This window comes from Malania oleifera, chromosome 5 (genome assembly GCF_029873635.1).
Source record: "Malania oleifera isolate guangnan ecotype guangnan chromosome 5, ASM2987363v1, whole genome shotgun sequence".
In the NCBI taxonomy this organism is placed as follows: Eukaryota; Viridiplantae; Streptophyta; class Magnoliopsida; order Santalales; family Ximeniaceae; genus Malania; species Malania oleifera.
Genome location: NC_080421.1, coordinates 14,141,373 through 14,213,461, shown reverse-complemented (window position 1 = coordinate 14,213,461; position 72,089 = coordinate 14,141,373). Strand labels below are relative to the sequence as shown.

The 72,089-nt window shown below is 36.7% G+C and overlaps 3 protein-coding genes across 4 annotated transcripts; 1 reads left to right on the top strand and 2 right to left on the bottom strand.

The window, feature by feature from the left end:
* Window positions 1–29,721: 29,721 nt before the first annotated feature.
* On the top strand, window positions 29,722–34,025 carry LOC131156693 (serine/threonine-protein kinase SRK2E). The gene is made up of 10 exons (XM_058110561.1): window positions 29,722–30,195; window positions 30,342–30,551; window positions 31,348–31,422; window positions 31,546–31,647; window positions 31,730–31,783; window positions 31,879–31,971; window positions 32,187–32,279; window positions 32,866–32,970; window positions 33,060–33,158; window positions 33,384–34,025. The coding sequence occupies exons 2-10, from the start codon at window positions 30,375–30,377 to the stop codon at window positions 33,678–33,680; spliced, it is 1,095 nt and encodes a 364-aa protein (XP_057966544.1). The 5' UTR covers window positions 29,722–30,195; window positions 30,342–30,374; the 3' UTR covers window positions 33,681–34,025.
* Window positions 34,026–40,862: 6,837 nt separating this feature from the next.
* Window positions 40,863–47,216, bottom strand: LOC131156692 (uncharacterized). Its single transcript, XM_058110560.1, has 4 exons — window positions 46,910–47,216; window positions 42,508–42,942; window positions 41,940–42,221; window positions 40,863–41,342 (listed from the first exon to the last, which is right to left on the bottom strand). The coding sequence occupies exons 1-3, from the start codon at window positions 47,006–47,008 to the stop codon at window positions 41,976–41,978; spliced, it is 780 nt and encodes a 259-aa protein (XP_057966543.1). The 5' UTR covers window positions 47,009–47,216; the 3' UTR covers window positions 40,863–41,342; window positions 41,940–41,975.
* Window positions 47,217–48,833: 1,617 nt separating this feature from the next.
* LOC131156691 (probable N-acetyl-gamma-glutamyl-phosphate reductase, chloroplastic) lies at window positions 48,834–65,447 on the bottom strand. 2 transcript variants are annotated; one of them, XR_009137055.1, is made up of 14 exons: window positions 65,005–65,447; window positions 64,473–64,643; window positions 63,278–63,385; window positions 62,275–62,361; window positions 61,914–61,964; window positions 61,722–61,793; window positions 58,618–58,737; window positions 58,191–58,251; window positions 57,998–58,078; window positions 51,051–51,130; window positions 50,862–50,951; window positions 49,866–49,994; window positions 49,591–49,760; window positions 48,834–49,104 (listed from the first exon to the last, which is right to left on the bottom strand). XR_009137055.1 is itself a non-coding variant. In XM_058110559.1 (13 exons), the coding sequence occupies exons 1-13, from the start codon at window positions 65,056–65,058 to the stop codon at window positions 49,653–49,655; spliced, it is 1,212 nt and encodes a 403-aa protein (XP_057966542.1). In that variant the 5' UTR covers window positions 65,059–65,438; the 3' UTR covers window positions 48,834–49,652. The 2 variants fall into 2 exon arrangements, 1 of the variants encoding a protein (XP_057966542.1); XM_058110559.1 differs by having other exon boundaries at window positions 48,834–49,760; window positions 65,005–65,438.
* Window positions 65,448–72,089: the final 6,642 nt, after the last annotated feature.

Here is a 72,089-nt window from a genome sequence, read left to right as displayed (position 1 = left end):
ATGAGACCTAATTCACGTCTAATTGTATGAACCTATTTTCTAGAAGTGGTTTAGTGAAAATGTCAGCCCACTGCTCATTAGTGCATACAAACTCAAGAGTCACATCCTCTTTCTGCACATGATCACGAAGGAAGTGATGTATAATTTCAATGTATTTTGTTCGTGAATATGAGATAGGATTTTTAGAGATGTTGATTGCACTAGTATTATCACATTTAATCGGGACTGTATCATAGTGCAATCCAAAATCCTTAAGTTGTTGTTTCATATAAAGAGTTTGAACACAACAACTTCCAGCCGCAATATATTCTGTTTCGGCTGTGGATAAGGCAACTGAGTTTTGTTTCTTGGAAAACCAAGAAACGAGAGATTGTCCTAAATAGTGACAAGTGCCGCTAGTACTCTTCCTATCAACCTTACTACTGGTAAAGTCAGCACCAGTATAACTCACAATCTCAAAGGTAGTATGTTTAGGGTGCCATAAGCCTAACTGTCTAGTGATATTTCACATCCTTCAACAAAATCCGACAATCTGGTGATATTTCACACCCTTTGGCAAAAGCCGACGATCTGGTGATATTTCACACCCTTCGACAAAAGTTGGTGCCCCTAGTGACCTGGCATAGCATTAGCCTATAATGTTGAACTGGTGCAGATCTGGTGCTTTCACGCCCTTCAGTAAAAACCAACCGATCTAGCGGTATTGCGCACTTTTCGGCAAAAGCCAGATATCAAACCTGGAACAATTCGGAACCTTGTTCCTATTTTATTTCAGCAAAACACAACTCATGCATGTTCATATAACAAATCAATCCACACTCATGTTTTACAAATACAGTTTAAAACAAGCCAAGGCATGACCATTTCCATAACACAATATATATCACAATATATTCACGATTTTCCAACAAAACCAGAGATGCAACCCATTGCACCCTTTTTTCCAAAACTGTAATATGCAAAACCCATAATTTTATTTGTTAAATCCCCCCAAATGAGTAGTCAAAACACACACAGGACCATGAACCACAGTTCTACCGAGTCTGATTTCGAAAATAACCGACATAAATAGAATCCCCTTACCTTTCCCCAAATAGCCAAACCCAAACTCTACGGCTCCTAAACAGCGAATCGAGTTCCCAAAACCTACAAATCACAGTACCAAACATACTCACAATTTCATTTCCTACAAAACTACCATAACAGAATTAAAAACCAAGCATTACCTCGATTTTAAACCAAAACCCGAAAATGCTCAAAATGAAGATCCGTTCCACAAATCTTGAAGAGAATCCTTCCCTGATCCTCGTGGTAACATCGGATCGACGATTCAGGCAACAATAGGCGAAGAAATCTAGCGAGAGAGAGAGAGAGAGAGAGAGAGAGAGAGAGAGAGAGAGAGAGAGAGAAATTAGCTAACTTAGTTAAGAAACAACTCAAATGGATATTTATAGCACCTTTGACTCGGCCAACCTCGTCGACAAGGCGGCGTCTTTGTCAACGAGTCAATGAAGGGCATTCGTCAACGAAGCGGTGGCCTCGTTGACGAGCCTGAGATTCCCGATTTCCCGAAACCTCTCGACTTCTCCTCGTCGACGAGCCTCTACAATTCGTCGCCAAACAAAAGAGGGCCTTCGTCGACAAATTCTGGCTTCGTCGACGAAGCCTGCTCATTTACGATTTTACCCTTCTCTTATTTATTTATTCCAAATATCACTGTTCGGGTTCTTACACAACAGACCCGCAGAGGAGCCATCATTCTCTTCTCACTTTCACATTCCCATGCATTCTCATTGACCCCCACCCGCGGCTTATAGCCACGAGCCACCATCTCCAGTTCTCCTGTCAACATAACTTCTTCTTCTCAACTTGCCACCAAGTTCAATCTCACCGTTAACTCAAGCACTCCAGCCACTCTCGCATTCACCAACTCTGGCTGCTCGCTTGAACCTCCGACAATCTCTCATGGTCAAAACACACACCCCCACCACTCTTCCCTCACAGCTATCACGCCAGTCAAGCCCAGCTCTTCTCAACTCAGTTGACACAGCATCCAGCAATGGCTACTCTCTCGGTCTCTCATTCTCCTCGCATGGTTTTGCATCACCGGCAGCCATAGACCCACAGCCGTGAGCATCCTTCACGACAAAACTGACGCACCTAGCAAGCTCGCTGGCCTTGTCCAATTTTCCAGCCACACAATAGCCTCCCACGGTCAGCTGCCCGAGGCCCCTTGCGCAACCACAGCCTCTTGGCCCCTTGAACACGCCCCCCGCCACCTACACACACTACTAACACACACCGCCACCTACACACACTACTAACACACACCTGCACACACACTAATTTAAAATCACCCACACACACTAAAGCATATTCATGCACACACTCACATACTCATGCACGTACATGCATGCAATACACACACTTATATACTCATACACGCACATGCATGCAATGCACACACTCACATACTCATGCACATACATGCATGCAACCCACTTCATACACAGGCACACACATCCATGCCTTCGACATCCGTGCTCAGGTTCATGGACCTACTCTAAGCCCATTGGTCTCGACCAAGACCTTAAACCGATTTTCCCCAGAACCAGTCAACCTTTGACCGATTCATCATTCCCCGAACCAATTCGCACCGGTTTTCTTCACTTCACTTGTTTATTATTTAAACATCTAGAAAATCCATAAAAATTCAGAACAACTTGGAAAATTTTTTAAAAAATGTTTTTTGACTTACTTTTATGGTTTGTGTCTTAATTTTGTTTATGTTATTTCTTATTTCGGGAATAATATGGAAAAATCATAAAAATATTTTTAGGCCCAGAAAATCATTTCCATCCCAAACAAATTCTATAAACCTCCCAAAATAGTATTTTCTCACTTAGAAAATTCTATAAAGATTTCAAAACCCCGAGAGTGTATTTTTGTAAACTATTTTTTCAATTTTCCATCCCTATGATTTAAAAGGGAGGCATGAGCTCTTCAGAGTATGATATGCCCCAATTATGAGGAAATACATATGTTATGTACATTTTCGTGTGCTTTATTTTTTTTATTTTTTATTTTTGCATGTGCATTTCACAAATTTTTTATAGGGAGTAGTTTTTAAAGGCTTATTAAATTTATTTTGGGATAATTTTTTATTAATTAGGTATCGTTCGTAAGAACGGGCGTGTAGGGGGTGCTAATACCTTCCCCTCGCGTAACCATACTCTCAAGCCCGACTCTGGTGACGCAGACCGATTCTACCCTTAATTGGGTAGTAATCAAGTGTTATAACCACACTTCAAAAGGTTAGTGACTACTCCATTACACCATGTTTTTGAAGAAAATATTTTTTTTTAAAAAAATTCACACCATTTTTCCCAGTTCGCACCGGCGCCATGGTGGTTTTGGCGGGTCCAGGATGTCGCGACAGCTTGGCGACTCCGCTGGGGATGCCGAGACCATTACCTTTTAAAATAACACATTTTTCCCTGGTTTTTACACGACCATTCCAAAATGTATGAACTTGAAAAATGTTTAAATTTAAAAAATATTTTCAACCAATACTCACTATCAATGGCAACTCTTCCATTATTTCTCATCCACTATGTTAAGAACAATAATCTCAGTCCATGGCTAAACATATAGATCTTTCCCTTATTCAGATTTGAAAAAGGTTGCTTCTATTAAGAAAAGTGAGAAAAAATCTTCAGGAGCTGATTCATTCAAGAAGCAAAAAATGAGTAATACTTACGTGAAGCCTTTACACAATACTACAAAGTCTGTCTCAAAGAAGTTGGAAAAATCTTCCGCAGATGATGAAAGTGGAACTTCTTAGGGAGAAAAGCTATATAATATGATGTGTAACGGCTCTGGTCCCATTAAACCTATGACATCCTCTTCTCGTTGTATTTTATCTTCAACTCATCTAGATTCTCATTTATGGTATTAAGTTGCTTACTGGACAATATCAACAATCGTTCTTAATTTCGTGCATCCCATCTCTCAAACTCGATCTATTCCATTTCAAAAACCAGTCTAATCTTTGCAGAACTTCACCCCACATCGATCTTTCTTGGTCTATACACGGTCATTCCAAAAGGTATATATATGATAACTTTAATTTAAAAGGTTTAAATTTGGAGAATCTTTTCAACCAATATTCACTATTATATAAATGACAACTCTTCCATCTTTTTCATCCACTACGTTAAGAACAATCCTAGTTCCAAATTAATTGGCCAAATATAGATCATTCCGCTTTTGAGTTTGAGAGGTTTGACTCATCAGTTAGGTCAATTTCGAAGTTTTTAATAATTAAACATATTGAAGTTGATACTGACCTTTGGAATGATCGTGTACAGACCAAGGATGTTGTGGTCAAGTTATGCAATTATGAACTAATTTTTTAAATGCCATGGAGATTCAACGATCTTTTGAAGATGTTCATTGTCACAGTACTAAAAAGGTTGCACACGAATTAAAGAAACAGTTTGGTTGAATATAATATCTATACATGGGTGGGTTACTTGTGACGATGATATTTGTAATTTAGATGGGCCAGTAGGAAACTATTTTCATAGTGATAGGAACAATTGTTGATTTTGGCGAGGAAGCAAATCAGGGTAGACTATTAATAACGGTTTAAAAAATTCATCGCTAATAATAGATTATTAGTGATAGTTTTTATAAATCATCACTAAAATGATTAATAGTGACGGTTAAATAATTGTCACTAATAAGTGGCTTTTAGTGATGCTTTAATATCGTCACTAATACTTCAAAAAACATCGCTAATATTTTCTCGGGTTAGTTTCCACGCAAAAAGTGGTTTCCCGCGATAGTTTGACAGGAAAATTTTGGTTTTAGTGACGGTTGTTATTTCGTCACTAATACTCTTTTACTAGTGACGGTTCTGCAAACCGTCACCAATACTTACATTAGTAGTGGTGATTTCCAAAGACCGTCACTATAAAACCACTTTTAGTGACGAAATTAAGACCGTTATTAAAAACTAATTTTTTTGTAGTGTTTGGATTCAACATCAAGTATAAAATAAATATTTTTTTGTGATAGTTTTAAAATTGGTGATTGCTTGTGGAAAACAATTAGAGTTTGAGTTAAATCTTGTCTAGTCTTCTCACCTGAATCTTATATGAGAATATGAACATGAAAAATTTAAATTTCTTCTTGATTTGCTTACAAGTATGAAATGTATAATTTGTCTTCAAACACAGTATTAGAACTTTATATTTTTAAAATCAATATTGAAATTCTTAAAAAGATAAGAAGAAAGAAACGATAATCTTTTTTGTAATACTAGTATTCTAACAAAGACGTCATTGTCTAGTGAATGTGTTTGTGAATTTTATTGGCCACACAATGTTCATTTTCGAATTTTCAACTTTAAATTGCTATGAATCCCATACATTTCATTATGAAAAAAGTAGGTTTGATTTATTTATTTATTAATTTGTTTTGAAAAGTAGATATGGTTTGCAGATCACAAGGAAAAGAAGATAGAAGGGATAAAACAATGTTCGGTGGGCGTGCCAAAACAATCTGACAATATTAATTGTAAGTAGTTGTACATGTTATGTTATTTTTAAAATGATGTATCTCTTAAAAGCAAACACTAAGTTTTCTTTGACCTCAAAAGGTAATGATAAACAAATAATAAAATTTAACATATATAAGAGGAAATTTATTTATCAAACATTCTAATTTGATTTTAAATTATTTTAATGTGAATTTTATAGTATAAAAATTTCTAATATTTTTTTCGAATATAGTATTTTTAGTTTGAATTCAAATACTAAAGATGTACTTGATTACTTGTTTTTCTTTTAAAATAATAATAATAATAATAATAATAATAATAATAATAATTTTTATGAAAATAATTCAAAGTAAAGTTTAAAAAATATGTATAGGGTCTCAACTAGTTAATGTTTATATCATCTCCAAGATATAATGTTCGACTAAGTAGTCAATTTTTTTAGACTGTGCAAAATTTTATAATAAAAGTTTGAAACTAATTATGTTGTAGGAGTGAAAATAAATACAATAATTTTTAATAATGCATGAATAAGTATTGCAAAAGTGTAATTAAATATAAATAAAAATATATATAAATCAATCTTGAAATGTTATTGCTTCTTTTTCACGACCTACTAGGGACTCTAACCCTCAATTAATCTTCATATTTCATGAAATTATAAGCGTTTCCCATACAATTAAGCTAAAATATTACTCACTTTTTTCGTTCTTTTAACGCCTTTAGGTATGCATGGGGTTGGATACTCTTCAAATGGAACTTAAAAAATAAAAATCAAAACTAATTATACATGTCACAAAATCACATCTATTTCTAAAAACAAAAAAAATAAACTGTTTTATAACATTAATTTTGTATATATAGTTAATTAAATTAAGATTTTACTTGATTCAGCATTCCTATCATTTCAAGTAGAACCCCTAAAAAACTAGTATTCTTAAATTCTTAATATCCTATTCTTGCATGCAAACAAATGTGTCTTTTTAAAAAAATTAATGTTTCATTAATTCAAATATTCTAACAAAATTAAAGAATGATTCATGTTGGTAATCATGTGATGTGACATTTAAAAGTAATTAATTAATAATTAATTCAAAGCTAAGAAAGAATAGATTGATAACAAACAATAATAATAAGGTTGATTTCAAGATAGTCGGTGGGGAGCCTCCACTTGAACCAACATCCCACCACAATTAGGTTAGACTTGGTTTAATTTGCACTCATAGGATTCATAAATGCTCACCCTAAACTATTTGATTTCAAGTTTGGATAAGAAGCTATGAGGTGCCACGTGCATGGCATGCCACTTTACAATTAAAATTAACTTAAAAATTTTAAATGCATGCTATATATTGTTGCTGCTTGAAAATCGTACAATCTTCGTGAATCGTTCACCACGATCACCTACAAAGAATTAAGTAAGAATGATTTTGAAGACTCAAGGTATACTCCAGGAGATCACTCCGATGCCTAGGTAAGGGACTAATGAGTAATAAGAAACTAATAGAAAGAAATGAATGAGTGAGATGCTTCCCCAAGTCTCTTTTTATAGTGGTGGAGGTTGGTCCTCCATTAATCCGACATTGATGGACATTATTGTGCTTGCGGGGGGTTATAGAGATTTTATGGGCATTTTATGTGAAAGTTGTAAATATAGTTTTGTAATCATCCCTCTCATCAATGTGTGTGTAAGGAAGTTTAATGGTGGTTTGGTAATCATTCTTTCTTTTGAGTAAGGATATTTTTGGTATATCATATCTATATATATGTGTGTGTGTGTGTATATTTTATTTTTCATATAATTATAAATATGCCACATTCTTAGTTTTCCAAATTTATATAAGAAAGTTAAAAAATAATTTCTAATTCTTTTTTATAGATTTTTTGCATAAATATTAAAAATTTTAAAATAAGGTAAGATTTTTATAGTTAGTAAGAACTCTAAAATTATAAAATAAAAATTGTTTTCCGTAATTAAACAACCTATAAACTTTTTGGAAATTTAACTAGTATTCAATATCGAAAGCTTGAAGCATTCATATTCATGGCTAATGTTTGGAAGAAAATCCAAGTTCCCTTCAATAATAAATCATAAAAGATGAGACGAACAATGAATTTTCTAATGCTAAGTTTAGAGAGATTTTTGGATTTGGATTTATATTAGATTTGAATAAGATATAATATAAAATTGTATTGAAATTTGTTCAAATCAACCCATTTATAGATTGATATTTTTTCTACAATAATAAGAATACAAGTAGTAGCTACGATTAATGTCATTTTGATACGATAATTTATCGATTTCTTTCTCCTATCATTTTTTTAAAAAAAAAATTTTAAAAATTTTAAGTTTGACATATTACATGTTGAAATGAGAGTGATTTATTCATGCAAGTGGTTTAGTGATCATATATCTGTTGGGAGAGATATCAATAAACAACCACAGCGGAATAGTTCTTCTCCCTATTTGCAAGAAAATATAGTGTATCTCTACTTTTATACGTGTTGGAAATAATAAGAAAAATAATCAATCACACCAAACCACAATAACACAATCAATTTTTTATGTGGAAAACTTCCCCAGTGTGAGGAAAAAAAACCACGGGACCTAGTCCAGTTAAAATCTCCACTGTTCGAAGTCCCAACCCAGAGTATATAGTCTAGAGGGGGTGTAAATAGACTCTTTTCGCGGAATACATATTTTTCTACAAAATAAAAACTCTTGGCAAGATACAAGAAATTATATCGCAATATAAATATAAATCATGCACAAGATATAAAATAAAGAGTGTAAGGGAGAGAAAGAACAACACCTGTATTTTTACGTGGTTCGGCACCAAGCCTATGTCCAAGCCTTAGCACCAAGCCAAGGATTCCACAATCCACTAAAGATACTCCTTCACCGGCGGAGAAGCCTTACAACTCGAGAACAAATCCCTAGACTTGGGAACAAACCCCTACCGCGCTCACCAAGAGCCTTCGCTTCGGTTCACAAAGAACCTTACAACAATGGTTCACAAAGAACCTTACAAGAGATTGGAAATACAATTTAATGCTCCTTAAATGAGCCAATATGAAATACAACCAAATCCTCACTCTATTCTCTCAAGGAATGAATCTTACAAGATAAGTGAGCAAGAGAGGATTAAGCACTTGTGAAGAATAACTAAAATGCAAAGTGCAAAGTGCTTAGATTTTGAATAAAATGATATTTTTCACAAATATGATCAATAATGCTCAAAACCATGTTAATACAAGTCTAAAAGCTTGTATTTATAGCCCAAGAACCTTAGGATCCGTTAACTAGCCGTTGGGGGGAAGAAAAAATATTTAATTTGACAAACTAGCCGTTTTCCGCCCGTTGAATTCGTCGACCAAATTCTCTGAATTTCGTCAATGAGGTCCCTGAATCAGAAAAGGTCACCAAAACAAAAGTTGTGACATTTTTTATTAGCTTTCTAGGGACACCAAGATCGTCCCATTTGAACTTTTTTGGAAAAAATTATGCCTAAAATACCATAAGGTGTTCAGGACTCAAGACTGCACTACGGCAGTGACGATTATTTTGTTTTTCCTTATCAAAAAGTATTTTAATGACTCAAAACATTCTTGGACAAAATTATATGAAATATATTAATTCTAATGAAGATTAAAACTTGTCCAAATGAGTTTACTTTTGAATATAAGATATTTTAATTAATAAAATACGTTTGAAAACCCATTTTGATATCTTATATGCTTAGTATGTCCTTTTGTAAATATACTTGACTTTCTTTGAACCTTTAGGACATTAAACTTGTTTTAACACAATCGGGACTAAGTATAAAAATGTTCTTAAAATTAGGATGTTAAAAACTTGTCCCTTTGAAAACATATTTGAGTTTTAGGATTCATTTGACAAACTCTTATTTTAACTTAGAAAGCCATGAAAGGTGAGTTTGTGTTTATGTCTTTAGTGCAATCCTATAAACTCATGTGTCCTAGTATGCTTATGAAATGGCTCAACTCTTACTCCGAAATCATGCAAGATACATATCGCAAGAGTTATAATACGCACTCACTCACACAACCCTTATTACAATTAATTTATACACAATTAAAACTCCAGGATGTGCTTTGGTGCTTCTGAGTCAGTGTCCTTCCGATCTTTTCTATTTGATGTCTACTAGGTCCGATCTTTACTTCTGATTTGGTACCTCTGTGTATCTGGCACTTTGTACCTATACTAGATAAGATCTGCAAGGATGGAAAATACTAGAAACAACAAATAGGTTAATATCATCAAAACATATAAACCAAGATAGTGTAACTAACAGGGCTAACATTCTCCCCCTTTTTGATGATGTCTAACCTATTAAGAATCTACATAATCTTTGCATTTGTGTTTGTTCTTACTAAGGCTTATTGTGCAAAGATAATCCTACTTAGAACCACTAATGGGTTGTTATCATCAAAACAAGACAATTAAGCTTACGTAACCTTTAAGGCTAACATTCTCCCCCTTTTTGATGATGGCAAACCATTGATGTTCTATATAGGGTATGTTTCAAAGCTCCACCTTAATTTATGCGCTCCTCCTTAATTTATGCATATTGTTAAATGATATTTATAATTTGCTCCCCCTTACTATATGCATATGAGGCATAAAAATAGTTCATGTTCATTTGAACTTTTAACGCATTACATATTATTGTTATTATCAAAACAAGACAATTAAGCTTACGTAGCCTCTAAGGCTAACATTCTCACCCTTTTTGATGATGGCAAACCATTGGTGTTCTATATAGGGTATGTTTTAAAGCTCCCTCTTAATTTATGCGCTCCTCCTTAATTTATGCATAAATCCAATCTTGGCAAGATAGTGTAGCTAATAGGGCTAACATCTATCAATCAAATAATGGGTACACAAAGTCTTCTCTAATCGTAATTAGATGATATAAATATCTCTCATCAAGATATCAACAATCTTGGCAAATACAAAGAGAATTGGAGAGAATATACCAAATTTGTGGTTACTGTTTACGGGAAAAAATCCCAACTCCCGAGCTTCAAATCCAATCTCCACCATTCAGATTATAGCTTCTTGAGTCATGAACCTCTCCTTCAAATTTCAGCTCGATTGGACTACAGACGAAGCGAGATCGGAGTCTTGATGAAAACTGGGCAGCATGAGAAAAATCACGTTTTTCTCTCTTTCTTTTGAGAAGTGACCGCTCCTCTCTTCTCCCCTCTCTTTTTATAACTTTCTTTAGGTTTTTCACACTAAAAGGGCTGGGCTTTGGGTTTTTAATAGAGCCCACTTGGGCTTTCCTCCACATGGAAGGAAATAACCCAACAAATCTCCCACTTTCCGACTATATGGAGGGAATCGCCATCCCGGCAATCGAACAACAAACTTCAAGCTTCTCCCTTGGTAGTGTCTTTGTCAACATATTATCATCAGTGTGAACCTTCTCAAGTTCCAATAACTTATCGTTCAACGCATCTCTGATCCAATGGTATCGTACATCAATGTGCTTCAATCTTGCATGGAAACTGGAATTCTTAGTAAGATGAATAACACTCTAACTATCACAAAACAACACATACCTCTACTGCTCGAAACCAAGTTCTCTCAAGAACTTCTTTGTCCATAACAACTCTTTAGTTGCTTCCGTTGCTACAATGAACTCTGCCTCTGTCATAGAAAGAGCAATGCACTTCTGAAGTCTCGATTGCCAAGCTATAGCCCCACTTACAAAAGTTATCAAATAGCCCAAAGTAGACTTATGAGTGTCCACATCCCCAGCCATATCTGCATCTGTGTAGCCAACTAACAATGGTTGTCTGTTTCCCAAACCAAGTCTCAAACTGGAAGTGCCTCGAAGATACCCCATGATCCACTTCACTACATTCCAGTGCTCTCTTCCCGGATTTGACAAGAATCGGCTAACTACACCAATTGCATAGGCTATATCTGGTCTTGTGCAAACCATTGCATACATCAAACTTCCTACTACTGAGTCGTAAGGAATTCTTTCCATGTCTTCCTTTTCCTTATCTGTAGAACGGCATTCCTTTGTACTTAGTCTAAAGTGGGTAGCAAGAGGAGAGCTAACCACTTTAGCTTTGTCCATATTGAACCTCTGAAGCACTTTCTCAATGTACTCCTCCTGTGACAAATATAATTTCTTGGCACTCTTGTCACGACTGATTCTTATGTCAAGAATTTTCTTTGCTGGCCCCAAATCCTTCATAGCAAATGACTTACTCAATTGCTTCTTCAACTGGTCAATCCTTGAAACATTCCTGCCAACAATTAGCATGTCATCCACATAAAGTAGCAAGAAAATAAAATCATCATCAGAGAATTTTTGAACAAATACACAGTGATCTGAAGTTGTCTTCTGGTAGCCTTGCTCCCCCATAACAGACTCGGTGCTTGTTTCAAATTATATAGGCTTTTCTTCAGCTTGCATACATAATCCTCTTTCCCTTTCACTCTGAAACCCTCTGGCTGCTTCATATAAATCTCTTCCTCCAAATCACCATGAAGGAAGGTAGTTTTCACTAGAAGGCAATTTTCACATCCATCTGCTCAACTTCCAAGTCAAGACTAGCTAGGTAACGACCCGAATAAAATGGTAGTTAAAGAGTAAAAGAAAAAGGGATATGGGAACCGGAAACAGAAGGAGGCTGTCGACTTCGTCGAAGAACGCAAAGTGTTCGTTGACGACATTGAATTTTGGAAGGACTAAAGGAAAAGGGGGGGGGGAACAGCAGGACTTCGTCGACGAATACAGGGGATTCGTCGACGAAGGCTTAAGAGAATTCGTTGACGAACACAGGGGCTCATTGACGAGAAAATGCCGAGAGGGGTTCTGAGGCAGCCTGAATTTCGTCGACGAATACAGGGCTTCGTCGACGAAATTTGTGAACGAACTCGTCGACGAAGAACGAACTTGTCGACGAAATCCTTTGTTTTATATATATACAAAAATCCGGATAATTTGGCTTCTTAAAGAAGCCAACACTCCCTCTCTCTCTCCCCTTCGGCTCACTCTTTCTCTCTGTGATGACCCAAAAATATATATATATATATATATATATAATTAAAGTACAATAATAATAAAATAATAAAAATGGTCATTAAGTTAATATCAATACAGAAGTGTTTTTCTGTAGGATCCTTAATTCCATGTTTGATGCCTAAGAAAGATCTTGTCTTAGAGAGTGCTCAGAGACCATTGCGGCTCAGTCGCTCCTTGGAGGTCGGCCTGGTCAAAATGGAATTTCATAGGATAAACAGGATAAACACTGTTTGTACACATAAATAAGTATATATATATAAAATAGTGTTTTGACAGACATAATTTGTAAAAATATATAATAAGATGATAATAATATAGGTATCATATGTGGGGCCCACAAGACTATGTTGGGTCCACATGAGTCCTGGAGCTACAAGACACTATTTATATACGTAAATAAGTACATAAAATAATGTTTTGACTGGTATAATTTATAGAAAATATATGATAAAATAATAATAATATAGGTATCCTATGCGGGGCCCACAAGACTGTGTGGGGCCCACATGAGTCCCGAAACTATATGGAGGTTTACACGAGTCTCAAAGTTATGTAGGATGCATAAGATCGTATAAGAATTATTCGAGTTACGTAGGATCCATTCGGGTCTCGAAGTTGTGTGGGGCCCACAAGACCATGTGGGGCCCATATGAGTTTTCAAAATTTAAATTTAATTCTTGTTCAAAAATAAATAAATACTAAAAATAGTTGAAAAGTAATAACAATGATAATAATAATGATAATAATGATTAAGAAAAATAATAAAATAATAAAATAATTAATTAACTAATTGATTAATTAATTAGGTAAGTAGTTAATTAAAAATTTATTTAATGGGAATGGTGGCAAGCACTCCCACATGGTCTCCATCCTCATCCCATACTCAACTCATACCTTGCCCATCCCTTGTCCATTCTTTAATTTTAAAAAAATTATAATTTCACCAATCTCCCCACACTTTTATAAATTCCATTTCTTCCCCAAAATTTTCGTATAAATAGGGAGCTCTCAACCTTTATTTTTCACAACAATTTTTTCAAGGAAGAGAAGAATTAGTGAGTGAAAGAAATTGTGGTAGAGAGAGAATTTTTTAGTAAGTTCTCAATCACCTACTCTTTCCGATCTCATTTCTTAGAGATAGTTACAGTGTTCGTAAGGAAGAAGGTAAGTAAATTTTGATTATGTTAGTTTTTTTTTATTTAAAATTTATACCCGAATTTATTTTATAAGTAAATTTCAATTATGTTAATTAGTTCCACAAAATTTCCATGAGTTTATTTTTACGCATATTTAATTATACTAGTTCTATCTTTAATATACTTACATCTATTTTTGGATTAAGAAATGTTTTAATCCCCTCGGGTAAATTTTCAGCATTTCTTTCTATTCAAAAATAAAATTATATATATTTTTAACACAAAAATTGTGTGGCATGAGTTTATTTTTACGTTACATTTTTTTTATGAAAATATGAGTAAAGATGAGATTTTTACGATATTATTTTAAATTACATAAATTATAATAAGATGATTTTAAAACCCCTTATGACAATGAAAGTTCAAAGTTACAGATGTTCGGTACCGCAGCTTAAAGTTTATACGGATCAGAGTACACCCACACTGTTTACAGAGTGGTTATTTATGTTAGTGGATTTCTCCTGAGTGCACACCTGGTTCCGAACTAGGACTTAATAAGGAAAATCTCACTTAAAGTTTACGTACGTTGATTTAGTTTGGTCGGCCAGCCAGCTAAGTCCAGTTTTTGGACCGCACAACCCAGTCTTGGGGGTAAACATGACTTACGGCAAACAGGCCTAAGGGTGATTTTTACAATATATGTGTATACATAGTTAATTACGTATACAAAGTCACTGATAATTTGAAGGAAAAGTGTAAGTTTACATGAAAAGGATCATTCTAGTGCTGAAATGACAATTTAAAGAAAACATATAAGGAAAAATATATGTATATTTATCATTAAATATTTATACAGTTTTAAAGTTAAAAGTTTAATTTAACAGTTATAGTATATGATTATAAAATTTTACTGTTATAGTTGATGGTAAAAGTTTTATACAGAAATTTTTAAATTTATATTTATTCTAGAGACAGTTTTGAAGTTATAATATTAAATATTGTTTTACGAAATTTTTAAAAAAACTCATTTTGGCCACACACTAATAATAATCTTATTTACTTACTGAGCGTCGTCTCACTCCAATCATATTTTTATTTCAGATAACTCTGAAGGGCATATCGGAAATCAGGCTTAGCAAGCATGCAGGTGAGGATTAGAAAAATAAAGATTGATTAGAAATATTAGTATGATTTCAGATATTTATGTTTGTGTAATTTTCTTCTTTTGAAATAAATGATTGTAATATGGATAATTAGCGCTCTGGTTTAATAATAATTGAGTTTATTTGCTTCCGCTGTAAATTAGTAGTAAAAAGTTAATATCCCAGGCCCTTCGGGGCTGGGGTGTTACACTCTCTCTCTCTCTCTCTCTCTCTCTCTCTCTCTCTCTCTCTCTCTCTCTCTCTCTCTCTCTCTCTCTCTTTTTGTTTTTAGGCTATTTTTACGCCAGATCAACGATCCGAAGTCACCACGACGCTCCTGGCGGAGTTCTCTCCAAATTTGCTGGAGCTGATCGTGGGAGAAAGCTAGTTGGAAATCATCCCAAAGTTGAGGTAAGGCTTTTTAAGTCATATTTGGTCTTGCTCTAGTTAGAAGAAATGTTGTGTGCATGAAAATACTAAAGTTTAATACTGGGGGATTTCAGTTTCAGAGTATTGGTCGGGAAATCCCTCAGGTGTTAAACTTGAATGCTTTTGGGTGAAAACTTTCTACTCAATATGCGGGTTTTTGATAGTTGAGGAAAATATTGTATGCTTAGAAATATTGAACTTTAATTATGAGATTTTTCATTTTCAGGGTGTTGAGTTAGGAACCCTGTGGGTGCGGGGCAATTTTATTAGGGGCTTTCTAGGAATCAGGTAAGGGGATAAACTAAACTAGTATTGTTTTGGAAAATGTTTATATATATATATAGTTATCATATGATTTATGGAAAATGTGTATGATTATATATATATATATATATATATGTCTTATATTTGCAAAATACTGTGAAAATAATCGTATGTTAAATATGTGGAAAATCTACTGTGTGGCATGAGTAAAAATGTTGTGAAATGTTGTTTTCTGGGAATGTGGATGGGATGGATTTTTATGATGGAAAATCGGCGTACGTGCCGAGATGTTTTCATATATATATATATATATATATATATATATATGTGACTGTGATTGCCGGCGTACGGGTCGTGCTTTGAGATGTGATTTGCCAGCGTATGGGCCGTGTTATGTGATTAATGTTTGCCAGCGTACGGGCTACGCTATGTGTAGCTGGCGTACGGGCCGAGCTATGATAAAATGTATAATACCGGCGTACGGGCCGATAATTTTCATGATACATGTGTATATGTGAAATGATATGATTGATGTGAAAATAAATGATATGAGATACTTATGTATCACGGTTTCAGTATATGTATATGATATTAGAACCTGATTGGCTTGGTTTAGACTAGCACTTGCACGGTACCGTTGCTATGTGTCCATGGTCCTCGTGATCATGATATATGTGTTAACGCCGCTGTACGAAGTGGTGTGAGATTGGATGGTTGATGTGGTTGTTTAAGAAGTGTGCTGTTATCGCCCCTAGTGTATGGACCAGTTTGGGTAGACCCATCGGACCTACAGACTAGACTGTTGACTTGGTAGTGGTCGGCCAACCATTGTCAGGTCCCGCCTTCGGGTCACACAACCTAGTCATATGGGGGTAATACATGATAACAGTCAGCTAACCTACCAGGAATGGTTTTATGTTATTATTATTATGATATGAGATGAGATATGTTATGAAAATGTCGTATGTTCTACCATGTTGATTTATATATATATATATATATATATATGTTTTTCCCAGATTGATGAAACAGTACAAAATGTGTTATATATGATATATGTTGAACACGAATTACTCATCTTGTCACACACTAGTATTAGTTTATTTCCCTTACTGAGAGGTGTCTCACCCCTAAATCTTATACATTTTTCAGGAGCCCCTGATAGGAGAGCAGGAAAAGCCCCGCTAATTTAGAGCAGTGTTTGCCCTCTTTGGAAGGGTAAGTTTTTGGTAGGGACAGTTAAGATTTTTGTGGGAATTGTCCCTAGAGTTATTTTTGGGATGTATATATACTAAGAGATAGTGTTTGTAGTACTCTAGTATGATGTATTGCACCTTATGACGAGATGTATATGATTTTATACTTTCTGCTGCGCAGGCTTCTGCTGTATGTTCTGATGTATCCCTAGTACTCACGGGTCTAGGTGGATTGTGGCCTGCTGAGTTGTGATGTTTGATGTTGATATTATTATATAAAAAAAAAATATATGTGAAAAATGAGCGGGTCGCGACAAGTTGCTAAATTGAGTACTGTACGGATCAATGACATCTTTACAATTGGAGAGAAGATCTCATCAAAATCAATACCTTTTCTCTGATCGGACCCTTTTACAACCAATCTAGCTTTGTACCATGGTCATGAAGAGAACTCATTTGGCTTCTTCTTGTAAATCCACTTATTCTCCAAAGCTCTTTTTCCTTTAGGTAGCTTCACTAACTCAAAGGTGTGGTTATCATACAATGACTGCATCTCATCTCGCATGGCCTCAACCACTCTGTCTTGTGTTCATCTTCCATGGCTTCTGCAAAACACTGGGGCTCTCCCCCATCAGTCAATAACACATATTGTTCTGCTGAATACTGAGTGGAAGGATGTCGGTCTCTAGCTGACCTTCTGGATGGAATCTCTGATGGAATCTCTGGCACTATCAACTGCTCATCAGTCTCAACATCTCCCTGAACCTGTAAGGGAACATCCATATCACCTCTACCCTAGTGGTCATCCTGAACATCATTCTCAACCTAAGATGAAAAATTCTTCAAAGGAACTGTATCCACATCAATCAAACTGTCACCTTTTTGAGACATAGATTTCTCTACCTTCTCAATATCCTGAATCGTATGATCTTCTACAAACATGATATCTCTGTTTCTCACAATTTTCTTCTCAACTGGATCATAAAGCTTGTATCCAAACTCATCTTCACCGTAGTCAAGGAATATACACTGTCGCATTTTCTCATCATGTTTAGACCTTTTATTTTTTGAAATATACACAAATACTTTGTGTAAGAACTCGAACCGTGATAAATGAGTTAAATAAATAAAAGAGGGGAAAAATTGGAAATTTGGCGGATTTCGTCGACGAAGCCTTTGTTCTTCTCGTCAACGAAATTCAGAGACTCATCAACGAGGAGAAGCAGAGGAGTCTCGGAAAAACCAGAGATGCCAGATTCGTCGACGAGGGCACCGATTCGTCGACGAAGTTAGTGAAAGATTCATCGACGAAGGAACCATTTCATCGACGAATTGGGCCGGGTCAAAGGGCTATAAATAGGAAATTTCATTACTTATTCACTAAGAAACTCAAAACATATATCTCTCTCTCTCTCTCTAAACCTCTCCCTACTCTCTCTCTCTCTCTAAATTTATTTGCCGATCGTTGATGGAATCGGAAATATGAAGTTACCATGAGGATCGTGGAAGGATTCTCTACAACTTCTACGGATCGGAATCTCGTTTCAGAGATTTTCGGGTTTCGGCGTAAAATCGAGGTAAGGCTCGATTTTCAATTCTGATCTGATAGTTTTTTAGGTATCAGTATTTTGAGTATATTCTGTTCTGTGATTTGTAGGTTTTAGAACTCAGTTCACTGTTTAGGAGCTTTAGAGTTCGGGATTTGCTTTTTGGGGAAAAGTAAGGGGAACTATGTTTATATTGGTTATTTTTGAAATCGGACTCGGTGGAACTGTGGTCCACGGTCCTGTGTGTGTTTTGACTACTTATTTGGGGGGATCTAATAGGGAAAACTATGGGTTTTTCATTATTACATTTTTGGGAAAAAGAGGGTGACGGGCTGCATCCCTGGTTTTGTTTAAAACCATGGGATGGTCGTGCCTTGACTTGTTTAAACTATATTTGTTTGAAAAACCATGTTTTAGATTACCAAATGGGTGTGGTTTGTTTGGTTATATGAGCATGCATGTGTGTGTGATATGTTAAATGACTAGTAGGAACGGGGTTCCGAATTGTCCAAGTACTGAGAGTGTCCGACTTTATATTCGAGGACATGTTTATTGCCTGCCACGTAGGCAAGAGTGTCCGGCTCTATATCTGAGGGCGTGAGCCTATACCGGCAGATCAGGCCGAAGGGTGTGGATCCACCAGTTAGCATCGATACGATGCCATGGGAGTCGGGGACTAGCCATGTGCCGGTGGCGTCGTGCTTCACGGGTTGGCTGGGCCAACGCTGGATTGTCGCGGACCAGCTTCGGGCCTAAGGGTGTGACGACACCGAGATTGATGATCATGTGTATGTGTATGTGTTCGTGTATGCACTGTGGAAATTAGTACTAGAATGCATTTAACTGCATGTATGTTGTATCATGATAACACTCAAATGCCGCACACCGATATAACTTGTGTTCTTCCTTACTAAGAGGTGTCTCACCCCTGCTATACGTACATTTTTACAGGTCCTTCGAGTAACCAAAACTAGCGTCCTGGTGTAAGGAGCGTAGTGGCCGGTGTACTGCGTTAGCGCTTGGGTAAGTGCTAGGACTGTATATTTTGTTGGGTTGTCATTTTGAGATGTACTTGGGCACCCGTTTGTACGTTTTGATAGAACCCTATTTTGCTCTTGTATAGACTCTAGTATGGTACTGTATATGTTTATAAAATGACCTTTTTTCGCTGCGTATATGTTTGTGATTGGATGTGTTTGGTGTGCCTAGGAACCCCACGGGGTCGGACCCTCATCCTTTGTAATGTATCTTTGGATGTTTGATCGGATATAGGGACGGGTTAGATTACATTTTCACCCTTGGGTCCCATTTAGGGGTTCGGGGCGTGACAGTGTGGTATTAGAGCTAACTAGGTTACTAGATCTTGTAGACTTGGTTAGACTTAGTTGTGAGTACATACCAGAGTATAGGATGTGGATATGGGTAAAGTTGGTTAAGGGTTGTTCGGTTGCTAGACCGAGGTTTTTCGATGGTATTTCGTGTTTTTCCTAGGATGACGATTCCAGTAAAAATAGGGCAGATCATTGATGACTTTCACGTCGGTGTGATAGGACAGACCTAGACCTGGCAAGGAGTAGTTAACATGATTAGATCATGGTGTTAACTGTATGTGTTGTAGGGATACTGATAGATTCCTATTGTACTGCAGCATGGAGCCTATGGATAATAACCTGGGAAGTGGCTCCAAGGAGACTGCGAGTGATGAGTCTCCTTCTGTGCCTCAAGGTTTGACGAGGCAGGTATTACGGGAGATCGGGCGGAGTGTGAGGAGACACGAGCTCTCTCCAACTGCTACGGGGTGCACCATTGAGAAGTTCACACGCATGCATCCTCCGACGTTCTCTAGAGGACCTGACTCGACGATAGCAGAGGATTGGGTGGAGAAGACTAAGAGGATCTTGGAGGTCCTGCACTGCACGGATAGGCAGCAAGTCCTTTATGCCACCTTCCAGCTATCTAGGGAGGCGGGTCGATGGTGGACTGCGGTGAGTCTTCTGGAGAAGCAGAGAGCCGGTTCTGAGGAGATGACATGGAGTTGTTTTAAGGAGGTGTTCTTCGACAGATACTTCCCGGCTTCAGTACGTGATGCGAAGGCAGATGAGTTTTCTGCGCTGACTCAGGGGAGTTTGACGGTGCAGGGGTATGCGGCTCGATACATAGAGTTGTCCCACTTTGCACCATGTATGATCTCGAGCAAGTATGAGAAGACTCGGAGGTTCAAGAAGGGTTTGAGGAAGGATATCAACAGACTGGTAGGTATGCTTCAGATCCGCGAGTTCTCGATGTTGGTGGATAAGGCCACGATGATTGAGATCGGTATCCGAGAGGACAAGGTGGATCAAGAATCGAGGAAGAGGACAATACCTTTTGGTTCTCAGACAGGATCTCGTCAGGGATCGTGGAAGAAGAGGAGCAAAGGCTCAGGTTATCGTCAGAATACTGAGCGCCAGGATTCTCAGGGGAGCCAGACTGGTGGTCGTTGTACTAGGTGCTTCAAATGGCATGAGGGTAAGTGTCGGTCTTTTGATGGTAACTTCTATAACTGTGGTCGACCTAGTCACATGGCTCGTGATCGTCAAGCACCGAGGCGAGATGTGTCTGCATTCAGTGGGGACCGAGGGAGCAATCAGATACCTCGAGGAACCGTTCAGACGAATATAGCTCCAGCGAGAGTATACTTTCCTACTCCAGTGGACGCTGAGCATACAGGTAACGTGGTGACAGGTACCTTATTATTGCTTTCGAATAAAGCTTATATTTTGTTTGATTCGGGTGCAACCCATTCCTTTTGTCTGTGAATTTTGTGGGACGGTGTGGGATTGAGACCCAAGACATGAATGAGGTGTTATCTGTTACTACACCATTTGGGAGTGTATCTTTCTGTAGAAAGATGTTGGTAGACTGCCCAGTGGAAATTCAGGGAAAGCTGCTGCCAACGAATCTTGTGGTATATGACATGTTAGGCTTCGATACCATTCTGGGGATGGATTGGTTGTTCTCCAGTTATGCTGTGATCGACTGTCATAAGAAGGTGGTAGTTTTCAAACCTCCTGGGGAGCATGAATACGAATTCGTGGGATCGTGTGTGCATTCAGCGCCATAGATTCTATCGGCACTACAGGCGAGAAGGTTACTCTTGGACGGATGTCAGGGGTACCTAGCTTGTATGAAGGAACCACTGCGGATGAGTTGAGACTCGAGGACATTCGGGTAGTCAGCGAATTCCCAGATGTGTTTCCAGATGATTTACCCAGTTTACCTCCTGATCGTGAGGTGGAGTTTGAAATAGAGCTACTGTCTAGTAAGGCACCGATCTCTAAAGTTTCGTACCGGATGGCTCCAGCGCAGCTACGAGAGTTGAAGGAGCAGTTGCAGGAATTACTGAACAGGAGATTCATTCGACCTAGTGTTTCGCCCTGAGGAGCTCCAGTGCTGTTTGTGAAGAAGAAGGAAAGGTCGATGCGGATGTGCATTGATTACCGTGAGATTAACAAGGTAACTGTGAAAAATCGCTATCCTTTACCTCGTATAGATGATCTTTTTAACCAGTTGCAGGGGACGCGAGTCTTTTCGAAGATCAACTTGCGATTAGGATATCATCAGGTGAGGGTTAGAGCAAAGGATGTAGCGAAGACTGCTTTCTGAACCAGATATGGCCATTACGAGTTTTTAGTCATGCCTTTCGGGTTGACAAATGCTCCGGCGGTATTCATGGATCTGATGAAGAGGGTTTTCCATGAGTACCTGGATCAATTCGTAGTGGTATTCATTGATGACATTCTGGTATACTCGAGGTGTACGGAAGAGCACGCTGAACATTTGAGGTTGGTATTACAGATTCTACGTGAGAAGAAGTTGTATGCTAAGTTAAAGAAGTGTGAATTATGGTTAAGTCAGATTGCATTCTTAGGCCATGTGGTTACTAGGGATGGTATATCAGTTGATCTTAGTAAGATTGAAGCTGTGGTCGACTGGTACCCCGAAGAATGTGCAGGAGGTTCAGAGTTTTCTGGGACTGGCAGGTTATTATCGTTGGTTCATAAAGGGTTTTTCTAAACTGTCTGGACCTCTGACTTGATTGACCAGGAAGGGAGTCCAGTTCGAGTGGACCAGTGATTGTGAGCAGTGCTTTCAGGAGTTAAAGCACCGGTTGGTCACTACTACAGTGTTGACCATTCCTTCGGGAGATAGTGGATTTGTGATTTATAGCGACGCATCTCTGAAGGGCTTGGGATGTGTGCTTATGTAGCAGGGTAAGGTAGTAGCGTATGCTTCTCGGTAATTGAAAGAATATGAGAAGAATTACCTTACGCATGATCTGGAATTGGTTGTTGTGGTTTATGCACTAAAGATCTGGCGACATTATCTGTACGGGGTGTAGTGTGAGATCTTCACAGACCATAAGAGTCTCAGGTATTTCTTCACGCAGAAGGAGTTGAATATGAGGCAGAGACAGTGGCTAGAGTTGATTAAAGACTACGATTGCACGATCAGTTATCACCCGAGGAAGGCTAATGTGGTGGCTGATGCGTTGAGTCGAAAGTCAGGGCCTACGGTTGTATTTGCGGTTGTAACACAGTGTCACATCAGACGGGAGTTGGAAAGCTCAGGTATAGAGTTGGTGGTTGGTGATCATCAGGCTTATCTTACTAGCTTGGTGATCCAGCCGACTTTGTTTGAGCGTATAAAGGCCGCGCAATCTAGTGATGTAGAGTTGGTAGAGGTTAGGGAAAAGGTACAACGGGGATTGGCTATAGAGTTTAACATCTCTGAGGGAGGTGTGTTGATGTTTGGGACCAGGTTGTGTGTTTCGAACAATGATGAGATCAGAAGGACGATTCTAGAGGAAGCGCATTGTTCTCCGTATACGGTACATCCTGGTAGTACGAAGATGTATCGAGACTTGCGCGAGACCTTATGGTGGTTTGGTATGAAGAGGCAGATTGCTCAATTCGTGGAGCAGTGTCTGACGTGTCAGCAGGTGAAAGCTGAACATCAGAGGCCGACAGGACCGTTGCAGCCTTTGCCTATTCCGGTGTGGAAATGGGAGCATATTTCTATGAATTTTGTGACCGGTTTGCTACCAGGGCTTCACGGGCAGAATGCTATTTGGGTGATCATGGATAGATTGACAAAATATGCTTATTTCATACCGATGAAGGTTGGCTATCCCTTGAGTAGGCTAGCAGATTTGTATATACATGAGATTGTGAGAATGCACGGAGTACCGGTGTCCATTGTATCATATCAAGATCTGAGGTTTACTTCTCTATTTTGGGTGAGCTTGCAGGAGGCATTGAGGACGAAACTTACTTTCAGTATAGCGTTCCACCCCCAGACTAATGGACAGTCGGACAATACGATACAGATATTGGAAGATATGTTGCGAGCTTGTGTGTTGGACTTCGATGGTAGCTGGATACAGTTTATGCCACTTGTAGAGTTTGCTTATAATAACAGCTTCCAGTCTAGTATCAGGATGACATCGTTTGAGGCTTTGTATGGTCGGAGGTGTCGATCTCCTTTGTGTTGGGATGAGGTTGGTGAATGTCAGGTGTTAGGACCTAAACTTGTGCAGTGGATGTCTGAGAAGGTGGGTTTGATCCGTGAGAGGATTAGATCAGCTCAGAGCCGACAGAAGAGTTATGCAGATGTTTGCCGCCGTGAGTTAGAGTTCGTAGTGAGAGGTAAGGTATTTCTATGTATTGCTACGATGAAAAGGGTGATGAGATTCGGTAGGAAGGGCAAGCTGAGCCTAAGGCATATCATACCATTCGAGGTACTTGAGCGAGTGGGTCTGGTAGCCTATAGGATTGCATTACTTCCAGCACTTTCGTGGGTCCACGATGTGTTTCACGTATCCATGTTGAGGAGGTACGTGTTGGATCCTTCACATGTTATTAGCTATGATGAGTTGGAAATTAGGGATACTTTAGCATGTGAGGAGATACCTATTTAGGTTCTAGACCGTAAAGTTTGGAAGCTTCGTACCAAAGAGATACCGTTAGTAAAGGTATTGTGGCGGAACCACGAGGTTGAGGAAGCTTCTTGGGAACTAGAAACGTAAATACGCCGGAAGTATCCACAGTTATTTTGAGCACTTGTACATGATCCTACTGTGGGTTGGGATAGGTGTTTAGTCATTGGGAGTGTGTGTATATTGTGAACTCCTGAGACAGTTGTATATGTAACCACGGTATTCCTCCGCCATAAGTGAGGGTATGTATGTGTATGTGTAAGATAGGGCTACGTTGTAGTGGTCGCCAATTTTCTCTAGAGTTGTGTCTACGTATCCGATTGTATGAATGAGTTTGTGAATGAGAGATGGAAAATTTTGAAGACGAAATTTTTGTGAAGAGGGGAGATTGTAAGAACCCGAACCGTGATAAATCGGTTAAATAAATAAGAGAGGGGCAAAATTGGGAATTTGGCAGATTTCGTCGACGAAGCCATGTTTCGTTGACGAAGCTTTTGTTCTTCTCGTCGACGAAATTTAGAGACTCATCGACGAGGAGAAGCCGAGGAGTCTGGTAAAAATCAGAGATGCCAGATTCGTCGATAAGGCCACCGATTCGTCAACGAAGTCAGTGAAAGATTCATCAACGAAGGCACCATTTCGTCGATGAATTGGGCCGGGTCAAAGGGCTATAAATAGGAAATTTCATTACTTCTTCACTAAGAAACTCAAAACATATATCTCTCTCTCTCTAAACCTCTCCCTACTCTCTCTCTTTAGATTTCTTCACCGATCGTCAATGGAATCGGAAATCTGAAGTTACCACGAGGATCGTGGAAGGATTCTTTACAACTTCTACAAATCAAAATCTCGTTTCGGTGATTTTCGGGTTTCGACGTAAAATTGAGGTAAGGCCCGATTTTCAATTCTGATCTGGTAGTTTTGTAGGTATCAGTATTGTGAGTATATTCTATACTGTGATTTGTAGGTTTCTCGATTCACTGTTTAGGAGCCTTGGAGTTCGGGATTTGTTTTTCAGGGAAAGGTAAAGGGAACTATGTTTATATTTGTTATTTTTGAAATTAGACTCAGTGGAACTGTGGTCCACGGTCCTGTGTGTGTTTTGGCTACACATTTGGGTGGATCTAACAGGGAAAACTATGGGTTTTTCATTATTACAGTTTTTGAAAAAAGGGGGCGACGGGTTGCATCCCTGGTTTTGTTGAAAACCATGGGTATATGTTGATTTATACTGTAATATTGGGATGGTCGTGCCTTGACTTGTTTAAACTGTGTTTGTTTGAAAAACCATATTTTAGATTACTAAATGGGTGTGGTTTGTTTAGTTATATGAGCATGCATGTGTGTGTGATATGTTAAATGGCTAGTAGGAACGGGGTTCCAAATTGTCCAAGTACTGAGAGTGTCTGGCTCTATATTCGAGGGTGTGTTTATCGCCTGCCACGTAGGCAAGAATGTCTAGCTCTATATCCGAGGGCGTGAGCCTATACCGGCAGATCAGGCCAAAGGGTGTGGATCCATCAGTTAGCGCTGGTACAATACCATGGGAGTCGGGGACTAGCCATGTGCCAGTGGCGCCATGCTTCGTGGGTTGGCTAGGCTAACGCTAGATTGTCGTGGACCGACTTCAGACTAAAGGGTGTGACGACACCGAGATTGCTGACCATGTGTATGTGTATGTGTATGTGTGCATGTATGCGCTGTGGAAATTAGTACTAGAATGCATTTAACTACGTGTATGTTGTATCATGATAACACTCAAATGCCACACACTGATATAACCTGTGTTCTTCCTTACTGAGAGGTGTCTCACCCATACTATACGTACATTTTCACAGGTCCTTCGAGTAACCGGAACTAGCGTCCTGGTGTAGGGAGCGTAGTGGCTGGTGTACTGCGTTAGCACTTGGGTAAGTGCTAGGACTATATATTTTGTTGGGTTGCCATTTTGAGATGTACTTGGGCATCTGTTTGTACGTTTTGATAGAACCCGGTTTTGCTCTTGTATAGACTTTGGTATAGTACTGTATATGTTTATAGAATGACCTTTTTCTGCTGCGTATATGTTTGTACTTGGATGTGTTTAGGGTGCATGAGAACCCCACGGGATCGGACCCTCATCCTTGGTACTATATCTTTGGGTGTTTGATCAGATACAGGAATAGGTTAGATTACATTTTCACTCTAGGATCCAATTTCGGGGTTCGGGTCGTGACACTTTGCACCCAAAAACACGCAAATGATTATAGGAAACATCCTTACCTATCCAAACTCAATTTGGCACATCAAACTGTAGAGGAACACAGGGTGTAAGATTCAACACATGAACAACAGTGCTCAATGCCTCCCCCCAAAAGGATTTTGGCAACCGGGCTTGAGAAAGCAAACATCTCACTCTCCCAAGCAGTGTTCTGTTCGTCCTTTCTGCTATGCCATTCAGTTGAGGAGTTTTCGGAGGAGTCTTTTGATGCCGAATACCCTACTATTTGCAATACTCATTAAATGGACCAAAATACTCTCAATCGTTGTCAGTCCGAATGCACCTCAGTTTCTTCCCAGTTTGTCTCTCAACTAGGGCTTGAAATTTCTTGAAAACTTGGTCTTTTGACTTCAAGATATATACCCACAACTTCCTTGAATGATCATCTATGAAGGTCACAAAGTATCTAAAGCCACCAAGTGTTCTCGTCTTCATAGGGTCACACACATCCGAATATACTAAATCCAGTATCTCTGACTTTCTCGAATGAGGGGAATTCTTGAAGGAAACTCTGCTCTACTTCCCTGACAAACAATGAGTACACCTTTTCAGAAGTGTACTTTTCAGTCCACATTGTAGACTTTTCTTCCCTAGTAGAGCTAATTCTTTCTCACTCATGTGAGCCAGTCTCTTGTGCCTTAACTCTGCTATACCATTATCCTCCATCGCATTAATAATATCGTTGGAGATCTTTGCTTGCAGAATATACAATGCAGAGTGCTTCATGCCTCGAGCCACAACCATAGCACCCCTGGTGAGCTTCCACTGGCCATCACTGAAAGTGCTCAGTACCCTTCGTCATCAAGTTTACCTATAGAAATCAAATTCAAAACGAATGTCAGGAATATGTTTCACATCTCTAAGAACTAAACTTGTGCCATTATTTGTCTTCAGATACACATCCCCAATTCCAATGACTTTAACCTAGTCATCATTGCCCATCTTTACTGTTCCAAAGTCACCAGATCTATAGGATGTAAAGAGATCCTTCCGAAATGTAGCATGAATGGAGGCACCACTGTCAATCACCTAACTAGTCTCATGATATGCAACATTTATCATCTCATCATCGTAAACAATGAGGAATTCTGCAGGAGTGGTGGTAGCAACTCTATCATCACCATCTTTTTCATCTCCATTCTTCGTTCCCTTCCCTTTCTTATTCTTGTTTTCTTTCTTCAATTGCCTACAATATTTCTGAATGTGTCTCTTTTTCCCGCAATGATGACACTCAACATTTGCAAACTTTTTGGACTTGCTTCTATTGTTATCTCTGTTCTTCGGACCTCTACTCTTACTTCTCCCCCTCTTTTCTGTAACCAAGATCTCTGATTGTGAAGAGGATCCCTATGTTTTTCTTCTCACCTCTTCATTTAGCAAATAACTCTTGGTCATATCCATTGTGATAACACCTTCTAGAGCGGAGTTAGACAATGAAGTTCTGAGCGTCTCCCACGAGTCCGGTAATGAACCAAGCAACCATAACCCTTGTATCTCATCATCAAACTTAATAACCATTCCAGCCAGCTGATTAATAATTCTTTGGAATGTTTTCAGGTGATCAGATAAAGGAGTCCCGTCCTAGTACCTCAAAGCCATCATTTGTTTAATTAGAAACAACTTCTTATTTCCAGTCTTTCTAGCATATAACTGTTCAAGCTTATTCCATAGAGAACGTGCATTTGTTTCTCCACTAATATGGTTCAAAACATTACCATATACCCATTGCCTGATAAACCCACACACCTGTCGATGTAACAAAGTTCATTCCACATCAGACCTTTTTTCTGGTTTTTCAGCACTAAATACCGGTAGGTAATAATCTTTCACATAAAGAAGATCCTTCATTTTTCCTTTCCATATGTGATAATTTGAACCATTGAGATTAATCATTCTATTAGTATTTGCTTCCATAACTCAAACTGCCAACCTGACAATCTGTTAACCGGGCTCTGATACCACTTTGTTGGGAGAGATATCAATAAACAACCACAGCGAAATAATTCTTTTCCATATATGCAAGAAAATATAGTGTATCTCTACTTTTATACGTGCTAGAAATAATAAGAAAAATAATTAATCACACCAAGCCACAAGAACACAATCAATTTTTTACGTGGAAAACTTTTCTAGTGTGAGGAAGAAAAATCACGGGACCTAGTCCAATTAAAATCTCCACTATCAATCAAATAATGGGTACACAAAGTCTTCTCTAATCGTAATTAGATGATATAAATATCTCAACAAGATATCAACAATCTTGGTAAATACAAAGAGAATTGGAGAGAATATACTAAATTAGCGGTTACTGTTCACGGGCAAAAATCCCAACTCCCGAGCTCCAAATCCGATCTCCACTGTTCAAATTGTAACTCATTGAGTCGTGAACCTCTCCTCCAAAATTCAACTTGATCGGACCACAGACAAAACAGAATCGGAGTTTTAATGAAATCTGAGCAGCATGAGAAAAATTACATTTTTCTCTCTTTCTTTTGAGAAGTGATGACTCCTCTCTTTTTATAACCTTCTTTAGGTATTTCACACTAAAAGAGCGGGAGTTTGGGCTTTTAATGAAGCCCACTTGGGCTTTCTTCCACATGGAAGGAAATAACCCAACAATATCTTCCTTATTTTTTCCAATGGATATGAAGATACTCTTAGGCCCACAACTATTAATCTAAAATTTTCTCAATAAATATGAAGATGCACTTGTCCCATCACTACAAACAATTTTTTTATTATCATTTTATTGCAATTAAATGCTAAAAAATTATAAAGTGTTTTAAACCACTATTATTCCAACACGGCACGAGTCTTTCTTTATCTTTTTATCTCCTAAATTAATAATAATAATAGTAATAATAAGGTCAAAGTATTCAAACTTTTCTCAATCCACAAGTGGATGCACTATGGGCCCCATACCAGACAATAATTTTTTTTTTATAAATTAAATGATCAAAATTTGCTATAATTCATTGCTGTAAATGATCGATAATTTGATACGAAAATTGAAAGTAGTTAGAGATCGTTGTGACGTCTTGATCAAGAAACCTCTCCGAAGATGATGCTCGCTGACGTCATGATCAAGCAATATCTCCGAAGATGCAACTAAAATAAATTTTTAATCGAATTTTTACAAATTAAATTGTCAAAATCTCTCTCTCTCTCTCTCTCTCTCTCTCTCTCTGCGCGCAAACGTGTCCAAAGGCTCACCGAACCATTGTCCAACCGGAGCCGCCCAAAAGGCTTCCCTCGTGACTTGCGAACCTTATCCAACAAAAGGGCACATCCGTCATTCACCTCAAGGCCTCGCTGCTCCGCTCCTCTTAAACCCAACAGAAACCCCTATGATTCCCGTCGACAGCAGGGTCATTTTCGTCATTCACCCCTTCTTGTTTATAATATCTGCCCCCTCTGAATAAAAGGAACTCATTTCGCCGTCCAGCGGAGGGAAAAAAATATCTATCATCCATCTCCTATTCCTCCTTCTCCTCACACAGACAATCTAGAGATAGAGAGAGACAGAGTGGTAAAGGTTCTGGAGTTCACGAGCTCTCTCACCGTCTCTGCAACTCCATGATCAAGCTTTCACGGGCTGCAGCTTCTCCACGGTCTCTTTCTTCAACCAACGTTTGATCAATCTGTACTCCATCTGGTGGTTGGCCGTCCGCCACGTTTGATGATCGATCTCTTTCCCTCTTTCTGTTTGATTTGGATTAGGGTTTTTTTGCTCTTTTCTTTGGTGTAATGTGAGCAGAAGTTCGCGGTTATAGCTCGGACAGCCTCTGATATGGATCGAGCTTCGGTCACGGTTGGTCCGGGCATGGACATGCCGATCATGCACGACAGTGATCGGTACGAGCTCGTACGAGACATCGGGTCGGGGAATTTCGGCGTCGCCAGGCTTATGAGGGATAAGCAGACCGGCGAGCTTGTTGCGGTCAAGTACATCGAGAGAGGTGAGAAGGTTAGTGTCCACTGTCCGATTTCCCCATTTTGGTATGTTTCTTCGACTTTGATTTGGTCTTTCTTTTTTTTTTCTTGGGTCTTGGTTGAGGTGTTGACGTGTTCACGAAGCATTTCAGAACTGTTTTTCGTGCTTGTGGAAGAGCAAAAATCTAAGGAATTTTTCGCTTTCAAAAACATGAAAGTACTTTCCAGAATGCTAATTAGAAATTACCGAATATTGCTGTTTGAATCGGGAATGCTTAATTTGAATTTTTTGATATTAAGGCTCTGTTTGATTACTGAATCATTCCTTTGAGTCAATTTGAGACTCATAATTTGTTTTCCTTTTTGGCTGCTAAAGTGACGGAGGGAGTGGAACATAAAAATTTATGAATCCTGTACGCTAAGCTGTTTAAAAAAGATTTGACACCGAAGTGTGGTTCCTTTACATTTCCTCCATCTAACTCTGTTTTTTTACTATCTTTTCACCTCTTGGTGGATTTTTTCCCGCAGTTGTGATTGAATGACATAGCCTATAATTAGAATCCGGAAATTATTATGATATTACAAACATGGATTGAGAAAAATTTTTATGTTTCTGCTAACCCAGAATCTTACCATCAACTTTGCTTTTAAGTCCCTGTCAACTCATATGGCTGGTACCATCCAAGTTATTCGGTGTAGATTATGGTACCTCACTTGATCTGATTTGTGAGCTGATATCTTTTACAGCTTACCATTTCAAACCTTTGGGTTGTTTTGGTGCTTTGCCACTTTGATATTGTGTTTTACCAATTATATTTTGTTTTTGACAGATTGATGAAAATGTACGAAGGGAAATCATTAACCACCGGTCGCTGAGGCACCCCAACATTGTTAGATTCAAAGAGGTCGATAAAATTTCAATTTCTAAACACCACCCCAGCACACCCCCCATCCCCAAACCCAAAATAAAAATCAATTCAACGATTTTCTGACTTTAAAATAATTCTAGTACCGTAATGCTACTCTAGGTTATATTAACACAAACCCATCTGGCAATTGTGATGGAGTATGCATCTGGAGGAGAGCTTTTTGAGCGGATATGCAGTGCAGGCCGGTTCAGTGAGGACGAGGTTCTTACCCATTCCTTCAATTTCATTTTCCGGTGGTGGCCTTTGCTTCTAAATGCTCTATCTAATCTGGCTCGTTCTGCAGGCTCGTTTCTTCTTCCAACAACTCATATCAGGAGTTAGCTACTGTCACGCAATGGTACTTAGTAATTGTACTTTGAACTTCATTTTTTCTTATTCCCCTTAAAAGACGTCACCTAGATGTTTGACTTTGTATTGTATTCCTTTGTGAAGCAAGTATGTCATCGTGACTTGAAATTGGAGAACACTTTGTTGGATGGAAGCCAGGCTCCTCGTTTGAAGATTTGTGATTTTGGGTATTCAAAGGTACCATTTGACTTTCATTTTCATGTTTTTGTCCATTGGTGCTGGTGTTATGTATGATATTGAAACTTTGGTTTTCAAGTTTTTGCATAAATATTTCCGAAATTTCGAAAGAGAACATAAAACAATAGGATTTTTTTGAATGCTTATGTGCATGTTGATATGCATATATGATACCATTCATATTTATGTTTCTCAACTTTGGATGGTTTTCTTAGTCCTCAGTGCTGCATTCACAACCCAAATCAACTGTTGGAACCCCTGCTTACATTGCTCCGGAGGTGTTACTTAAGAAAGAATATGATGGAAAGGTAAAATCTATTGTACTTGTAATTTTGTCACTCTTATTTTATTATAGTCCAGTGGTTCACATAATGATTTAAAAAAATAAAAAATCATTGATTTAAAAATTACGTGAAAATGTTTACTTTATTGAAAGGAAATAAAATTATATATGTAAGAATGTCAACTAATTGATGCTCGTGCCACCTTTTTTTTATTTGTGTTTCTTGATTGAATAACGTATTGATGCTCTAAACTACAGCCTTAAAAACCAATAATTTTTTGCAATTATTTCATTATTATTCTTGAGGAATTCAGAATTCTAGTCACTGTACCTCTGCAATAATTTTTTTTCAAAATTTTAATTTATTTCCATGCATTATATTTTTGGGCTATGTTTACCATTTTTTCAACCTGGCAATGAATAGTGTTAGTATAATGTTTCCTAAATGAATTAATCTAATGCTACTTTTTGAACTTTTTGTTGAAGCAGTCTCCTGGACAAAATTCTTGGAGTAGAGGATCATTTACCACTTTCATTCTAATGCATGTTACTTTGTAATTCACTATTTTATCGTAGTGTTTTGATGCTTTATTATGCCGTCACAAATCCAGATTGCAGATGTATGGTCCTGCGGGGTGACGCTATATGTCATGTTGGTGGGTGCGTATCCTTTTGAGGACCCTGAGGAGCCTAAGAACTTCCGGAAGACAATTCATGTAATAAATACATTGAACCTTGTTATAACTGCTTATGTTGGCTGAAATGAGATGCCTTGGCTCAAACAGTACTATTCGTTTTCTTGCAGCGTATTTTAAATGTCCAGTATTCAATCCCTGACTACGTTCATGTATCTCCAGAGTGCCGCCACCTAATCTCTAGGATTTTTGTAGCTGACCCAACAAAGGTTAGTTAATTTCCTATTCAGACTTACTGTTGCTTTATTTGTGCTTCTCCTTTGTTGGCCCCTTTGGGTACGAAACGGCAGGCAGGCAGGCGTGGTATGCATGCACAGTTCTGCTCTGTGAATGGCCGTCATTGCTTAATCTTCTTTTCCTTGTAATTGAGACATAATGTTCGGAGTGTTGAATTTCTGATTTTTCTCTTATGTTTGAACATCAATTTGCAACAGAGGATAACCATTCCCGAGATCAAGAACCATGAGTGGTTTCTAAAGAACCTACCCACTGGTCTTGTGGATGATAATGCAATGAATGATCAGTTTGAAGAGCCTGAACAACCCATGCAGAGTATGGATGAAATCATGGGAATAATGTCTGAAGCCACCATACCTGCGGCTGGGACTCCCAGTCTTAACCAGTATCTGACTGGCAGTCTGGATATCGACGATGACGACATGGATGAATACCTGGAGTCTGATCCTGAACTTGACATTGATAGTAGTGGAGAGGTAGTGTATGCGATGTAATAATGGCTTGTGGTCGCCTGCATTGTGGCCAGAGGTTGTGGAGTGGGAAGTTCATGGCCCATTCCTTTGAAGAATTAGAAAGAAGAAGAAGCTACAAAATTATCTTTTTCTGGGAGTTGGGCCTTAGGGTGAGATTGACTGGGAGGAACTGTCACCCTCCCTTCGTAAATTGCAATGAAGTGTTTGTATCTTTCTTGTGAGATCAACTTCCCTCACATCGTCATCTATTGTCCCCTTCTTCTAGTGCTGTATCCTGTTGTTTTGTTGTGTCATATAATGCACTTGTGATAGGAAGGTAATGTAACAGTGCTGTATGATGGTTAATGTTTATTTTTTTGTGTATCAGTGCCTGTGTTCGTTTGCTGTGGAAGTGCATTTCTCAAGTCTTTCTGAGTTCTAATGTGTTGGATTTGATCAATGTTCTTTGACAGATGCAGCGCATCTGTTGGGTCTCCATTAGTTTTATAATATATGAGACTAGACAGTCTGGGTTGTGTTTAAGAAAATAGATTTTGGACTAATTTGTATTTAGTTTTTTGTGAGCTAAATGACTAAATAAAATTTTATATATATATATATATATTCGTATTCACATTTTTTGAATACTTAATTTTTTTCATTGAATTGGATTGTTGTGATATAAGGTAGCAACCTTGGGCTGCAATTAATTTTCCGTCTATGGTAAGAATAATCATTTTGAAAGATCAAATCATTTTTAATGAGAAAAACTTACCAGTAAAATACACTATTTAAATATGTCAAGGACCTTTTTTTTTTTTTTTATCATAAATATGTCAAGGACTTTTCACTTTATCAATGCCAATGGTATTTGAGTCGTCTGTCATTCTCAAATTTGACTTGATTTTAAATTCTTAAATTTAAACTTGATTTGTTAATAATTTAATACTAATATTAATATTAAATATATATAATATATATTAGATAATATATATAATATAAAAGTAATAAAATTAAAAAATTCAGTGGTGAGACAGTACATCAAAATCAATGGCAGCGCCAAATGCATAGACAGAAAGATTTATCTCATTTAGTCTGAGTGTCTCGTGGAGTCGCCCGTAATTATATACCATAGCTGAATGAGCCGAGGACATCAGGACACCCGGCATAATAAAAAAAAAAGATATAAAGTAACTAGTGAGTGGGAACCAAAACAAGCATATCCTAAAAAGTATAGGCTACAAAAGCGAATGCCCGGGGGTCCACCAGAGCCAGAGGTACATTCCCCCCGACCCCGGTTGGCAATTCAAGTTATTGCGTGCTCGGCAAAATAATTATATATGCAGCGTGGGGCGGATGCCATGAATGATGAATCTGCGTTTCAAGAATTGGGAAGCAATAAATTGATAGAAGCCTAACTGAATTTCCACCATTCCCCCAATGTTTCTATAATTTTATACACACACACACACATATTTATTGGCTAGATATTTTTTGTTGAGAAAAATTATATAAATGATTCTCGCAAATAAATCAATAGTGTAATATAAATAATAAATAAAAATAAAATATAAAAAATTTAACATGATTCTCTCTAATATTGAGGTACGTCAATGGGACACAACGGTCTAAATTCACTATCACTAAATTCGCACAAAATGGATACAAAATGCACAAACCTTACAAATAAACAAAAATGTATAAACAAATATAACAAGATGAAAAAATCTCACCAAATATTGTAAACCAAGCTCCAAGATCCAACCAAAATCAAGCACAAATGTTAGCCCAACCGAAAAAGCCTAATATGCTGATAATAATATCTTTCTCTTGCTGGAACAAGATCAAATCCAGGGCTGCAGCTTGTTGGAGAAAAAGATAGGCAGTTGTGTGAGTGGGTATATGGATTTTTCAAATCTAGTTGTATTTTTCAAAATCCAACCAATTGAAATTGAGTATGTGTACAGGGATTATATGATATCAGTTTAATTTGGAAATGGAACTGTTTAAAATTGAATATATGAATACAAGAACAACATATGATATTTTCTAAATGTAATATATGTATGAAATCGATGGTTTTGGTGGTTATACACGTATTTTGGGGAAACTAAGTATTGTGTGATATAATTTCTCTGGTCAAATTATTAGGCTGTGATATAACATTCAAATTGTATGGCATGAGATTAATTCTTCATAATAAACTGGTTGTGATTACTGTGGTAAATGAATTGATATGTTTGGGTGATTGTTTTGTGTGGTTATTCGTGTATTTCACAATATAACATTGACAGATATGAGGAGTTCGTTATATTGCCTTTAATATAAATCGCGATATAATATTGGCAGGGTTTGAGAAATTCATTATATTGTCATTTATATAAAAGGGGTAAAACTTTGGCAGTTACATGAGGATGTCGTTTTATTGATTTACCATGAATAGGTTATTGTGAAAGTGTAACAGCTATTTTTTGTGAAGTACGTACTGAGAACGATGGGGAGGGATGCTCAGTATGTAGTGGGAACGATGGGGAGGAGTACATGTTTGTGAATTGAATGTTTCATGATTTTGGATATGCTGTGTTATTATGTAAAGTACGTGTATGCGAATTATGTGGTATGATTGATGTTGAATGTGTGTGAGTACATGTATGTGAATTAAAATGCATGAATGATTATGGCGAGATAAGACTCTCCGCCCGTGGACTTGCTGAGTAAGGCGAGTGCCTAATAAGTATCAGTTGTAGTCATACACAAATTAAAAGGGCAAAGTTACAAACGGTATCAGAGCAAAGGGGTTACATGTTATGGGCTTGTAATCTCCTCAATTCTCGGGAACTCTCGCTTATGAATGTTTATGTATGTGTGAGTACATTCTGCATGTGTCTTCTCAGTTGTTGTTGATTAACAAACGGTTATATTTTGTATATACTAAAACTCATTTGTCACATACTGTTATAATTTATTCCACCTTACTGAGAAGTGTTTCACCCCAATATACAACTCATTTTTCAGAATCTTCTGGAGATCGGGCTTAGAAAGTTGGGGCAGGGATTAATTTTTGTGACTGTGAGTGAATGTAAGATATGGAACTTTATGTTTTATTTAAAATCCTTGGACTGTAATAACATTATAACGTTATCTAGAGATGCTTATATTGGTAATATTATAGAACTCTGGTATTTTATTTAAGGATGTTTAATTATATTCCACTGTTTGGATGATATTTATGGTATCAGAGATAGGTGAATGGAACACATAATACCCCAGGCCCCACTTGGCGGGTTCGGGGTGTTACAAGTGGTATTAGAGCTTTAGGTTGTTAGATTCTGCAGACTTTAGGGATGATTAATACTAGAGTATAGGAATGAATGGCGATGAGGGTAGGAAATGGGTAGGCTAGGTGTTGAAAGGTCTTGAATTTTGTCTCGTAGTATGGAAGTGGAAGTATGTTGATGATTTTTTGTGATTTTTCTGAAGCAGTCGACGATTTCATAAAAGTCATAGCAAACCATAAACGATTTCGTTTCTAAGTTGTGAAACTAGTTTTTAAATTGAGAATTTCGACGTATATTGATCTTTAGTTTAATGTTGCCTCAATTAGACTACAATATTAGAATTCTAAATTCATTTCTCTCCTATCTTCAAGATGGATCCCAGAGGTAAGGATGTGAACGCTGGAGGGGATAACGACATAGGGGCTTACAACGGGGATGAGATTGATACCTCCATGTTGCTACGAGGTCTAGCCCGACAGATTACGGCAAAGATTAGGCTGGACCCCAAGGGACAGAACTGCCCACTTGTGAACCATGGCTGCTCTATCGAGCAATTTACTTGTATGAAACCCTCTACTTTTGTGGGAGACACTGGCCCAATTATGGCTAAGAATTAGGTACAAGAGATGGAGAAGATACTAACAGTGCTATGTTGCATTGAGGAGCAGAAGGTTCTCTTCGCCACCTTTAAGCTGATAGGAGAGGCCAAGAGGTGGTGGCTAGCGGTGAAGCTGTCAGAGGAGCAGCAAGCAGTACCCACAATTATGATGTAGGGTTGTTTCAAGGAGGTCTTCTATGACTGATACTTCCCCGCCACCACCAGGGATGCGAAGGTGGAGGAATTTCTTAACCTAACTCAAGGGCACCTCACCATTCAGCAGTAAGCTGTTAGGGATTTTTATTGTATTGCAATGTTCTAGAGAAGGGATTTGAAATGGTGAGAAGTGATAATAATAATAATAATAATAATAATAATAATAATAATAATAATAATAATAATAATAATAATAATAATAGTTCATAGAATCGCCATTAACTTTTAGGTGCGGTTAGTTTACCTAATTACTATTTATTGATTGGTTTCTAGACCAATCATAAGACTAACAAACTAGTAGTCTTGATCTTCTTTTACCAAAATTAGGATTGGGAGTACAGTTATACAAGAGGAATGTATTAGTATCCCCTGCATACCCGTTATATGTATGGTACCTAATTAACTATGAATTATCTTAAATTGAATCATATGATCTTTAACTAACTCCTAAACAAACCAATAAACATTAAAAAAAAATTTAAAATCAAGTGCGATTTAGGAATGTCTAATAAGACCTGCAAAGAAGGGAATTTTATTTGATAAACCCATCTTAGAGTTGTCATATGTGAGGTTTGAACACCTCTTTATGCTTTTTTTATCATCGAGATGCACACACACATAAAATAAAATATGAGATCATGATTAGATCTACATATATTTAGTAAAAAGAATAATCCTCTCCTTCAAGAATAATCAAAGCTTGAAAGTGTTCAATTAGAGCATGAGACGATGATTGAATTGGTCCTAGTTATTCTTTGGGCTGGAGTGGAATAAGGGAGGGGATTATAAAGCAAGGAAAAGGATCTCATGGATTTTGAGAAATTGAACGAGGAGTCGTATGAGGTGAAAGTCTCATGTATAGTTCTACAGAATGCCAATAAGGGCAACTCATTTGTCAACTTTTTTACTATTTTTCCTAAAAGCAAAACTCTGCCTCATGTAGAGTTGTGGAAGTATTAACCTTATTTGAAAATTGCTACTTATATACTTTGTATTTGTTATATTCGAAAGAATATTATTGTAGTCTTAAGAGGGGGAAGAGTTAAGGATTTTCCTAGTGTGAGATATCACATTGTTCAAGCAATCCTAGACAATGCCAAAGTAAAGGATCATCAACAAGGGCATGGATACTCTAGTGCCCTATATATTCTTATCCAAGACTTGTATCATTTAATGATGTCCTATAAATTGATATGAACATATAAAATTTTAATGGTAAAATAGACATTATATGAAGATGTAGATTAACTACACAAACAGAAAGATCTTATAACTCCACTGTTTCTTAGAATTAACTTTGGGTGTGCATCTTAGGTGGAAAGAGAAGAAGGCCTCCTTTCACTGAAGTAGGAGGGAGGACCAATGGGACCTTCCAAAAGGTAACAAAGGCATAGAAAGGTTTGCTATGGGCAAATGGAGGTTGGCCCTCAAGTACAAAGGCAAAAGGGAGCTTGACTATAGGATCCACTTGTTAAATAGGAATGAAAATCGACATTAGTGATATGAGGTGCTGAGTGGAAAGGTTGTTATTCAATGGATAGTAAGACTTTCTCTAACAAAATATATCATTTCTTTATACAAAGCTCACAACAGAGTTGTGGATACTATGATATAAACATCAGATGTTGGATATCTCATACATTATCCAAAATTCTCTAGTGATAGATGGAAAAATTCAAAAGATTGCCAAACTTGGCTCCAAAGAAACTAGAGGAAAAATTAGATTAATTTTGTAGATGGTCACTATATTTAATGAAATAGCTAAAAAAATGTTCGATAATAATGTTAGTTTGGTTCGTGGAAATATGTCATACTCATAAGAATAAATTATCTATAAACGGAAACCCCCGCCCACATCGCCATTCAATATTGCTTGGCCCACTACTAGCCAAACCACCTGGGCACTAGGCCCAATATGAGTAGGATTGCTTAGTCATGCTTCATAATTAGCAAAACAAGCAACGTGGAAATACATGCCACTCAGTCAAAGAAAGGTGATGGAAGGTTTGGAACCTGGCTCTTCACCACCCGGGGATAATATGTTCCAAGGGTTGGACTGTTCGCCCATCAAAGCGGTACATGAATTGGGTTCATACAATTTAAAACTTATTATGATTTTATAACCAAAAAGATATAAGGAATAATTATTTCCAAACTTCAGCATAACAATATTTATCCCTTTCTTATTCCATGTTAGATGTAATAATAAAAAATAAGAGTGATTTCTACTTTCAAACTTATAATATATTTCACATGCCTAAAAATAGCTATTTCATAAACAAGGCTCAAACGCCAAATAGGTTTGGTAGAAAATATGAGATTAATAACTCCTTATCTTTTTTCTCCTTACTGCGTTGTATCTCAAAATTTATGGGCAAAACTATATATTTTAAGCCATTTTCTTAAAAATAAAAATTTGGTGCTTTTAGTTTTATTTGCGGTATGAAAAACAATTTCCAGATTAATTTGAAATTTTCAGTATTTATATATAAAAAGTTGTTAAAAACATCTGTAAATATTTTTTTAAAAAAATAAAGTGACAGCAACAGTTTTATAATTTTTTAATAAAAATAAAAATAAAAACCATTCCACAACTGAACAAGCCTGTCATTTTCTAAATGGCCTCTAAAATATTATAAGATTATATTTGATTTTCAGAATGCCTATTTTTAAGAATATGTTAGTTTTAGTAAGTTACGTACAATTAATTATATAAAAATTACTTTATTACTATAAAATAAATAAAATATAAAATATTTTATGAGTCCATAATAAGGAATAAATAATGAATAATTAATTATTCTAAAATTTTAATATAAATATTTATTTTTTTCTTATTACAAGTTAAATGAAATAATTAGGAGTATATAAAAAATAGTTATTCCATTAATTCTCACAATTTAAACTAATTCCATCTTATTCAAATGAATAACTTTTTCACCGAACCCAACAAGCCATAAAGAATAGTAATATTATCCATCTCTTGTTCCCAATTGGAAACATGGGCAATGTTGTGAGTTTGTGTATATAGTGAGCTAGTAATCCGTGTGCAACATGCTCTACTTAATTACTACCTATATTATATGCGTTTAGAATATATATATATATATATATATATAAAGGATAGAACAATTTTCTTCCAATCTCTGCATCAAATTTGAGTTCCCAAACAAGAGTTTCATACTCTACCGAGGCCCTCCACTATTTTCTTGCAGGAAGTGGTATTATGCAGGCACCCACATTTTCCGAGAACTGGTAAATTTCCAAACCACGCCCGTCATTACAAAAAACTCATCTCGATCATTGTTAGGGTTTTATTACAAAAATCTCTCCGCCCACCAGTTGTTCACTCAGTTTACACAAATTCAGAGAGAGAGAGAGATGACCCAAGGAAAAAAAGTGGGGGTCGTGGGGGGGAAGAGGATTTCAGAACACATTGAGCATTCCAATTACCAGGTACGAGCTACGTTGTATCATGAAGACGACCCAGCTGGGATTTGGACATGAATCATATGAAGCTCTAATCAAATCCTTATCCTGATTTCAGTAACTGATTGAACTGTTCGTATAACCCAGTCAGTCCAGTCTGGCTTGGTGAAAGGCGAGCGTCGCCTGACTCAAATCAGAGAAATTTAATCATTTGTTATAATGTCATTATCAGCGAGAAGTTAAATCAGTTCAGAGCAGCACAAATAATTGTAAATGATTAATACAATCTCGGGCAATATAAAGGTTTCCAAATAAACGAAGAAAAAAGGATAACCATAAAAACACCAGAGGATTTTAGGGAACTATGAACCGTGATAATGAATTAAAAAGTTAAAGCTAATTGTTTAATATGTAGGTACATTAGGCAATGAGTACATTCACTATAAAACTCCCAAGTCCTAAGCTGACTGCAGTGTTTGAATCAATCACCCCTCACTGGTGTAGTTTTAATGCACATGACTGAGACTTTCTAAAAACAACCAAAGTAGACCTAGCACAAGGGCAACTAACCAATCCCAGCTACTTAATGCCTAGATGGATTGTGGTTCAACAATTTAGATGACAAATTTTTCATTGACAAAGGTTAAACCTAAAAAGATAACGAGTTAGCCAGAAGAGATGAAGCAAGGAAAAGAAACATAAGCAACTGATGGTAAGTGGCCATGAATAAGTTTACTCACAAATCACTATTTAATTCCCTTCAGTTCAGAAATGTAATACCTGATGACAAGTACCGCCAGCTCCGAGTATATTGCTTCATAAATTTAAAGTTTTATCTGGTTCTGAATAACTATCACCTACAGAATTCTGATGCATTATTGTTTCCAGTGCCTTTCGGGGCCTTCCATACCATGCAACAGCAAACCATAGAATCCTCAATAACCCTCCATTTGCAAAATGTGGAATAAATATGCGCCCCCAATATGGGTAATATGGGCCTGGTAATTTGAGCAATGTGAAGAAAATTGCAACCACAAGCAGATGCCAGGGAACTTCTACATCCTGTGACAATCAAAGCAAACTTTGTAACATACGAAACAAAGTTTTCCAATTATCAAAGCAAATGACAGAAAATCTCATGTAAGAATGACTCGACATGTGGCAACAATACAGATCACCATATCTTTGGGCAACTTTTAGGAAATAAGATGACACAGACAACAGATTTTTTATCAGTACACTGGATGTGAACATATGACTGAAATCATTGGAGGCAATTCAAATGATCTACACAAGTGGCATCTTGGATTTCCTGAATAATCATTTGAAGCTACATGATTAATTCAACCTTGAGATGTGGAGATAGTTCCAAGGCTGTCTCCTTCAAGACCCCAGCAACAGCAAAGCCAACAAGTAGGGGAAAAGGGATCAAAAACAGCTTCCTTTCATGCGCACAGTAGGACATCTCACTAAGAGAAGTAACAGCTAGCAAAGGTACGCATAGATACTTGACAACTGCCAAAATAAGATCAAGGATGAGTTGAATAAAGTTATCCAATGCTCTTGTCCAAGGAAAGATCTTCACTGGCTGAGGAAAACTATCCCAAATTTTTTTCATCCCATCCATTATGCGGTCCAAATTTATTTTTTGAGGGTCACCCGACTGTCCTGATCCGGCAGCCACGTGTACAGCACATGAGATATTTTGCCTAGTGTTCTGAAATGCCGCATTCCGTTTAGAACTTAAACTGGAGCTATGTCTCTTTGTATACAGTGACCACACCTGATACAACACAATACAGTTTTTCAATGGGAAGAAGAACAGAGGCAAATATTTACACACACCAGAAAATTTAAGTGAAAGATATGATAAGTGACCATTAATTCATCCTCAGGAAGATGACAAAAATACAGGAATGTGTATGTGAGCATGTGCACATGTATGTGTAAGTGCACGTGCATGTTTTAAACCCAAATTCCTGATTAACACATACCATAAAAAAATATCCAAAATGACCAGTAAAGAGTAAATAATAGCCTAGCAAAATAAAGAACCCCTTGTTTGAGAAACCAACACCGAATGTGTTCTCTACTTTGTACTAATCATTATTCCAGTGAGCATATAATTAGAGTTACATGCAAGTTTTTAATATCCATTCTATAGACATGCGCGGACACACAGAAATATATATGCACGTGTGGAAAGAAAGGGAGAGACGGGTAATTTCAGATTTTGAACAAAATTTTCCTGATATTTAAGCTTGGAAATTCAGTACTACTTTAGTAGCTAGCATATGGCTTCCCATGGTGACATGGTTAGCATGAATGAGTCAAGGTACAGCCACGAAAAAGGTACCACTGTTTTAAAAGGCTCAATCGAGGCTTACCTCAAGGCAAGGCATGCCTAAAACACCTTGAGGCTCAATCTAAAATACCACATCCCAAAAAGCTAATGCATTACACGCTAAGGCTTATGCATTCGTACAAAAGGCATGCCTTTTGCCCCTTTTCAATTAAAGCTTACAAATTTTGGGCGTGTGATTCTCAAGTTAGATTTGGCTAGAAATTTTAATTCCATGGTTATAAAAAAGGAATGTCATAATATGATTTCTAAAACTTTAGAACCTCAACCTTTCCAATATAATTGAGAGTTGTATCTTAGATCATGAAAATAAATATTAACTTTGTAGTGTTACAACTATCTTTGGTCATGATTTACGCAATGAACTCAAATTAGCAATTTTTGAATGGCTAACAAGTAGTTTGCAAATTATATTTGATTTTTCTTTTACATTCTATTTGTGATTTTCATTATTTTTTTGTAATTTTTAAAATATATGTAATTTATTTACATATCTATATTTAAAAATAGAGTTCTTGAAGGGGTTATGCCCCAACACCTGAAGAGTTATGGCTTGCCTTATGCCTTCACCTTTTAAAACATTGAAAGATACCAATATTTTAGTAAATAAAGTTAATAAACAAGTTATATAAAGAGTTAAAGACCATAAAAACTTACCGACATTTTAGTAAATAAACAAGTTATGTAAAGAGTTAAAGACCATACAAACTTACCAACATTTTAGCAAATAAACAAGTCATGTAAAGAGTCAAAGACCATACTGTTAGCCTTGGTGGTTACACTATCATGGTTTATGTGTTTTGATGATATTAACCTATATGTGGTTTTCAGTGTTTTCCATCTTTGTAGATCATGCTTAGTACAAATACAAGTGTCGAATACATAAAGTATAGGTCAAAAGGCAAAGATCGGACTGAGTTGATGTTCAAATAGAAAGATCAAATGGACACATACTCGGAAGAACGGGCACAACCAAAGGGAGCTTAATGTTGGATTTTATGTAATAGGTGTGTGTTTGAGGTATTATATCTTGTAACTCTTGCGGTTTTGTTTCATACGTAATTTCTGAGGAAGAATTGAACAAATTGCATATGCATAATATGCACATGAGTTTATAGGATTGCACTAAAATCACAAACTCAACTTTCATGGTTTTCAAAGTTAAACTTAAGAGTTTGTTAAATGAATCCTAAACTCAAAGATGTTTTCTAAAGGGACAAGTTTTCAAACATCTTGGTATTTTGAACATCTTCATATTTAGTTCCGGTTTTATCAAAATGAGTCTTATGTCCTAAAACTTCAAAGAAGTCAAGTATATTTTTTATAAAGGACATACAAATATATAAGTTATCAAAATGGTTTTTTAAATGTGTTTTTATTAACAAGATATCTTATATTCAAAGGGAAACTCATTTAGACAAGTATTAAACTTTATTAGACTTAATATTTTTCATATACTTTTGTGCAAAAACTTTTCAAGTGATTAAAAGGTTTTTTGGTTTGGTTTAAAATCTCAGTTATGCACCGATCACCTATCCTAAACACCATTTGATATTTGAGGCATAACTTTTGTTAGAAAAGTCCAAAAAGGACGATCTTGGTGTCCCTAGAAAGTTAAGAAAAAATCCCACAACTTTTTTGTTGATGACTTTTTCTGATTCAAGGAACTCGTCGACGAGAACTGGGGATTCGTCGACGAGTGGCAGTGTGTGATTAGTCCACGAGAGCAGGGGACCAGTTGACGAGTCCAACGGGCAGAACTGCTCCAACGGGCGGAAAACGGCTAGTTTACCAAATTAAATATCTTTTCTTCCCCCCAACGGCTAGTTAATGGCTCCTTTGACTCTTGGGTTATAAATACAAGCTATTAGACTAGTATTAACATGGTTTTGAAGGTTTTTGATCATTCTTAGTGAAAAACATTTTTTTATACCAAAACCTAAGCACCTAACACTTTGCATTGTTGTTTTTCATTCACAAGTGTTCATTCTCTCTTACTCTTTAATTGTGTTTGATTCATTACTTGGAAGATAGTGTGAGGTTTGCTCTGTATTTAATATTTGCTCATTTGAGAAGCATCATATTGTATTTCAATCATCTTCTTGTAAAGGTTCTTTGTGAACCGTTTGGTGAAAGTTTTTTGTGAACCAAAGAAGCTCTTTGTCAGCGGATAGGGATTTGTTCTCGAGTGAAGGCTTTTTCTGAGCGTGGTAGGGATTTGTTCCCAAGTTGTAAGACTTCTCCACTGGTGAAAGAGTTCCTTAATAGATTGTGGAATCTTTGAGTTGGTCCCAAGGCGCGAACGTAGGCTTAGTGTCGAACCACGTTAAATCTCCGGTGTTGATTTTCACTACCCTTCACTCTTTATTTTATCTTGTGCATGACTTATTTTGTGTATATTGTGATATAATTGCTTGCAATATTGCCAAGTATTTTATTTTGTAGAGAAATACGTATTCCATGAAAAGAGTCTATTCACCCCTCTCTAGACTATACACTTGCGGCTAGGACGATTAACACTACAAACATCACATATTAATCTACAGCTAATACAAATCAACAATGAAATAAATGAAGTTTTACGATGGATCAAGAGAAGCTGACCCATTTTCAAAGCATGCTAACTACACAATGCTCATGACAATCTAAACTGAGTAAAAAGAATTGCTAAAGTGATGCATCTTTGAGAATTTGAAATTTCAAATAGAGTCAAGAAAAGAAAAAATAAACAATTTTTATGCTCATTTTAATCACAAAAGTCACCAGGAAAACAATAACCTTCACATGGATCAGGCCTCAAAATTTATTTATAGACGCATTTACATAATTTAGGTACAAAGCTGCCATGTTTCCCAGAAAACAGCCACCTCAATGGTAAAGGACTCCTGGAATCCACCATTCTGACATTCCGTGGTTTTGGAGACATGTTGAAATCTGCAATGCTTATTTAAGCTGATTTCTATCGACTACAAACATGAAGGTGGGGTAAACTTTTCACACCACCCACAGAATCTGGTTTTCGATAACCCTCATTTCAATAATTACTAAAAATTGTGAGCCAAAGAAAAGAAAATTTCAATACACCGTCTTTTGGTCTCCAGACAAATTAAAAACAAGCCTAAGAAGCCGAATGGTTACAATAAGCTCAGTTGAATGGAGAACTTTGCTTTATTGGATTCCAAACAATGAGAAATTTAATTAAAAAGTTTTTGCTTCCCCCCCCCCAAAAAAAAAAATGTATCCTCTTCAACCAGAACAGTAAAGACATGCATGGAGGAAGCGACAGTAGTCCCAAATATGAACAAGACCCATATGCCGAAATGACTTCATAAACATATATTTACAGAAAAAAAAAAAAAATGATGAATTAAAGATAGCTTATTTGTACCTTGAACCCCTGAACGACGGACGAATGGGTTCTTAAACGAATCGTCGATTGGAGATGGGCCGAAACAGAGAACAAGTGAGAAGGGGAAGAGGATGACATTTCTGCAGAACTTTAAAACCATTCAAAAGAAGAATTAGATGATAGATTCGCACGAGGACGCCATGAACGGGACTGCGAGCACAGTGGGTTGAGGAATTGCAGGATAGGATCAGACTCTTGGAGTTATTTACTCCGTCTCTTGCAGGAAGCCAAAGGGTTTAGTGGATGAGACTCGTGAAAAGGTGGGTTGGGGTTTTGCACGGTCCCCGCGCTGTAAAACTTGTATTGCCGGTTTACTTTGTCCATAACCCTCGGTTTAACTTAATCGCCTTTTTTTTTTTAATTGTCAATTTGGAAAAATTACCACCAAAAAAAAAAAACCCATGTAATTTAATAAAAAATAAAGAAAAAATTACAAAAAACCCACTCCATGGTTTACCTTCAAAAACATTAAACCACCTTGTGGTTGGTTTCATAATCATGACTAACCCCCACTATGATTTTTACAGCAATAAAAAACTATTAATTCCTTCAAATTCATTAAATTCTATTATCAACACACTATCCCAACTCTATTTGTAAGTGCTAGAAGGTCGCCCATTCAATCTCTAACAAGTGCATTGCTTCTTTATTCAACCTATTCCAAATCGTTCAAGTATAAGATGTAATTATGCTTGATTTCATAGTTTGCATAAATATATTGTTATCATAGGACAAATAGAAGTGCAAAAATTCTCCGAACGTCATTACGACAAATAAATAAATAAAAATTATTCACAAATTTTATCATAAAAATGTCTATTTTCAGATTGAATTTTATTGTACAAACTTTTGCATTAGTTATGAGAAGGAGGTGTTCATTTAGTTACTATACATTCTCATTATATGTCATCCTACTCTAAAAGATAGGTATTTTGCAAATCAAAAGTAACTAAAATATGAGAGGGCTTTCTAGAACTTTGGTCATTTTGTCTCTGTTTCGTTGATTGCAAGCAAAAGCCTCAATAGGACTTCATTAGTACCAGATTATATCAACACTAACAATAAGAACAAAGCATAAAAAATTGAGCCCCCTCCTCAACCCCAACTCCCAAAATATAATTTGCTTCCATGCCAAAATTTGACAATGGAAGCCTATCAAAAACTCATGATTAAGAATGCATTTTCCAATCCTAAAATAGATGCCAAATCTAGAATCTCAACAAGTAGAGTCATGAAAACAAACTAAAACAATAATTCACGAGGATCAAGACTTTCAAGTACACAAATTTCTTCCCCACCCCCCCCCCCCCGCGAGCGTGTGTCACGCATGAGTGAGAGAGAGAGAGAGAGAAAGAGAGAGAGAATTAGGAGACAACGTCGGGAAATGCAAAAGGGCTAAATGGTTCAGCTCGATATTGCTCCAACTCAGAAAGGGGAAAAAAAACAAAAGGTAAAGCACAATATGGATGCTTACAAACGGGGAGTGCATTTTTTCGAGGAGCATAGATGACTCGATGCCAGAAAAAACATGCATTTATAAAGAACTTTTTGAGTCCATAACTAACACATCAGACATTAAAACACTTCACACATTCACTGGACACATTGCTGCAAATTGGTCGCTTGACAAACATTTGGAATAGGGTTTAATCACATATTTCTCTCCTTCTGCATGCATAAATGAGGACTCTGCTTCATTCAACACTCCATGAACATGCTCATAATTTGAGACCACGGTTTTCATTACGGACATCTCCCAAACATTTCCTGAAAACTGCTGACAAAGGACGACAAACATACAAAACACTGCCTAGGAATCAGTTCCCCACTTCCTCTTCACCTACCCTTACTAGATCATAGTGCATGTAGCAACACATCCATCAGCCAGGCATTCGAAGCAAAATTCTCAATGAAAATAAGATCTTTATTAAAGAAAAGTTCAAGAAAAAGAAGAAAACAATGCTGGGCCAGTGAAATGTATATTCTGCCACCCAAACACAATGATTTTCCGCCTACATTATTTCATAATATATTACTGTTATGTCTTCTTACCATCTTATAGCATACTTTATTTCCGAATAAAACATTGTTAATACATGTTGTCAACAATAACATACACATTGGTAACATTCATTCATAAGCTCTCTTCAGAATGACGTTTGTAGCACAAATACCTGAAACAAAAGCAAAATATTAGCAAACATTCGAGATACTTCAGAAATGCAATATTAATCCAGAGTGTAATCTTGCCCCATATTGTGAAAATATTGGATTTATGCAATATAGAATCTAAATCGATGATGTCTTGCCACAATCTTACGAGCTCTCAATAATCAAATCATGGTTCCAGAGATAAGATACTGGCACAAGCTGTGGGGCAAAAGTATAGAATTATTATTGGTACTAGATAGCTGTATCACTTATCCTGGCCCTGATATCGTCAAATAGTATCACTCTGTTGACAAATTTGACATAATCTACATCAAGTGCCAACAGTAAGTAAGGATTTGGTCATCTTGGGGTGAAAAAAATTTGATATTTTCCTTGAACATCGGTAGGAATGCAGTTGAAGGGACTGTGAGGACAAGGAAATGTCAGAAGGTTGAGGCAGAGGGGAACCAAACCTTTGAAATGACCTTATACTGAAGGGATTCTCGTACCTGAAGTTGTTATTAACTTGAGACTCACGTGCTCATTCTGTCTAAGGATACTGAGTCACATTCTAAGGGAACAAAGGCTGGTAGTGTAGTCCTGTAATCTCTGGGAATCCCATCATCAAGTTAAGATTCTGTACAGCTTGACCAGAAGCTCCCTTTACAAGATTATCAATCTGCAACAAAGTTTTCAATGCTTACTAGCAAAAAAAATCCCATAAAATATCCTCGTTGCTAAAAACAGAAATTATAATAGAACAATGAAGAGAATTTAGACTTACAACAGATACTATTATAGCTCTTCCAGGAATGCGATCAGGAAAAACATTCATTAAACAATAATTAGATCCCCGAACATTTCGAGTGTGAGGAACAACTCCTTTCTCCAGCAAAATTACAAATTCTTCATTCTGCAAACACCCCCAAAACCACACCACCCCCAACAAAAAGGTTATTAACCACACCACCATCAAAGAAAATAACAAGCATTACTTGGGCCAGCAAGTAACATGTATACATTATCAATTTGTTACATAGATTCATTCAAACAAAAGGAAAATAAGGTGTACACCATCAATGAGTGTGCTACAGTCACTTGAATCCAGGCTACAAAAATACACAAGTTGACAAACTGCCACCCATTTTATGCCAAAACAATTGGAACATTCATCTAAACATTAAAAGAAATAAACATATTGACGAGGATCACACATTGAAAACTTTGTGTCTGCCATAGGCTTGGACATAACATAGGGTCTTTATGATTATCTTAAGTCATTATGATCATCTAGAGTTTTACGATTCAAATATTTTACAGTTATGTATTGGTCTAATTTTTAGGGATTTGATATTATGTTCCATTAATTAGAATTAATCCTATATAAAGGCTTGCTGAGTAAACATGAGAGCATGATTGGAATATTGAGCATTAAACCCTACATGGAGTTTTGTCTACATTTTCTACTCTATTTCAATTTCAAATTTGTTTTTCATGGTTTTCTCTTATTTTCCTGCATCCTTCTCTTGTGCCAATTAGTCTTGCATCGCAAATGAAACAATAATGTGATGTTGACAGGTTGTTCAATGTAAATGTTTGTAAAAGGACAGAGGATAAGTTTCTTCCAATCCACTCTATCAGACACACAGCCATTATAAAAAAGTGCAGTAAGTTGATGTTGTTGCTTTTTCAATATGGTGATTTGATTCCCAGTTATGATTGGAGGCACAGCCAAGAACTACAAGAAGTGCCAAATCCAGATGCATTAAGGAGCTTTTACCTCGTAGAATATTTTCAATTGTTGATATAAATCTTCAATAGTTGCCCCAGGAGCCATTTCCACATATATAGTTGATTGCATACCACGGCTCTGAAAGCGGAAAATCAATGCCAACATTTTCTGTGAGCAAAGAAATGAGAAGGAAAAAAAAAGTTATATCTACTAACTGCATTTGAGCGTGCCTATTACCATTGGCATTAGGTGTGGAGTGAAGCTGACTGTTACTCTCGTATGTGCAACATCAGATAGTCCCTGTTCAATTTCTGGAACTGAAAATCACAAATAGAAACTACATTAGTGCACCTCCACCCTACTAACCCCCACCACAAAAAAGAGGGAAGAAAAAGAAAAAGGAAATATGAAAGAAATTCCACTATGGAGCCAATATATGAATAGATACTCTGTATACTCCTTCAAAGGATTTTTTCTTTTTATCAATAAAGAGAAATTATATTAAAAAGAGGCATCAGGGGGATGACACCCAATTACAAAGGAAACCAACAGTAGAGAAACATCCCATACTGAAAAGTATCATAAAAAGCAAGGATTACAATAAGGTCCCTTCTAACCAGTCCTTAATGCCAGCTAGAGATCATAGCCATCCACCGGTCCATGACAGACTGAATAGGAAAAATAGTTCCTTCAAAAGCTCTTATGTTCCTTCCTCTCCACACCACCCAAAAAATAGCAATAGGGATGAGGCAGAGAGATCTTGTTATTCCCTTATTTCATCTGATCGCTTTCCAAGCTCACAACTCATCTTCCACCGTACCTGCAGTGACCCACTTCTGATTTATGACAGAGATGGCTTAAGTTCCATAATTTCCTAATCCATGAACAACGTAGAATGACGTGACCAATCGATTCCTCCTGCTCCAAGCATAAAAGCATCTACTGACGAGAGAGATCTTTTTTTATGAAAGATTGTCCATGGTAAATATTCTTCCAAGAGTAGATTCCTAAGTGAAAAAGGCAACCTTGGAAGGGGCTTCTGTTTTCCAAATCTACTTCCAAGGGAAGTTAGTGTTGCTCTCAGCCAGGGAAAAAAAAAGGTGTTTGTAGAAAGAGCTGACAATGAAGTTCCCATCTTTGCTCGAAGCCCATTTGGGTTCATCTGAATAGCCCGACGAGTCTTATAGAGGCTGCTGAAAAAATCTGTGAGATTATCAAGTTCCCAATCAAAAGCATTTCTATTCATAGGAATATCCCAAACAATGCCTTGACTGGTGAGTTCTGCATGTTTGCAAATAAGGGCATCTTTGTTGTATGCAAATCTGAAGATGGAAGGGGAAGAGGATCTGAGTTGGGACTTGCCACATCAAATGTCATGCCAGAAGAACACATCCTCTCCGTTCCCCACTTGAAAGTAGATGAGAGGAAAGAAAATCTCCCATCCTTTTCTACTATATCTCCAAACAACTGTACCATGAGCTTCCTTTGAAACTTTTGAGGTCCAACAATTATGATGGAGGCCATACTTGACAGCAATAACATCCCTCCAGAAGTGATTTTTCTCTATCATGAATCTCCAAAGCCAATTTCCCAAGAGGGCCTTATTAAAGATAATAAGAGATCTAAGGCCAAGGATGCCCTTCTGTGAAGGTTGTTCAACCACTCATTTAACAAGATGATATTTGAAAACCTCAATCGTGTTTTCCCAAAGAAGTCTTCTTTGGATGCCCTTCAATCTCTTGGCAACCGTGCAAGGAATGGGGAAAAGAGTTATGAAGTAAACCGAGAGGTTGGATAGAGTAATTTTAATGAGTGAGTTTGCCACCTTTTAACAAAAAGTTCCTTTTCCAACCAGAGAGTTTCTTCTCAAACCTTCCGGCAATGGGATCCCAAACTCTTAAACTTAGCTCCCAAAGCGGGGCCAAGATAGGTAACAGGGAAGGCTCCAATCTTACAGCCATGTATACTTGCAAACAAAGGACCATGATTGCAAGTCCCCATTGTAATGATTTTAATTTAGCCCAGATTCACTTTTAAGCTTGAAACCGCTTCAAAACCGAGGAGGGTGTACCTTAAGTAAAGAATTTTCTTTGGCTCAACCACACTGCTGCAGGGTGATAGCCAGAGCATCCCCCTCAGAAACTTGATTGAGAGGCACACCAGAAGAGTGGTCACAAGCCAGGACAAGGCAATCCTGCTTCATCGAGCCTTGCTAGACCTGCTGAAAGTAAGAAGACCTGCTGTGAGTCCAAAGAAACAAAAGGGCCACAGCTAGAGCAGAAGGGGTGAAAGCAGCCAACTGAACAGGCGAAGGGAGGGGGGCATGGGGGGCTCGGAAAGTGGGAGGCCAAACAAGAAACCACCTGGGCTTGAACAATAGGGACTAATAGTAAGAGTAGCCCCCAACTCCTTGAAGCTTGCGGAAGGTAAGAGGCAAACAGAATTGAGCCAAGAAGATTTGTATGGAAGAGCCTTGGCAGCCTCCGGAACTACACGCGTGAAGGATCACATGTCTCTATGCATCTTATCCACCAACTTCGATTGTGACTTAGTGATGGAAACCTTGATGCATTCCCCACAGTGAGGGCACACACACTCTGCTTCTAGGAGAGACAAAAATGCAGCTCTATTGGGAACAGCAGGGTGGCTCAAATAGTACCACAAGAATACCTTAGGATGGGCTGGAGGGCTAGGGATCATTCTACAACGTAGCTCCTTCACAGCAGAGCAAAACTTAAACCAGCCTTTTGAGCCAGAACCCTCTGGAATGGTGATGACCCTCCAACCTCCTCCATTAATTTCAGTAAGGACAAGGAACTTGCAAAAACAATTCTCTTTAAGTTGGAGCGCAATGGCTTCTCCTTCAACCTCCAGTGTCAAAGCCAAGAGGAAGGCCTAACACTGAGTGAGCTCCAGAGATCATCTGCGGCAGCCAGGAGTCATTCAGTTTCACCCACGTCAAGAAAGATGGAGAACAGCCTACCTTTGCAATTTTCAGTAATTCTCCTCGAAAAGATTCTTATTGGTTAATTTTGAATATTTATTATTATATTTCAAATGAAGGTGCCAATAAGTCACTATTACTGGATTCTCAAAAGAAATTTCATTTTTTTTTAATTTCAATCAAAATCTTCATTATTATCTAGTCTGAGGGCAAGTCTTGACCTTATGGTATGGATGTTACACTCAAAATTGATTGTCAAAGGTTAAAATCCTCCAAATGTGGGGGTAAGGCTGCCAACATCATGCCGTCACCAAACCCCCAATACGGCGTGGAGACATTGCACACTAGATGTTGCATTTCTTCATTATTTATGTAATTGAAAACAAAATAGATAAAAATCAATATGCTTATGTGATCTCAACCAAAACAAGAAACAAAAGTTGAAACACAGCAAGCTCATCTGGAGTTTAATTTGTAAGAACAAGCAATCAATCCATAGTCCCTCCCCTTCATAGGAAAATGAAGCATAGAAAAATTAACTTCAAAGAATCCTTCGTTCATCAATATAATAAACCATCATCCACCTCAATTCATCTCCCAATTTTTTATTGTCCCTCATTTGCTTTGATTTCTATATATATTAGCTATCTCATGCGTAAATAGTCACTGGACTTGCTGCATCCATTTAAACATCCTTAAATTTTTATTTCAAACTTTATTTTCTTCAAAATTTTAAGAATTGCATTATATGCTTTTTTTCTTTGGAAGATCCACAAAACTCACCAACCAACATATGAAACAGCAAGCTCTCCTTCCTTCCATACTCTTTTGCAATAGTTATGAAACAATGTAGCATCCACATTAGACTTAACCTAGCATAGAGTGAAAATCGTTTATCTAAAATTTAGGATTTTTTTACCAAATTCATCACCTTTCTTATATGATTTTAGGTGTACAAGTGTGCTGAGCTGATCTCAAGTAATTAAATTTGAAAAGCCTGTTTGATAGAAGATGAAAGGAAAGGCACAAATGTTCGATTCAAATCAAAGGGAATATTACAAATTGGAGGAGTCCTTATCTGTTCAGCCTCGAATAAAATCAATCTTGTAATAGGTGGGTGAGTTTTCCTACAGCTGCTGCAAAAATGGATTTCTGATGGACTGTAGATTTTTGGTCAGTCAGGAAGAGGTTTTCAAAGCATTTGTATGGGTAGGTTGGGTATATGATGTTGATTCGTATAAACGAAGGTGGGGAAGTTTCTGGACTTGAGGCAGAGGAAGAAAGGGAAGAGATTCTCGGTGTTCATTTGTGCTGGTTCAAAAGGAGATGGGTGGTGAAGCTTTGGGAATGAGTTCTGCTAGTAGACTAGGGATCTCTGTCCTGGTGCTGGTGGCAAAGGTGAAGGAAGTCGGTGGGTTCATCAATCGAAATTTCAGATGGTGTTGGCTTAGAAGAATGGTGAAGGTAAAGGAAGTAAATGTGGTGATATATATCATCGAGCCAGGCAACAGATTATTTGATCTGAACCACCACTTAATTGAGTCAAATATGGATTGTAATTTGCTCACCTCATAATCTGTCTAGTTCATCAACAACTCCAATGTTTTTCTTCTTTTTATCTACCTTATTTCTCTCTCTCTCTCTCTCACCCACACACACACAAATCTGAATGGATTTCAAGGGAGATTTGCAAGTTGTTTGGCTCATCAAAATGAGAAGTCAACTATAAACAGAGAAGCTTCTGTGTGAAGATCTGAAGTAGTTGAGTGTTGAAGGTTGGACTTAGGTCCTTGATGTGGGAACAAGATTGCCTGAAAAGACAAAGGGGCATTTCTGGAGAAGATTTGGAGGTTGGTCGACGATTGAAGCAGGTTGCTACAGAGAGAGAGATGATTGGGAGTTGTCATGCTTGACAGGCTGAAAAGAGATGACGGCCCAGTCATTGTGTCGGACGTGTCTTTTGGGAGAAGATCAACTGATTAAAAGAATTCTTTGAGGGAAGCCGCTTCTGCTGTCTCTGTAACTTGCACAAATGAAGGATTCCAAAATGTGTACACCTCTTCTGTTAAGGTATGAAATGCAACTTCTTTTTTTTTTGCCATGGCGTATGCCCAATTCCAAAATTTGTATACCTTTTGAGACTTTCACCTTTTACATTATGCCTTGGGAGTTCTAGCTTCAAAAAGCATCAAGGCATGCCTCAGAAACACCATTTAAATCACTGGTAGGGAGAACCTAAAATATTAGTCCCAAAGCTTTGTCAGTTTCCATGGTGCTATTTGGTTGTATCTTTTTAATTTGGACAGGACCTACACAAATAACCTATAATCCAACTCATCCATAAAGATCAAAAGCCCCTCCTAACTAATACCTCATCTATAATGCTCCAGCCCACTCAATTATAAGTTTTCTCAAAGTTGAACTTAAGCACAACCCCCTTATTGTTCCTGATTTTAACATACTAAACAATCTCATTGGCCACCAAAATTTCATCCAAAGCAAGCACCCACTTTATAAGCCAAAATCTTGACAACAATACATAGTAAAAAACAAGCAAATAGGTCTAAAATCCATTACCTTAACGGATACTTCTTCGGAACTAAGGTGATAGAAGTTGAATCAGTGCTCTTGACAGTTGACAATCACCCCATTAACATAGAATTCTTGAAAACCTTTTATTAACTTCGCTTTCACATCATCATAGCACTCCTGGGAAAAAAAGAAAAGAAAAGAGAAGAAAAACAGAACCTTATCTCTACCTATTCCAAAGCTGTTCTCCTAATCTCTTTCTCCTCGAAAGGCAACCAAGCACAACATCTGATTATTGCAGGTACAACACCCATTCAAACCCTAAATCATAGGCATATAAACATCCTCCTTTGAATAAAGATGTCTAGGAAAAAAAAAAATCTAGTAGTGTCCTCTACAATCAAATATGTAAACCCTAACAAAATCTCTTCATTTGTCCCCAATTTCTCTATCAAATTCCTCCTCCTATCATTGGATGCTCTATTGAAAAACCTTGAATTACAATCACCTTCCTTAACAACCTCAAACCTAACCTTTTGTCTCTAAGATTGCACCTCCTTGAAAAGCAAGACATCAAGCCCTTTCTTAAGACACACTCTCCTTACAATTTGATCCTCAGACAACTCAAGAGAGTTCTCCAAACTATATAAGCTCTTGACCAGTTCAATCTCATAGTAACATATCCAAAAACCTATATGATCCACTTCTTCAAAACCTCCTTAAAATACTTCAACTTCTTCATAAATTTAAGGGCAAAAGATACTAACCTCCCTTGTGGTTTGGCAAAAAGACACTGGCCTCCCTTAAGGTTTCAAAAATCTCAGGAACCTTCCTTGAGGTTTTAAAACTCTCACAGACCTCCCCTGCATTTGATTTTTGAGATACTAATACCTCTCAAAAACACTTGTCTTTTTGCAAGATACAAGGGGAGGTTAGTTTCTTTTTGGCAAACCTCAAGAAAGGTCTATGGAATTCTTGAAACCTCAAGAGAGGTCCCTAGGTTTTTTGAAACTTTAGGGGAGGCCATTGTCTTTTTGTCAAAACTCAAGCGAGGTCAATGTCTTATGCCCTAAACTTAAACCATTCCCAAATCACAACCTTTAACAAAACACTCTCTTCAACTCTTCCCAACCAAATTAAGAAAAGAATGGTAAAAGAAGAAACATTTGCAAACTAGAAATGAGTATGACCCCATTGGACTTTACTAGACTCTAAAAGAATAAAAAAATCATCAGAACTAGAAAGCAACTCCTGGGAAAGATCCAGAAACTCATCCTCCGAATCCTCACAAAAAAGAAACCTATTGAGATGAGTAGACTCACTCCTGAAACTCATTCCACTCTGTTCATTGAATGGAGATGATAGTTCAATAGGAAAAAAAAATCCACTCCCCACCCCACAGATAAAAGGTATTTATTTCTCCATAGTGTAAATCCTACAAGCATTTACATCCATAAACAACTGAAAAATAGATCACCCATCATCCAGCTCCTTTTTTTTCTCTTCATAACTGAATTCCTAGTCTCCCTAAATGTGCCCTATATAGTGAGCATACCCCTATTAACCAAACATGTTACAACCATTAAATCTAGAGATTAAAAAAAACAGAAAAAGCATTTGATCAGAAAAATCACTGTCTTGTGAACCAATGGGGATTCAGTTCTTTAATTCTCATTATGGTTTACTCTGTCAAGACTCAAAGAGTGCTTACCATGACGATGTCTTGTGATACCATAACAATGAATGCCTTCAGCAATTTCAGTGTACAAATTTGCTTCTTTGGCACCACGTCCTGCACACAATGTATTCAAATATCAGAAGTTGTTTATGCAAACTTACCAGTAAACTAAGAACACCCTAGCAAATTCTAAGAAAAATATAAGAAGCCAAGGATAAATACTAACCTGCTCCACTTACACCAGACTTTGCATCTATAATGATGTTTCTCAGTTGAACAAGATTGGCCTGAAAAACAAAGGAAAGCAAAAAAACTACATAACACTCCAAAGAGTGAATAGATGAAAAACTCTAAATCACATGAGGTTAGCAATCGAGCATGGAAGGACCAAAATTCTGGGTAAACAGGGAAATAAATGACATAAAGCATAAATTTGGAGAACGCAACAACAGTGAAGTCTCCAGAGTACAGAACTACATATGCCCTATATGCATATAATAAAATTATATATTCTTGTTGCTTCTGTATATTCTCCCAACATGAACAAATATTGCTTTCTGAAAATAACTCATTAAGAGATATATTAATATGCTGACTGAGACTCAATGACCAATTAAATACAAATAATGAAATATTAAAAAATAGATGCAAACCTTTATCAAGGGAACAAGAGGAAGCTGAACGGATGTTGGATAACAACCAGGATTAGCAACTAGTCGTGCACTTTGAATGTCTTTCCTCAAAATCTCTGTCAAACCATACACAGCTTCTTTCTGGGCACATCAACATTCATAACGAAAGCAAGTTAGTGAAAAATAGGGCAGAGCTCAAATACTTTTCAAAATGATAATATTGGTGTTGAGGATCTATGTCATACACTTGCCTCACAACAGGAAAGGTTTCTTTATGACAGGTCAACTACAGATAAACTAAGCCAAAACTAAAGAGTTAACTGCAGTTCATAAAAAATTATTTCATGATGCTTAGAGAAATCAAGTTTGAGATTTGGGAAGTTGGACAGGTGAATACTTCGCCTCAATAAACAGTTTTCAAAGAGAATAACACAATAAGATTAATGAGTCGTTTCATTTTCAGTTGCAAAGGATGACACAAGTTGACTATATAAGCAGATACAACAATAACAGCAACAACAACAACAAAAAAGCTACATCAGTAAAAGTCGTGAGGAATATAAACAGAAGTAGGAAGATAGGAAATTTAAAATATAAAATATAGAATGTTCATATTTCAAACAAGAACATAAATGCATAGAGGCATAACAATAGAACATGCTCGTCTCCAAATAAGGGGTAAGAAAAATACAAAGAATAAAATTGAGGGAACTTAAGGCTCCCTCTCCAGATATTTGTGTGCTTTGTTTTAACTGCTCAGAATCTGCTCCACATCTTTTCTTGCATTATAATTTTGCACGGAAAGTTTGGAACAAGTAATTCAGTTATTTTGGAGAAAGTTGGGTTTGTCCAGGGTCAGTGGAGGAGTTTCTGGAAAGTGCTATGGATTATTGCTTTACTTGCAGTATTTTGGAGTTTAAAAAGGAACATAATTTGCATATATTTTCAGACAAGAAATTAGAATTTTTGTTGGTGTGGGAGAATATTCATTTTCTGGCTTCTATGTGGTGCGTGGGTAATGGTAAATTCCAAGGGGATAATGCTTCTCAGATATTAAGCGGAATTGGCTTGCTCTGTGACTTCTTAGGATGTGCTAATTTCTTGGGCTGCTTTTCACATCTTTTGGTTTTCATTTTTTTCTTTTTTTTTGTTTTCCATGGGGTTTCCCAGGCTTTGTTAAGGAGGTGCCTCTTCTCCTGATTGTACATTCTTTCTCTATCTAATGAATTTCTTTTGCTATAAAAAAAAAAAAAATTGAGGGAACTTACAAAAGCTTAATGAGAGAAAAAATTAGGTCTACTTGAATGCTAGTTTTTAAAGAACACCTACTACTATCAATGTACATAAACCTAAAAATGAATTTTATTAAAAGCGAAGTACTAGTTAAAATAAAACAACTTAAAGTTGAAATTTTACTAGGTTGTTTGGCATCATTTTTCTTTTTTGTTTCCGTTGCATTACAGTGAAAAGAAAGTGATGAAAATGAGTTTGTCTGCATAGCTAGTATTTTATCAGTTGTCACAAAAGCGAAAACCAAATTTTATGTTTTCAATTCCCATGCTGCGTTAATATCCAAAATTCACTTTTGTAAATAAAATTGTTCAATATACAATTTACAAAAGAATTTAAAATACGAATGATCATTTGAATTTAAACTGTGATTAAAATAAAATTATATGTAAATTTTTGAATTTTATTAAAAAATAATAAAGTCATTCAAAAAATAAATTAAGCATTTTTCAATTGTCATGTTCAATAAGATTGTCCTTGACATAATATAAATTTTAAGTAATTATCATTAATTTCTATTTTTTAATATCATATTTTTCTAATTTGTTTTCTTTTGCATTGTCATTATTCTAAAACATTAAGATCTTAAAAAAACCACAAATTCCTACAAGCATTCAAACATGGTATCTAATGATCCGAAGTTTTAGTTCAATATTTTTGACATATCATATTTTTTTAATTATCATATTATAATTAAATTTTCATTCGTTAATCTATTTCACAAAAGAAAATCTCTTCTAGAGTTAGAAACAACTCAACATACTCTTCAAAATATATTAGTGCCACTACACATTTTTCACCAATATATATGCATAAGTATACCCTTCCATTCCACATTTTAGAGCATGCTTCTTACCACAATCTCGTTCCCGTTCACAAACCAGAACAAAAATGAACATGTGTTTGACTAGGTTTTAATTTAATTTCTAGTTGTTTTTTTAACTTTTGAAAATATGAACCCAAGCTGCTAGTTTTCAATTTTAAGTATCTATTTCCTGTTTTAGTTTTCATTTCCATAATTTTCAACAATGATACAAAACAATCCAGGCCCTAAGCTTTTTTTATATGAAAAGGGAAAGAGAGAATATATTAGAATAAATGGAAACAACAGCAAAAAGCACAAACAGCAACACAAAGAAAGACAAAAACAACGGTCCAAGAACAAAGGCTCCTAATTTCAGCGTAAAGCCCACTGAAGTTCAGCAAACCTTTTGAGCCCAGAAATCCTATTTCTTACATTCTCCGTCATCCTTATTTTCATAGCTTGAAGCCTTCAATGGTAATCTAGTCTTTTTTGAGAACAATAGAATTCCTAGCCCCAAGCTTTAGTACAGGAAAAAGAGCGAAAAAACAAATGCAAAAAAAAGATACTCAAAAACCTATTTTAGTCATTCATAGCCAGTTTCACAATATAGTGGCTTGTAATGGTTTGCAGCAGCCCACACAGAGGTAGTAGATGTTATGGTACCAAAACAGGACTGTACCAGCCAATATGATTATGAAAATTGGGGCGTGGGGGAGGTGGCTGGTCTCAAAAGACACTGATGCTATTACACAACCGCCAATACAACCACTAAGCACCGATTTCAAAGATATCTTCCTGTAATGATCTCAAAAGACACTGATGCTATTACATAACCGCCAATTCAACTATTAAGCACCGATTTCAAATTATGCACAAGAGCTCAACCATTTAAACAAAACATTCCAGCTTATTTAGAACTTATAAGATCAGATTACTATGCCAACTCATTCTTGCGATATTGGAATTTTATGCATAAATGTTATTCACGACTCATGAGTGGATTTGATGTATTGAGAAACGAGAACCTAACCTGCAAATCTTTTTCCCTGTGTGGCTGACCATACCATTCTTCATATTCATCAATATCTCGCAGCCGAAAATCCTGCAGAATTCTCATAGTATTTCAATATAAGCGAAACTGTAAATTTATAAATACTGCTGAATGCATGTACACAGAAGCATCAAATAATGGATAATAAAAGAGTGGGCATGCACAGCATACTGCAGAAAGATCAACAATCTTTAACCCTCTGGGAAGACCTCTGATAATTTCCTGGAAAAATGATAAATTGATCAATTAGTAAACGGAAACTTGGGTAGTGTTTGAAAGCATGGAATTTCTGGGCTATTTTCTACTGAGTTTTGTTTAAATCCTCACAAATCCAAATCCAAATCCAAGCCCTGAAATCCGCGCTCCCAAATGCAGGGTTAGTGAATTCATAAATAAATATCTGATTAGCAAGCCCCTGACCATATTTTGTTTTTTATTGTATCAACAATTGTGCACACTACAAAAGGTGAACTTAAAGCCTCAAAATTATAGGTTGAATGAATAGAGAAATGTCATTGAAATAAGAGAGAACCTGCGTCGTTCCATGTGGCAAACAACAAAAAACAGCATCCACATTAGAAAAATCTGCATCCTTGATAGCAACCATAGCTGGCAAGTTCTGCACATATAGAGTACATCAATTTTACTTCCATTCACTTTTGGTTCTCCAGTATTAATTTAACTTCTGGTGCATTTGAAACTTTATTAGAAACCAAAGGTATGTGCACATGCTTATATATGGAAGTGGTAAAGGCAGCATTTTGGCACCCATCCAAACCATACCTAAAACCTTTGGAAATAAGTTGAAAATTAGCACTTAACAGCTTAAGATGAGTCTGGTGGCACGCAAAAATTGCAAAAACAATGTGGATCTATTTAAACATGACAATTTCAGCCTCAGTCTTTGCCCACGTGTTTAAAATTCTAGTCAGATGAGAAGGTCAAACTGGCCAGCAATTTGATCATATATTAGCATTGTCAAATACTTCTAAAATGATCTTTTTCTATATGTAATTTAATTGGAACATCAAAATTTACATTAGTTCAAACTAGGAACCTATTACATAACAATCAAAAAATATAGAGAGAAAAAAGTCGAAATAGAACTCTTTAGTAACTATATTTTTGTCTTTAGAAGGCAAGGCCCAACCCAAGCAGCTCAATAGAGAGATAGGCTATTAAGCAAAGCTGAACTGCCAGTCTAAATATTTGGCTTTTAAGCCAACAAATATGGTCAATGATCAGCAATACAACGAAGTGGTCCCTTCAGAATGACTGAAGTCACTGAACCAGATTTTTAGACCACTACTCTGACAATAAAAGAATGAAATTCCCTAATTGAACATCAATTAATTGGCACATCATAAAAAACATATAATATTCCAGAGAATATTTTGCATGCAATTAATGATAAGGAAAAGCTAGTCATGCAATAGTTTAACCTTTCTAAACATCATTACTGCAAAATAAAAAAAAAGACACCCATTAATGAATATTTAAATGGAGAAAAGATCTCAGAATACTAGGAGTCATACTTGTGTGACCAAATGAGGAAATACTGATGCAATTGATTGGCCAGCTTTTCTATCAGCAGTCATCAAAGTAATGCCGAAGTACGGATGATTTGCCAGGAGACGTACAATCTGTCAGTAATGGATGATATCAAGTTTTATCTGATGTACAAACATATATTGGTAGCAAAAGATTCAGTGGCAAATATTGAAACCTGACACACCAGTACAACTCTCAAAGTACGGAAAAAGTTTTGTTAGAAAATAATTAAGAAAATCTGTGATTGAAAATGCTTGTTAACTATTTATTTTATTTCATTTTTCAACAATGTGTTGCTTCTTCAGTACAAGTATTTGAAGTTAGCAACATAAATAATGTTTTATGATTCTAATTTGACATTATGCCAACCTTAACTGTGATGATTATACAAGTCCAGCAACATAAACACCAGGAGCCCCTCTGATGGGGAAACCTGGCCAGGACGTGTAAATGACAACACGCATGACAAACAATTAACTACCAAGAGACTGGAAAGGGTAGTTAAAGGCCAGCATCCAGCTTAGCAATAACCAACCTCCAGACAACAACGCAGAAACCATCCACAGCTGAACCAAATCAGATCGAACGCCCATAAAAGGGCAGAATCATATGAAAAGATAAGCAGTCCACCCCAGGTCCCATCTTTCTCAATTAATCCTTATATTAACTTAAGCCTCTCATGGTTTCCTGGGGCACAATATCCAATCACTTTTCATCTGTTGTTTGCAGGAAACCCGTGGAGGGCCCTTGATAGTCCAGCAGGTGGAATCCACATCAACACATTCTATAAATACTATTACTAAAAATAATAAATATGCACAAATAGTATTTATAGACATTGATATTAAAAAAAATATGTAAATATATATGGGCGAGAATGAATGAAGTAGAATAAATTTTAAAACACATGAGATGCCTGGAAAAAATTCAAATGAAAACTAATGCTTGTTGAATAGGTAAATAGCAGTTTATATGAGAAGGAAACTAGTAGCCCATTTCATCAAAAATTTAAAATCCGAAAAAAAAAAAAAAAAACACACCACTATTATGTCAGGAGTTCAACCCTAGCGGTCGATGAACTGATTCTCATAAAGCATGACAAAAATATTAAATAATTCAAAAAGAAGTTGTCGGAATAATAAATCTGTTGGAGAGGATTATATGAGGGAGTCATAATACCTCAGAGCCAGTGTAACCACTTGCTCCAAGAACACCGATATGAACAGTCTTTTCCGATTTCAGAGCTTTGGTCTCCGCAAACTGCAAGGTCGGTGGTGATGAAGCCACTGAATTTCTGATGCACACCTTCCTTCCATACTGCTTTTTCAACTTTGAAATTTTTGCTTCATCCTGCGAATCCCAAGACATAATTTTGAAAAAAGAAAACTACATGGAGATTAAGAAACCCCACTGATTCCCATCTTCAAACTCCCCATTTTCATAAATACGTGATCACTCTAAAGTGCAGAGCTAAAACCCTATTTTCTCCTCCGCCTGAGTGGCTAGAAAACGGAAGGAAAAATTTTATGTGTTTTTTTCCCCCCAAAATAATTGAAGAACTCAACTCTACTAAGCCAACGGAGTTCTTACTCTCCTAAGGTATAGAATAATGAAACCACGATGATTGAAAACTTTGGCTTTTTTTTTCTCATTATCTACACTTCCCCACAACCAAACAGAGTTTTTGGCAAACGCTTCTGGGAGCACCAACCTTCAAAAGGCATCCTCGGTCAAAGCAAATGGAACCGAAAGTTGCAGAGCTCATTCTCGATTCAAGCGAGAGCAATCGACACCGAAGAAGTTTCAAACTAGGGCTGGACGACGAGCAGCCTTCGCAGTCCTTTAATAAGAGCTTCGAGTGCCAGATGCTGATGGGGGTTGGCTACGGTTTAAAGAGGGGGATGCTTACGGTCTGTAGATGCTACTGAGCTTCCGAAAAAGAGCAAGAGCAAGAGCAAAAGCAAAAGCTTCAGCAGAACATTAATGGCGAGGCATTTAGATTCCGATCCGCGACCCAGACGAGAACTCGAATCATGGAGAGCTTCCACTCCAGTATGATTCGAAGGGCTGTTTACAGAATGATCCATAGCGGCCAACTTGTCCGCCACTTGGTTAGCTTTCCCTTCCGGTACGGGGAGTCTGAAATGTGCTAATGGCTAAAGCATAGGTCAAGGGCCCTTTAATATCAATATGAAATTAGAAACAAAAATAGTATTCCTAAATCGGTTTTTGTTTTCTAAATTTAATTATCCTTCTTTAAGTTGTATTTTATTTACAAATTATTTTAATTAAAATTATTTAAAAATTATGCTTGTAATTTAATATTTTAATTTCAAATACAAATTTCATAGTAACTTCCATGTTCTTTTTAATTTCCTTATTGTTAAAATTGTTTGTTCTAAGGAAATACAAAATTTACATATTCTCTCTTCAAAAAAAGAATCATATCCTGATATGATATTTTATATATGGTAAGATGTTTGATTGGAGATTGGACTCTAAGAAAATAGAGTAAACATTGACGAAGTTATTTTCAATGAAAGTAAATAAAATATGAGTAGCATCGATTTTACGATTCATTCAAATCTCAAAGGAATGATATTATATTAATACCATTAACTTGTTGGGCATGAATAAAAGGTGTTCTACTAATAATTGGATATATAGCAGAGTAGATGCTTGCAGGTGGTTGACTTGCCTCTTGCCAAATTGGATTGGAAAGGACATGCTTTGGGTTTAGAAGCACAAATTCTCTCAAAAGTTTAAGTTGTTTCTTTGGCTTGAATATCATGGTTGGCTTCTCATCAATGAATATCGCGTAAAACTGAATTTAATTAGCTAAGGTTATTGTACTTGGTATAGTGATAGTGTTGATATTTAGCATCTTCCTTAGAATTGCTCAAACTGTGAGGAAGTTTGATTTAGTCCTCATTTTAAACCCCTTCATCAAGACTCATTCATTTAAAGTCTCGAAGTCTCCTTAAAGGAGAAAATCCTACATGGAGAATCTCCTTCTCCTTAGACAAGGACGTTCATAATTACTTGTTAGATAATTTGGGAGATGTAGAATGTTAAAGTCATAGAAGGAACACATTCTTCATTGCTTTTTCAATTGTTGCAAATAAAAGAGTTGGTTGAAGGTTGTGATATGGCTTTTGGTCTTTCTCACATAAATTTTTCCTTTATACGTAATTTAGACCCCTCCTAATAATGGTTGGATGAAACTAAATGTTGATGGTAGCTCTCAAGGCAATCTTAAGCAAGCTAGTGAGCTTGTTGGACATCACTTGGTAATTGGACAGTTGCTTTTTCTACTTCAGTTGGGGTAGTTGTTAGATCAAAATTCAATTATGGGCATATATGTGAAACAATTATGTGTTGTGGTCTGTCTAATAAGGAAAGGTCCTATTTAAAAGTGATCGATTATTTTGGATTATAATGGGCTTTAATGTATCCGAAACGGTTGTGGACCTTTAATGTGTAGATACTTTAATGATAATTTTCGTTTATTATGATAAGCGAAAACGAAAATACACATATATGGTCAACGGTTATATATATAGTGGTTATGGTCCTCAGATCACACGAACGATTTTATAATTTCTCTTTTGTCATCCCATCATCATAAGAGAATACAAAGAACGCAAAAGAAATTCTCTAGACATTATGTGTTGATCTGGAAGGTCATACGCACTGCTTGACACATCTTGGAACGCTATGAATTCAGGTACGCTTCCACATTCAGTTTAATGTTCTTAATGATTTGACATGACTGATTCTGGCATGATGATGGTTATCATCAATTAAAGAAATACTCTTTAAGTTCTTACAAGTGGCATCAGAGCGGCTTCATGTTGAATCATTGAGAAATAGTTTCTCAATTTTGGGTTAGTTTGAATAAATCTTTTTTTTTATTTGGAAATTCGGATCCAATAATAATAATAATAATAACTATTTTGGAAATTTTGTTCTTTGCGGGGATGGTGAGATATTTAGTTGTAGTTTAAATTTAGCTATTATATTTTTGAGATAAAGATCTTGTTTAAATTTTTATTTTTTATCTTTTAGTAAATTCGAATCAAATTAAAATTATGGCCCAACAGTTTTTAAAGGGAGGATGGTCAAAGGATAGAAGTTATAAAATAAATTCAAATATGGGTTTTTTTAAGGACATATATATATATAAGTTTTGAAACGAAGTTGATTAAAACAGTAAATCGCCAAATTGACCACTCCCGTGGCAATCAATTTTGTTTTAAAATACAAATGGCGTGTGTGCGTGTAACGTATGTAAAAATTGATTGACCCAAAGGAAGATAAATTTTTGACAAAATTGCACGTGCACCTGTGGTAATAAATGCATGATAATTTTTTGGTATGTTTAACATATGAATAATAATTCGGCCCAAAGGAAGATTTATTATTTGACATATTCTTATTATCAGCATTTGATTACTGCACCAAGATATCACTTATAAATTAATATATTTGTCCAAAGATAAAATATTAACGGAGTACACGATATCTTGAGATGGGAATTACTTGTTTTTTTGAATTTAATTTTGGTTCAGAATTTATGTGAGTTTGTTTTAATTTTATGGTTATTTGTTATTCTCTGTCCAACTATGACTCCTACTAATATTACATCCAACATCAATTCTATTCATATGCTAAATGGCTTGAACTCTAAGTCATGGAAAAAGAACCTTTTAATTGTTCTCAAAGTCATGGAAAGAGAATTTAGTTACGTTATGGCACAAAAGATTAGGTCATATTTCCAAACGGATAATGGAGAGACTTGTGTCAGATGAAATTCTAGACCCCTTAGATTTCACAAATTTTAATGTTTGTTTAAATTGTATTAAGGGAAAACAAACCAATAAAAGGAGATTTGAAGCCAATAGGACCTTGGAGGTCTTAGAACTTATACATACGAATATTTGTGGGTCATTCCCTACGGTTGCTGGGAATGGTCAATAATATTTTATAACATTCATAGATGATTTTTCCAAATATGGCTATATATATCTCATTCATAAAAAGTCATAGTCACTGGAAGTGTTAAAAAATTTTAAAACTAAAGTTGAAAATCAACTCAACAAAAGGATTAAAACCATCATATCTGAGCATGATGGTGAATACTATGGTAGATATGATGGTTCAAGTGAACAATGTCTAGGGCCGTTTGCTAAATTCCTAGAGGAATGTGGTATTGTCCCTCAGTACACTATGTTGGGTTCGCCCACTATGAATGGTGTTGCTGAGAGATGAAACAAGACACTTAAAAAAGATATGGTGAGGAGTATGATTAGTCATTCCACCTTGCCAGAAACACTCTGGGGAGAAGCACTTAAGACTGCAACATATATACTTAACAGAGTCCCAACTAAAGCGATTGCCAAAACCCCTTATGAACTTTGGACAGGTAAAAAACCTAGTCTAAACCACTTTCATATTTGGGGATGTCCAGCTGAGGCAAGACCTTATAGGCCTAATGAAAAGAAACTAGATTCAAGGACGGTGAGTTGTTATTTTATTGGGTACTCTAAAAGATACAAGGGATATAAATTTTATGATCTCAAAACTAAGTCGTGTTTTTTGAGTCAGTAAATGCCTAATTCTTTGAGGATGTCGAGTTTGCGAGGGGAGATAAAATTAGGGACTTTGTCTTTGAAAAGGAATATGTAGATATTCCCACAGGTGTTGTTGGCATTGATCATGATTTTATTCCTGACCCTATTCAAGACACATTAATTCAAGAAAAAGTTGTAGAACCTCCCTCCCAAGAAATTATTGCAGGAGAACAAACTCCTACACCTCAAGAACCTATGTCATTAAGAAGATCCACTAGAGAGAGAAGAAGTGTAGTGCCAGATGATTACATTGTATTTCTTCAAGAACATGAGGTAGACATTGGAGTGATTGTGGATAATCCTATTAACTTCTGTCAAGCCATGGAAAGTTCTATTTCTCAGTAGTGGATTGATGCCATGAATGAGGAGATTAAGTCCATGAAGGACAGTGACATGTGGGATCTTGTCCCATTGTCAAAAGGTATGAAACCCATTGGTTGTGAATGGATATTTAAGACCAAGAGGGATTCAAAAGGCGACATGGAAAGGTACAAGGCTCGTCTTGTTGCGAAGGGCTTTACACAGAAAGAAGGCATTGATTATAAAGAGACTTTCTCTTCGGTTTCTTCGAAAGACTCTTTTAGGATTATAATGGCATTAGTGGCACATTTCAATATTGAGTTACATCAGATGGATGTAAAGACAACGTTTCTCAATGGTAACATTGATGAGACAATCTATATGGTGCAGCTACTAAACTTAGTGTCAGGAGACTTAAAGAATATGGTTTGCAAACTAAAGAAATCGATCTATGGACTCAAACAGGCATCTCGACAATGGTATATTAAGTTTCATCTGGTAATTATCTCGTTTGGTTTCGATATGAATTTAGTTGATGACTATGTATATCATAAGTTCAGTGGGAGCAAGTATATTTCTTTGGTTTTGTACGTTGATGACATCTTGCTTGCTTGCAACGATATAGGTTTATTGCACAAAACCAAGAGATTTCTAGTTAAAAATTTTGAGTGAAAGATCTTGGTGAAGCCTCTTTTGTGTTAGGGATACAAATACACCGGGATCGTTCTCGAGGTACTTCAGGACTATCACAAAAGAGCTATATTGAAGAGGTTCTTAAAAGATATGGCATGCAAGATTGTAAACCAAGTGATACCCCTGTGGCTAAAGGAGACAAATTTAGTCATAATCAGTGCCCTAAGAATGATTTTGAGGTAAAGGAAATGCAGAAGATTCCCTATGCTTCAGCTATAGGTAGTCTAATGTATGCTCAGGTTTGTACGCGTCCGGATATGACGTATGTTTTTGGGATATTGGGCAGGTATTTAAGTGATCCAGGAGTAGGTTGTTAGAAAGCAGCTAAACGGGTTTTGCGGTACTTACAAAGAACAAAAGAATGCATGCTCACATAGCGAAAGTCAGATCAGCTTGAGATCATTGGGTATACCGACTCTGATTTTGCGGGATGTCGAGATAGTATGAAATATACATTGGGCTATATTTTTCTGCTTGTTGGAGGTGCCATCTCCTGGAAGAGTGCTAAACAGTCTCTTGTAGCCTCTTCCAGGATGGCAACAGAGTATATAGCATGTTATGAGGCGTTTAATCATGGAGTATGGCTGTGGAATTTTGTCACAAGGCTGCGCATAGTGGATAGTATTGATAGACCACTTAAGTTATTTTGTGACAATAAATCTGCAATTTTATATTCCAACAACAACAGGAGCTCGATGAAGTTGAAGCATATAGACATCAAGTTCCTAGTTGTTAAAGAAAGAGTTCAGAGTAGTCAATTTTCTATAGAGCACATTGATACAAACTCCATGGTTGCGGATCCACTTACTAAGGGATTGCCAACCAGACAGTTTCATGAGCACGCTACTCAGATGGGTGTTATATTTCTAGATGATGTTCAGTTTTAGTGGGAGTTTGTAATTTATGGATGTTTTTTTTCGATATAGACATTTTTTTAGCTTATGGATTATTTTGAGGTTATTTTTTGCAAAAATAAAGTTTGGTTTTCACACTTTGATTTATGTTATGGTTTGATCTCATTAAGTTTTAAGGTAGACCAATTGGAAATAGGCATGTTAAGATCACATTGCATGAAACTTCCATGCTACACATCCACATCATAATCCATGTCATTCAGTTGTATTGGCATTTGTGACTATTGATGGGTCGAGTTACGAATATACAAAGGCCGCTTTGATCCTATGTTAGTATAATTGATGGACTGGATTGGTTATAGATACATTTCGGTATGGCAGCAAAGTTGAGCTCATTTGGTCATTTCTTTTGCAATACATAATTATGAGGTTACACATATAGCCCAAGTGGGAGATTGTTGGATCAAAATTCAATTATGGGCATATATGTGAAATAATTATGTGTTTTGGACTGTCTAATAAGGAAAGACCCTATTTAAAAGTGATCGGCTATTTTAGATTATAATGGACTTTAATGTATTTGAAACGGTTGTGGACCTTTAATGTGAAGATAATTTAATGGTTATTTCCATTTATGATGATGGGCGAAAACGGAAATACACATATATGGCCAACAATTATATATATAGTGGTTATGGTCCCCAGATCACATGGATGGTTTTATAATTTCTCTTTTGTCATCCCATCGCCAAAAGAGAATACAGAGAATGCAGAAGGAATTCTCTAGACATTTTGTGTTGATCTGGAAGGTCATCTGCACGGCTTGAAACACCCTGGAGCGCTATGGATTCAGGTACGCTTCCGCATTCAGTTTAATGTTCTTGATGATTTGACATAACTGATTCTGGCATGATGATGGTTCTCATCAATTAAAGAAATACTCTTTAAGTTCTTACTGTAGAGACCCGATGAATTATATCAATTAAATAATAAAAGAGAGGAAGGAAAGGAAATTTCAAAGGGGAAATTCAGCAGGGTCTCATCGACGAACGGGCTTCTTGGGCTCGTCGATGGCAACATGCATCTCATCGACGAGAACTTACCGAGATACTGCTTCCTAGAGCCCAAATTTTGTCGATAAGGGGTAAGTGTTCGTCGACGAAACTCCTTCTTGGACTCGTCGACGAGGAGATGTTTTTCGTCGACAAGACCACGTGGAGAAGCCTTTTTATAAAAGGCCAGGAACTCATTTTCGGTGAGAGTAACATGCAGAAATACTCTCTCTCTCTCTCTCTCTCTCTCTCTCTCTCTAACTT

What these genes read in the sequence shown, in the direction of transcription:
- LOC131156692 (XM_058110560.1), bottom strand. Translation starts at nt 47,008, where the DNA reads ATGTCATCCTCTTCCCCTTCTCACTTGTTCTCTGTTTCGGCCCATCTC. An exon ending in CCGTCGTTCAGGGGTTCAAG is followed by an intron (nt 42,943 to 46,909) that starts GTACAAATAAGC and finishes GTGTTGTATCAG; the next exon opens with GTGTGGTCACTGTATACAAA. An exon ending in AACTATCTCCACATCTCAAG is followed by an intron (nt 42,222 to 42,507) that starts GTTGAATTAATC and finishes TGATTGTCACAG; the next exon opens with GATGTAGAAGTTCCCTGGCA.
- LOC131156691 (XM_058110559.1), bottom strand. Translation starts at nt 65,058, where the DNA reads ATGAGCTCTGCAACTTTCGGTTCCATTTGCTTTGACCGAGGATGCCTT. An exon ending in ACCGAGGATGCCTTTTGAAG is followed by an intron (nt 64,644 to 65,004) that starts GTTGGTGCTCCC and finishes TGGGATTCGCAG; the next exon opens with GATGAAGCAAAAATTTCAAA. An exon ending in AGATTGTTGATCTTTCTGCA is followed by an intron (nt 61,794 to 61,913) that starts GTATGCTGTGCA and finishes AGAATTCTGCAG; the next exon opens with GATTTTCGGCTGCGAGATAT.
- LOC131156693 (XM_058110561.1), top strand. Translation starts at nt 30,375, where the DNA reads ATGGATCGAGCTTCGGTCACGGTTGGTCCGGGCATGGACATGCCGATC. An exon ending in ACATTGTTAGATTCAAAGAG is followed by an intron (nt 31,423 to 31,545) that starts GTCGATAAAATT and finishes ATGCTACTCTAG; the next exon opens with GTTATATTAACACAAACCCA. An exon ending in GCCGGTTCAGTGAGGACGAG is followed by an intron (nt 31,648 to 31,729) that starts GTTCTTACCCAT and finishes CTCGTTCTGCAG; the next exon opens with GCTCGTTTCTTCTTCCAACA.